The sequence below is a fragment of the Theobroma cacao genome, chromosome 9 (genome assembly GCF_053813885.1).
Source record: "Theobroma cacao isolate CCN51 chromosome 9, ASM5381388v1, whole genome shotgun sequence".
Lineage (NCBI taxonomy): Eukaryota > Viridiplantae > Streptophyta > Magnoliopsida > Malvales > Malvaceae > Theobroma > Theobroma cacao.
Genome location: NC_142647.1, coordinates 12,513,461 through 12,585,549, shown reverse-complemented (window position 1 = coordinate 12,585,549; position 72,089 = coordinate 12,513,461). Strand labels below are relative to the sequence as shown.

The 72,089-nt window shown below is 34.1% G+C and overlaps 1 protein-coding gene and 2 long non-coding RNA genes across 3 annotated transcripts; 2 read left to right on the top strand and 1 right to left on the bottom strand.

Moving 5' to 3' along the window:
- Window positions 1–37,307: 37,307 nt before the first annotated feature.
- LOC18589242 (CASP-like protein XL3) lies at window positions 37,308–47,536 on the bottom strand. The gene is made up of 3 exons (XM_007014125.3): window positions 47,293–47,536; window positions 47,028–47,166; window positions 37,308–37,827 (listed from the first exon to the last, which is right to left on the bottom strand). Exons 1-3 carry the CDS (start codon window positions 47,445–47,447, stop codon window positions 37,576–37,578), a joined length of 546 nt encoding a protein of 181 aa, XP_007014187.3. The 5' UTR covers window positions 47,448–47,536; the 3' UTR covers window positions 37,308–37,575.
- A 10,904-nt stretch (window positions 47,537–58,440) lies between these two features.
- On the top strand, window positions 58,441–60,170 carry LOC148760732 (uncharacterized). The gene is made up of 3 exons (XR_016028287.1): window positions 58,441–58,489; window positions 59,144–59,229; window positions 60,067–60,170. It is a non-coding gene; the product is annotated as an uncharacterized LOC148760732 (long non-coding RNA).
- A 6,388-nt stretch (window positions 60,171–66,558) lies between these two features.
- On the top strand, window positions 66,559–68,469 carry LOC148760731 (uncharacterized). Its single transcript, XR_016028198.1, has 3 exons — window positions 66,559–66,675; window positions 67,330–67,415; window positions 68,253–68,469. It is a non-coding gene; the product is annotated as an uncharacterized LOC148760731 (long non-coding RNA).
- The last annotated feature ends 3,620 nt before the right edge of the window (window positions 68,470–72,089 follow it).

Sequence of the window (72,089 nt, the reverse complement as noted above, 5' to 3'; positions counted from 1 at the left end):
AGTTAAGAGAAGAAAATGCTTTAATGAAGATAGATTAGTCTTAACCGATTAACACAGATCCTTAATCAATGAAAGTAATTCTGGGCATTACACTGAGGATAGGTAGAAAGGTCTTAACTGATTAACACAAAGCTTAATCAATTAAGAAGGTACTAGATGCAAAACAAAAGATTATTAATCGGTCAACCAAAGTTGTTAATCGGTTAAGGGTCAAACTTGAAGTACCTAAAAAGTGCCAAAATTCAAATTTAAAATGAAGTTGATCATTGGAAAGCACTAAATGAAGGAATTGAAATTTAAAGATAATTAAATCAGATAACGTTTATTTCACTCGATTAAAGTTAAAGAAAGAGAAACCTTAATCAGTTAAAGGGAGAACTAACCAATTAAAGGAAAACTGCTGGTTGGAGAAGTCTGAAAATAGAATGTTCTTAATCAGTTAAAGCCAGCTTTAACTGGTTAACACAATGAAGCAAACTGCCAGGTAGAAAAGATTTAACCAGTTAATGCTCACCTTTAATCAGTTAAAAAGTCACTACCAACAATTTGGAAAGAGTTGCTAGAAGACAAAATAATGGCTATGTCTGACCCAAAACTATCTTTAACAGTTAGAAATTGTCCTCCAAGTATAAATAAAGGTTCAAACAATCAAAGATAAGTGAGAAAAGCTACCAAGAGTGATTTTGAGCTAAGAAGACCAAAAACCTTCTCTTTACACTTGCATTTCACTCTTATTTTTGTAAAAGTATTTAAGCTAAAATTTATACATCTTAGATTAGCTAGGTGATCAATTTTACTTCATCTTTTCTCCATTTCTTGTTTACTTAGACTGTATGTCATGACCCGGTACTCCCTTCGAGCTTGTGACAACCGCCGCGATGTCTCGATAGACATTCATTACTCAGAATGTCAACCAAAACCTCGCAAGGCTCTTGCATCAATTTTACGTCTCCCTTGTGAGCAATAGTTACTAAATATCATGTTTTAAGGGAATATAAATTATTTTTAAATAAAAAACAAACAAAAATAATTTCTGCCACATAGGGGTATTTTGGTCTTTTTTACCCAAAAAGTTTGAAACTTGGTGAAAATATAGCATACGATCAAAAACTATACATTTCTTATCTAAAAATAATTTTAGTAATCTAAATCATCCATTTAAAATAAAATTTTGGCTAATCAAACTAAATAAAAAAATTAAATAAAATATTTCATTTTCTTATAAAATAATATTTATAGAATCTTGCATAAACAATTTTTGTAGCGTAAGAGCAAAATAAATTCATATATATAATAACACACTAAACCAGGTATACGAAAATATTCTACAATGACATGTGGGCCCTAAAATAACCGCAAATATACAAGATTGTAGACCTTTGATTTCTAAGGATGCAAATCCAAAAGTAACCCTCGACAAAATCGGCTGTCTATAAACTGCCCTGAGCTTGAAATAGATAAAAAGAAAGGGTGAGTTTTTACAAACCCAGTGAGTAAGCAAAATTCATCTATAACATCTAAAGCCGAGTAAATAGAGACAGTAAAATCATCCCATCATAATATAGTTCATAACATTCAAAACTCATTTCAATTCCTATAAAACAATTACATTTCATCAAAATAATCAACAAGGGTTATGATTCTCTTAAAAACTTGGCTTGTGTCAAAACTCATACTCGGTGACACCTTGGCCCAAGCATCCAACCGAGTTCGCCAAGGATGTTAAAACGATATATACCCATAAAGCATGTTTTTACTTTTAAAATATATTCATTCCTTGGTGTTGGCTGAGTTTCATCCTCACGTGATGGTTCGACATGAAGTGAACCCTAAACTTACCTTAGAAGATACCCTCCGTGACTCTCATGCTAAGGTAAAATATAACGGGATTTACCGTGCCCCTCTAATAGGCTGGTCCACGGAAACCCGCCCACTGCAGTAAGCTAAATACATAACCCACCAAATCAATAAAATTTCAGCAACATAACATGGCTAATAAAGTACTATCCAACCTGTCAATGTAAGACAAAACAATTTATATAATTCACGAAACCACAATTTCAGCCATTCATACTACCACAATTTCATAAGCCATCAATTCAAATCATGTATATATATATATATATATATATATATATATATAATACGAATATATAACCTCCACTTACTCTATTTCGAAAATCAAAATTTAGTTTCAGAATAATTTATAAATCTCATTCATTTAACCAACATTTAAAATGTAAAACATAATAATTTACAAATTAAGTGCCTTATTTTTTAAAATCTTAAAACTAGTATAAACCACTTTAGATAATTAAGATGAACATCTGATTACTCACAATAGCAGGAGTTTGGAGTACTCATATTCTTAGTCCTCGAGCACAATATCTTTACCCTTATCCGAGGGCTCAGCACCTATACATAATACACGACATGTAATTCAATATATTTGTGCCAAACTGTTATAAAACTATTTCAGGCTCTATATGAATGCATGACATTGAATGAGAATTGTCTGAATAATCACTTAAAGACGGTGTTCTACGTGGGTTCAATTATGATCGGACTGAATTGGCATTCGACCTAACTCGCACTATGCCTTGTTTAATTAGCCAAAACATCCAATTCAACTCAAAATATCTTCATTACACTTCGAATACTCCAAATACACCAAAGTACCTCTATGAGCTTAATTGTGACTTAATTCACCGTAACCGAAATTCATTCCTATTTCGATATCCGATACCATAAATCATCAATTACAAGCTAATTAACATGAAATACAACAAAATCCATCATCAACATGTCACCTAATAAATTCGGCCAAAGATAGTTATTGAAGAACATGTGATTTTCTTGCTTGTTTTTCCTTCCAAACATCACAAAATGACTAAAAACACTAGGATATTATGAAATCTAGTAAAATTTATCACCGAAACTTCTCTCTCTAGATTTGGCCAGCAAAGGTTCTCTCTTGAAAACTTGAATTTCAGCCATGGAGAATGAAAAAGAATGCATGGGAAAGGTAGATTACAAGCTAAAATTAAAAAATCTTACCTTTACTTGCTTGATTCCTTAAAATCCAACAACTTCTCTTGAATTTTTCCTTCCGAGGGTTTGTTCTTCTCTTTTTCTCTTTGTTCCCTTGCTAGGCCGGCCATAAGAGTGTGAATGTGAAGGTTTTAAGTGAGTTTATATAGGCAATTAAAATAATATTAAAGCTTGACACTTGTCACCTTTTAATTGGTCCATGTTTAAAAACTTAATAATTAAGCATTTCATTCCCACCATATATAATCTCTCACTTATCGAAAGTATAAACTAATAATACGTGAAATTCATGGGCTTGACAAGTGTTATGGTGGTGTAAAATTCTAAATATTCCAATTACGTCTTCATGGACACGTAAAATGATTGTTTTGCCCTTATGTTTGAAAAATGTCAGAATTAAAAATTTTCATTTCTCAAATTCAAATCACGCTCCAATTAGTCAAACTTGGTCAAAAATTTCATCCAACATTCCCATTTTTGCCCTCGGGTGGCAAAATGACCGTTTTGCCCCTATGTTATGAAAATTCCTAATTTGACTCCAAATTAATCCTCGAACTCTGAATCACCATATTAAGACATTCTATGGTCAATAACTCTCAAATATATACTAAAATCTCTATTCAAACTAGTTCGAGGTTTTAATCGACTTACTTGTACCACTAGGTACGATACCGACTTTTAACAATTCTCCGAGGCATCCCACTATGTAGATATGTTATCAAGTACTTGAATGACATGGCAAGTATATACTAGAGTAGGGCTTGACACTGTACGAGGCACTCTAAAGGGTAGACTAAGCTTAGAAGGCTTAGGAATTCCTATAAAAGTTTGAAGCTCGGGTTAAAAGCTCAATTTGTAAAAGGTTGGTGGAAGATATTAATTCCACTAGTTTAATGAAGTTGGATTGAAAATCCTTGATTGAGAGATTAAGGTAGTGGATATAGGTCAAAGGGACTAAACCACTATAAATGTTTATGTTTTGTCAACTTCTCTCTACCTTCTCCTTACTTGGTGCCTTTTAACTTCAACAAGTTTTAAACCTTCCATTTCAAAATTATACAAAAAGTTTTTCAAGCTTAAGAGCTTCTTCAAAATATTTTTAAATGCTATTCACCGTCCTCTGGTACTCTATTTGGACCAACAAACCTTTCTTTACCTTTTCAAGGATCAAACAGAACCTTTACAACACTACTTTTTAAAGGTTCAAGTATAGCATTTTTCTCTCTTACAATCTCAAGAAATTATACTTCTAAATGTTTGATTTTGCTATGTAAGTACATGAAGGAAGAGTTTGGTAAAGCTAAGAAATTATTACAAAATATATGAGTGAAAGCACTAAGAATTTGAAGCATGAAGATAGCTCACAAGCTTTTTAGAAGAATAGGAATGGCTTGCTCTATCTTGGTTTTTCTTTCTTTTTCCTTTTCTTCTTCACTTCATTTGATTCTTGATCAAATGATCTTTTTCTCTTCTCTTCCTTCACTTCAAATGTGTTGGAGAAGTCCTTTTTATACTTAGAAAAAGTTTATAGCAGTTCGAGATGATTTGATGGGAGAGCTAGCCATTTTTCTTATCTTTTTTATGTATAACGACTACTTGTAGAGCTTAGAAATTGACCTTTTCTTCTCGAGAAATTGATTCTTTTTAGGTCTAAAGCTTTCTGTCTTAAAGAATCGATCAATGCATTCTTGAGAAGTTGATTCTTTATGTCTCTAAAGCCTTTTATTTCGAAGGAATTGATCAGTGCATTCTTGAGAAATCAATTCTTTGTCTTTGGAGCTTTCTATTTTCTAGGATTCAATCTTTACATTCTTGAGCCATTGATTCTTCTTCATCTTAGATTTTGAAAATTGATCTTTCGCTTCTCTAGAAATTGATTTTTCTTGCTCTTTGGGCACCAAATTCAAAATTTAAATTTCTTCTTACCTACTCCACCTTGATTAATTCTCCAAGCTTTTCTTTTTCTTCAAGTTTCCAATTTTTTTCTTCCAAATTCAAAGGAATCAATCACTTGATGCTTGAGAAGTTGATTCTTGTTTTTCTAGTAGCTTTTTTATCTTCAAGAATTGATGTTTCATTTTCCAACAGTTGATTCTTCTTGCTTGAACTTGAGATTCAATGTATATACAAGATTTTTCCTTTCATAAAACAACTTTAATCACAAGTTCAAATATCAATCAAGTAAGGAAACATTAAGCACATCAAAAGCATTCAAGGATCACTCAAACCATTTAAGGATTACTTAAACAAGAAATTTTGATCATTTTTGTCATGTCAAAATGTCACAACCCAAATTTCGGGCCATGACCGGCGCATGGGCCCAATGAACGTAGTTCACTAAGCCCAAGCAAGCTTATTAATATAACCTTTTCACCATTCCATTAAAAGTTGCTAAATCACATTTTATAACTTTGAAATCAAAATAATACTAAACATTGCCATCTCATAGTGGCATACCAATCAAAGAGTACATATATTATCTAAACATAATTTAATAATTTACATCGGTTTGTCTATACACAACAAAAGAGTACTCGACTTCCAACGGAGAGACTTAGACGAATGTACAGTTACTAAATGTCGAGACACATACCAAGGGTCGAATATACGAAGACACTTCGACCTAGTTACCAACTGCCTCGTGATCTGAAAACATGAAGTTGAAAACAGTGAGTATAAACCCAGTGAGTGAACAAGAAGGGAACAAGCATACCATAAGGAATGTTTAACGAAATCATGATGCATTCATTTTTCAAAACAATGCAATTTATTTTAGTTCTTATTTAACCCCTCATGTAAACCCCACATGAGTAAATCACTTTATGAAAAGGGTCCATGCTCAACAAAGGATTTGGAGAGTGAAAACTTTAATAGCATTCATGCGAATCAAGTCAAATAAATGACAGGTCCTCGTTGCAGCAGAAAGGCATTCTACGCTGCAGCGAGAATGAATTTTTGCTGCAGCAACACTTGACTTAAATTATCAACTAGCCGAGGGTTTCTCACCAAACCTCCTCATTTTAAACTTAATTTATTTATTCCTTAATGTTGGAAGTCCATGCTCAATTATGGGATCAAAGAAATGGAAAATAGGCTAGCAACCGAACCAAATGAGGAGTAAAATAGAAAGTTTTTCACTGCAGCAAGATTGAATCTCGTTGCAGCGAAATTTTTGGTCATAAACAAAAAGTTTCTCACTGCAGCAAGAAGCTACAGTAACATTCTTGCTGCAGCGAAATTTTCAGTCAGCCTTACCCCTCTAACCCGAGAGTTTCTCGCTGCAGCGAGAAACAAGGCACCAGCAAAAATTCCCCATTCCCTCAAGCAAAAGCCACCCTGTTCACATGACCAACACAACATGAAACTCATATAATTTCCCAAAGTTTAACATGTCAAATTTCACATGCATTTCAACCATTTACATATTCATGAACTTTCTATAACACACATATCTATACATGTGTATATATATATATATATATATATTCATCATCAAGCATACTCTCCCATCGTCATCAACTCATGTGCACTCCCCACTAGCACATGGCTGGGTCATCATCGGCTTATGTGCACTCCCACTTGCACTTAGCTAGGTCATCATCGGCTTATGTACACTCCTACTCGCACATAGCCGAGTCCACATCAACATACAAAGAAGCACCCAATGCATATCATGCATTGTGAGACCCTGTCAACCTCTATTAAAAGACGGTATTGTACCGAGTGGTACAACTAAGTTAAATCGAGCCTTGAACTAGTTCAAATAGAAATTCTAAGAGGAATTTGAAAATTTTGAAACCTACAAAATGGCTAAGAATAGTGATTCGGAGTTCAAAGTCCAGTTTAGAGTCCATCAGCAAAATTGACTGATTAGGGATAAAACGGCCATTTTACCATTTGATGATTAAATGGAGATTTCTAGCCAAGATTTGATCACATTTGACCAAGAATAATTATATGAGATATAATTACGATTATTGGAGTATAAAATGATGTTTAGCAGTGAAAAATTGTGATTCTCGGTATTTTTGGAGCACAAGGGCAAAATGGTAATTTTAGAACTAGAGGACTAAACGGGAATTTTTATAAAATGATTTTTGCCCCATTTGATTAATATTGATCAATATTAGTGTTATTTGAGGTTGAAAAGTAGAAATAATGTGATTCCGGTACATTTCGGAGTATAGCGGCAAAATCGTAATTTTTTCATCCCGGGGGCAAATCGGTAAATTTTTCACCCCAGCACTTGTCAAGACCAAGGGATTTTAATTGTGGTAGGATTGGATAAATACCAGAATATTTGTGGTGGAAAATTAAGAAGAAAAAGTCAAAAAGTTAAAAATTGGGCCAATAAGCATGTGACACATGGCATGCTTGATTATTGTATTATTTTCTATAGAAATCAGCCCATTAAATCCCCAATTCCCTCACCATATTCGGCCTAGGCATCCAGCAACAATAAAAAAGGAAGAGCAAAAGGAAAAATAAGAAAACCTAGGTGGAAATTCAAAGAAAAAGTGAAGAAATCAAGGAAACAAGCTAGGTAAGTTAAAATTTCTTTAATTATCCTTGATACCTAGCTTACCCATGCTTTTGTTCTTGATTTCCATGCTTGAATATTGAGTTATCATGATGAATTCAATTTTGAAAAATGGGTATGGAAGAGGAATTGTTGTTGGAATGATTAATTTTAGACTATGTTAGTGTTTAGGGATAGTTAAGCATGGTTATGAACAAAAAAACAAAAGATATATTCAATTTCTCTAGGGTTCCTTGTTGGTCGAACCATGAGGGCTGAATATCAATGGGGGATTGTTTTTATTTCAAGGAAAATGGCTTGGAAATATGATCAATTAAGGTGAAACGATTATGCAGAAAAATTTCGATGCTAGTGCACCAAATGACCGAATTTTTCTATAAGGAACTGTGAGGGTTCTAATGCTGAGTTTGGCTTTATTTAAATGGTATGTGGTAAACTAAGGTATTAGAGGAGAAATGGATTTATTTGGTGGCGATTCGGACATAATCGCCAATTAATCGGGTGATCGGTCGAATTTAATCGATACAGCGATTAAATGGTAATCGGACGTATTTTCGCATTTACGTATCAAGCATTAGTAATTTAAATTAGTTTATATCAATTTAGGGACAATATAGTAAATTCCTCGACTTTGTTATTTGTTAAGGTAGTGAGACATCCGGAAAAGACAAAGAAATTATGCCTGAGAGCTATTAGTCCGAGTGCACCCGGAATCTGGATTTTCGATACCGGTGAGTGGACTTGCATTTCAAACTTGTTTTGGGGAATATGAAAGATTCTATCCAACTTGTCTTAGAAAATGTACCTTGGGAACAAGCTTTTAGTAAAATGATTTTAAATTGTGAAAATGTGCTATACAATGGTTTATGTGTTATCACAATATGATAAAATGCATGATATGCATTGGATGCTTCTTTACATGTTGATTTGAACCCGGCTAAGTGCGAGTAGGAGTGCACATAAGCTGTTGCTGACCGGGCTATGTGCGAGTAAGAGTGCACATAAGCCATTGCTGACCCGGCTATGTGCGAGTAGGAGTGCACATAAGCCGTTGCTGACCCGACTATGTGCGAGTAGGAGTGCACATAAGCCGTTGCTGACTCGGCTATGTGTGAGTGGTAGTGCACATAAGCCGTTGTTGCCTCCATAGCTTATAAGGCTGGATGCTTCGTGATCTTCCACCCTATGAGTGCTTTGATAGGTACGATCTGTGGTGAAGTATGACTCTCCGCCCAAGAGCTTGGAAGAGGAGGGAAGGGACTGCTCCGTTGGTTCGTGATCCGAAGTGAAGTGCACCTCTTGTCAAGTGAAGGGGGGAATGCTTCGTGATCTCCCACCCCCTAGTGACAATAGCATAAGTCGTTGCATTTGAGATAATGATGATGGGATGATGTGCATGATGATGATGATGGGATGGTGTGCATGTTGATGATGGGTATATGGTTGTAAATGCAAATATGTAAGCATTTGTTTGGTTGAAATTTAGAAGTTTACATGTGTTACATGTTGCTATTGTTATTTTAGTAGGATGACTTGTTTTAAAGGAAAAATGAGACTTTTTCCTTGATGTTCTGGTTCTCGCTGCAGCGAGAATGAAGTTCGCTACAGCGAGAAACTTTCTGTCCATTTTGCTAACTTGTGGGTTTTTGCCATATTTCCCATTTCTTTGGTACCATAGTTGAGCATGGATTTTTGTAAAGTGATTTACTCATGTGGGGTTTACATGAGGGGTTTAAAGGAGTTAAAACAATTGCATGGTTTTGAGAAAATGAATGCATCATGATTTCGATAAACATTCCTTATGGTATGCTTGTTCCCATCTTGTTCACTCACTGAGTATTATACTCACGTTTTATAGAAATTCATGTTTCCAGATCCGGTGATTGTTGGACCCTAGATCGAGGAGTCCCTATAGTGCATCTCCTGGGTATGTGTCTAGCATTCGATAGTAATCCCTTTTAATGTAAATGTCTCCGCTGGAAGTCATGGGTCCTTTTGTATTGCGAATACAATCTAACAATGTGAATATGTGTATGCAATGTAAATTGCTAAATACATGACTAGTATAGTGCGTGTATATTATTATCGATAATGCCATTATGTTTTGGCTATGTTCACACCCGGAAAAAGGTGTGTGTGCATGCATGATATGATAAATTTTTTAAGCAAAGGTAAATGGATAGGCTTGCTTGGGCTTAGTGAGCTATGCTCATTGAGCTCATGCGTCGGTCATGGCCCGAGAAATTGGGTTGTGATAATAGTGGTATCAGAGCTCTAGGTTTGTCTAGGTCCTAGGGCTTTCATTTGTTGGTCCAGCGGAGTGTCGAGTTTTTATGTGGGAACTTCGGTTGTGAAGTGTGAACCGCGACACATTTTACGACCAAGGGACCGCATAGATTCCCAATCTTAGAAACCACCTTATCTCTTTAACTGTGGTTAATGACATGTGTTTGCTCTTGTCTAGGTAAGAATGTTGCCTAAGACACGGGCCACCTTAAGACAAGTGGGGGAGCAAGATGCCCCTACTAGGATGACTAATCAGCCACGGGCACCCACCCGTAAGGGGCGAGGTAGAAGTGGCAGGGTCGCTAGGCCGGTGAAAGCAAGTACGCTTGTGAATAGGAGAGATGAGGGACAGCCCTTAGGTGAGACTGTTAGGCTACCGGTGAGAGGCATTACTGTTAAGGACTTGGCGACGGGTCTGCAGGGAGTCAATCGGGTTGTAGAAATGATGGCAGCCGGTATGGAGGATATACAGAAGATAGTAGAGGCGAGACATGTGGAGCAAGAGTCCCCTAGTTCCCAAGGCCAGACAGACCGCCAACCTCCCGAAGGTGACAGAGGTCAAATAGAGGTTTCACTCACTGACTTTCTGAAGCTTAAGCCTCCCTCATTTACGGGGTCAGATGTATTGGAGAAACCCCAGGTTTTCTTAGACAAGATGGAAAAGATTTGTAATGCTATGGGGTGTTCTAGCGTTAGGTCAGTGGAACTAGTAGCTTTTCAATTGGAGGATGTAGCACAGGAATGGTATGACTCCTTGCGAAGGGGTAGGCCGACAGATGCTACACCACTGACTTGGAGTGAATTTAGTACAGCCTTCCTAGATCGATTTTTATCGCACAATGTGCGAAATGCCCGAGCTAGAGAGTTTGAGGCATTGGTGCAGACTCCGGGCATGACGGTGTCGGAGTATGATATAAAATTTACGCAGCTGTCTCGATATGCACCTTATTTGGTTTCCATAAAGGAGATGAAAATCCAAAGGTTTGTGGATGGATTAGTGGAACCATTGTTTCAGGTTGTGGCCTCCTGAGATTTCAACACTTACTTTGGGGTCGTGGATTGTGCTCAACGAATTGAAATGAGGACCAGTGAGAGTAGGGTTGCGAGGGATAGAGCAAAAAGGGCCAAAACAGAGGGTTATCAAGGCCACAGAGATTTCAGTAGTGGTGGTTCGTTTTTTGCCGTCAGGGTCCACAAAGGGACTCATGATTACCCCAGCAGGGGAGTGACTTGCCTAGTGCTAGTATTGCGGCGAGACAAAGAACCTTCAATGTTGGAAGACAACAAGATACGAGGCAAGGAAGTCAACTTACCCTTCCTCGCCATACTTGTGGGGGACGACATAGAGGAAGATGCCTTCGTGCTACGGGAGTTTGTTTCAAGTGTGGTCAACCTGGGCATATTAAGAGGGATTGTACGATGGCTCATCAATCACAAGATTCTGCTTGTGGTTCCACCCAGCCAGCTTCGTTTGCTCCTTCAGTCGCCACCTCGTCTGATAGGAAAGCTAGTGGATCCAGAGGTCGAGGTGCTGGTACTTCCTCTCAAGGCAGGCCATCTGGGTCCGGACGTCAGAGTTTTGTTGGTGGAGGCCAAGCGAGGGTGTATGCTATAACTCCCCAAGAGGCCCGAACCTCAAATGCAGTGGTCTCAAGTATTTTTCCTATCTGTGATATGAATGCTTGGGTGTTGTTTGAGCCTGGTTTAACCCATCTGCTTATTTCTACATGTTTTGCACATCGATTGAGTAAGAATCGTGTTAGGAGAGAAGAATACTTGGTGATACCTACTCCTTTAAAAGAGGTATTTGTGACTGAATAAGAAAATATATCCTGCGTAACTCGAATCAAGGATAAAAATACCTTAGTGAATTTAGTGGTGTTAGACACCTTAAGGAGCTTAACGATCAGTTATAGGATCCTTATGGAAAGAAAGAAAAGATGTTTACCAAAGGCACAGATGAAATGTTGAGGTATGGAAATATACTTTATGTGCTAGATAATGATGAATTGAGGAGAGAGATATTGGAGGAGGCGCATATGACAGCCTATGTGTTACATTCAGGAGCTTGGCAATGAGGCTGAGTGATACTGCTTGTCAAGTGCTCTGATAGGTACCTTTTGTTGCTCGTCGCGGAAGGGAGAAAGGGTTGCCTTGAAGGGTGGAGCCACCCCTAGTGACAATGTTGGTATCAGGATTTAAAGGAGGTGACATGGGAAGCTGAGGATGAGATGCGGACAAAGCATCCACACCTCTTCGATATGTAAAGGTAAGCCACTTTACATTGAGTTTAAATTCGGGGACCAAATTTTTATTAGTGGGGGAGAATGTGAGACCCTGTCAAGCTCGATTAAAAGACGGTATTGTACCGAGTGGTACAACTAAGTTAAATCGAGCCTTGAACTAGTTCAAATAGAAATTCTAAGAGGAATTTGAAAATTTTGAAACCCACAAAATGGCTTAGAATAGTGATTCGGAGTTCAAGGTCCAGTTTGGAGTCCATCAGGAAAATTGACCGATTAGGGATAAAACGGTCATTTTACCATTTGATGATTACATGGAGATTTCTAGCCAAGATTTGATCACATTTGACCAAGAATAATTATATGAGATATAATTATGATTATTGGAGTATAAAATGATGTTTAGCAGCGAAAAATTATGATTCTCGGTATTTTTGGAGCACAAGGGTAAAATGGTAATTTTGCCACTAGAGGACTAAACGGAAATTTTTATGAAACAATTTTTGCCCGATTTGGTTAATATTGATCAATATTAATGTTATTTGAGGTTGAAAAGTAGAAATAATGTGATTTCGGTACATTTCGGAGTATAGGGGTAAAATCGTAATTTTTTTATCTCGAGGGTAAATCGGTAAATTTTTCACCCCAGCACTTGTCAAGGCCAAGGGATTTTAATTGTGGTAAGATTGGATAAATACCAGAATATTTGTGGTGGAAAATTATGAAGAAAAAGTCAAAAAGTTAAAAATTGGGCCAATAAGCATGTGACACATGGCATGCTTGATTATTTTATTATTTTCTATAGAAATCAGCCCATTAAATCCCCAATTCCCTCACCATATTCGGCCTAGGCATCCAGAAACAAGAAAAAAGGAAGAAAAAAAGGAAAAACAAGAAAACCTAGGTGGAAATTCAAAGAAAAAGTGAAGAAATCAAGGAAACAAGCTAGGTAAGTTAAAATTTCTTTAATTCTCCTTGATACCTAGCTTACCCATACTTTTGTTCTTGATTTTCATGCTTGAATATTGAGTTATCATGATGAATTCAATTCTGAAAAATGGGTATGGAACAGGAATTCTTGTTGGAATAATTTGATTTTAGACTATGTTAGTGTTTAGGGATAGTTAAGCATGGTTATGAGCAAAAACACAAAAGAAATATTCAATTTCTCTAGGGTTCCTTGTTGGTCGAACCATGAGGGCTGAATATTAATGGGGGATTGTTTTTATTTCAAGGAAAATGGCTTGGAAATATGATGAATTAAGGTGAAACGGTTATGCAGAAAAATTTCGGTGCTAGTGCACCAAATGATCGAATTTTTCTATAAGGAACTGTGAGGGTTCTAATGCTGAGTTTGGCTTTATTTAAATGGTATGTGGTAAACTAAGGTATTAGAGGAGAAATGGATTAATTTGGAGGTGATTTGGACATAATCGTCAATTAATCGGGTGATCGGTCGAATTTAATCGATACCACGATTAAGCGGTAATCGAACGTATTTTTGCATTTACGTATCAAGCATTAGTAATTTAAATTAGTTTATATGAATTTAGGGACAATATAGTAAATTCCTCGACTTTGTTATTTGTCAAAATAGTGAGACATCCGAAAAAGACAAAGAAATTACGCTTGAGGGCTATTAGTCCGAGTGCACCCGGAATCTGGATTTTCGATACCGGTGAGTGGACTTGCATTTCAAACTTGTTTTGGGGAATATGAAAGATTCTATCCAACTTGTCCTAGAAAATGTACCTTGGGAACAAGCTTTTAGTAAAATGATTTTATATTGTGAAAATGTGCTATAAAATGGTTTATGTGTTATCACAATATGATAAAATGCATGATATGCATTGGATGCTTCTTTACATGTTGATTTGAACCTGACTATGTGCAAGTAGGAGTGCACATAAGCCGTTGCTGACCCGGCTATGTGCGAGTAAGAGTGCACATAAGCCGTTGCTGACCCGGCTATGTGCAAGTAGGAGTGCACATAAGCCGTTGCTGACCCGGCTATGTGAGAGTAGGAGTGCACATAAGCCGTTGCTGACCCGGTTATGTACGAGTAGGAGTGCACATAAGCCGTTGCTGACCCGGCTATGTGTTAGTGGGAGTGCACATAAGCCGTTGTTGCCTCCGTAGCTTATAGGGTTGGATGCTTCGTGATCTTCCACCCTATGAGTGCTTTGATAGGTACGATCTGTGGCAAAGTATGACTCTCCGTCCAAGAGCTTGGAAGAGAAGGGAAGGAATTGCTCCGTTGTTTCGTGATCCGGAGTGAAGTGTACCTCTTGCCGAGTGAAGGGGGGAATGCTTCGTGATCTCCCACCCCCTAGTGACACTAGCATAAGCCGTTGCATATGAGATGATGATGATGGGATGATGTGCATGATGATGATGATGGGATGGTGTGCATGTTGATGATGGGTATATGGTTGTAAATGCAAATATGTAAGCATTTGTTTTGTTGAAATTTGGAAGTTTACATGTGTTACATGTTGCTATTGTTATTTTAGCAGGATGACTTGTTTTAAGGGAAAAAGGAGACTTTTTCCTTGATGTTCTGGTTCTCGCTGCAGCGAGAATGAAGTTCGCTACAGCGAGAAACTTTCTGTCCATTTTGCTAACTTGTGGTTTTTGCCATATTTCCCATTTCTTTAGTACCATAGTTGAGCATGGATTTTTGTAAAGTGATCTACTCATGTGGGGTTTACATGAGGGGTTTAAAGGAGCTAAAACAATTGCATGGTTTTGAGAAAATGAATGCATCATGATTTCGATAAACATTCCTTATGGTATGCTTGTTCCCATCTTGTTCACTCACTGAGTATTGTACTCACATTTGATAAAAATTCATGTTTTCAGATCCGGTGACTGTTGGATCGTAGATCGAGGAGTCCCCATAGTGCATCTCCTGGGTATGTGTCTGGCATTCGATAGCAATCCCTTTTATTGTAAATGTCTCCGCTGAAAGTGATGGGTCCTTTTGTATTGCGAATACAATCTAACAATGTGAATATGTGTATGCAATGTAAATTGCTAAATACTTGACTGGTATAGTGCATGTATATTATTATCGATAATGCCATTATGTTTTGGCTATGTTCACACCCGAAAAAAGGTGTGTGTGTATGCATGATATGATAAATTTGTTAAGCAAAGGTAAATGGATAGGCTTGCTTGGGCTTAGTGAGCTATGCTCATTGAGCTCATGAGCCGGTCATGGCCCGAAAAATTGGGTCGTGCCATGCATATTATCAAATTGTGATAACACATAAACCATTGTATAGCACATTTTCACAATATAAAATCACTTCACCAAAGGCTTGTTCCCAAGGTACATTTTCAAAGAAAAACTGGATAAAATCTTTCAAATGTTTGTACAAATTTTGAAATGCAAGTCCACTCACCGGTATTTGTTGAGCCTTTAACCGACTCTAACCTCCCTAATGGTCCAATTGGGGTTGTGGGACTTCGTTAGAACCTATCATAACATTAGCATCACCAATATGTCAATTCACATACTTATAAAGTCCAAAAGCTTTCTCTTAGCTAACTTCCAATGGCCATTTAAATGGCTATCTATACTCTCTACCCTTATCGTTTTCAAATGAATGAACATCCCAACTACCAATTCACCCACAAATCTAAACACTAATCATTCTCAACACCAAAACTCAATTCTAGTGTACTACTCACCTTGATAGCTTATATTTGAAATTCTTTCCAAAACTTTCAAGCTATTTTTGAAGCTTCCTCTTTTTCTCTCTAAAACACCTAACTAGTGAGAGAGAGTATGGAAATAAGATTTTTCAAAGGTTTTAAGGAGAAAGAGTGGAAGAGCACTAGGGTTTATGGAAAGGGTGCACCAAAAGCATGAAATTTGGAGCTATTTGAGGAAGGTTGTGGAGCTTTCTTATCAAGCTTTCATGGAGGTTGGGAAGCGACGTGAAAGAGAAGAAGAAGAAGAAGAAAAGCTGCTGGAGAATGTAGAAGCTGCTAGAAGAAAGAGATATTTATAGCCCAAGCTTATCCACTCCATTTAAATTACCAAAATGCCTCTCTATAAATTAGCTTATTCTCCTCTAATCTTTTATGCAATCTTTTTACTCTTTTGACACTGGGACAAGGTCCATAATGGTCTAGAAATGCTCGGGTTCATGAAATCTTAAAAATTCTAACCCGAGGTGAAAAATGACCATTTTGCCCCTATCATGAAAATATCAAAAATTTTGTTTCCTTGTCATTTTACCCATATTTTCATCATTCATTTATGCCTTAAGACTACTTAGGCCATAATATTGTTTAAAATATTACTTTATGGGCTCACTAAAAAAATGACGAAATTACCCCTAATCAAGGATATCGCGTATATTACTAACTATGAGTCTATAAAGGTCAAGGTCTCACACAAAACTCTAATCATTTTCAAGGTATTAAAGCTAATAATCTCCCTGTTTTTGATATGACAAAACTTTGAGAAAAATTTGCTTGTAAAGTAGTCCCCCAAAGTAGTTGCAAGGTTCAAAACTTGAAGATCAAATATTCCTTTTTAAAAATGCAAATTTTCTCAATATCTCATCCCTTTTTTGTTATATCAAAAAAGGAAGATAGACACATAATAAGCACAATTTGCAAAGCATGATAAGAATGGTAAAGAATATACCAATTGTTAGAAAAAGATATTCAATAAGCACATCAATCATTCTCCCACCAATATTCAAAACTAATACCAGTTGATAGATATAAAACTCCCCCTTTGTAAAAGCAAATAAGCACAAAATCAATTATGAGGGAAAGAATTATTTTAAAGCACATTTTATCAATTGGTGAAGCACTAGTAATAACTCGCCCCATCATTAAGCATTCAAAGCATATCAATTTCAAAGCTAAAACACATTTAGGAAATATATGCTCAGCTTTCAACCTCAAGTGTGAATTGATAATATAAAGCTTGATGCAAATTTAAAGCTAGATGCCAATAGAAAATACCTAAAGAATGATACTAATGGTGGGAATAAACTAGATATCAATTGTGCATTTAAACACTCAAGCATAAATGAGAAGCAATAAAGCACATTTGGTGTTAGAAAGATATTATCAATAATGAAGAACACCAATTTGTTAAATTCTCACCACAACTTGTTGTTGATGATACCAAGTGCTAATAATACCAACCTTGAAAGGGACATGCATATGTCAATGATAAACTCTAATTAATAAATCATAAGATCAATGTAAATTGTTAGGAGAGAATTGCAAAGTAGTTCCTAAGCATGTCCAAGGCATCATTAGGCATCAAGTACCATTCCTAATCATTTTCAAGCTTCATTAAACATTTTCAATTTTCATCAAGCATAATTGTGAGACCCTGTCAAGCTCGATTAAAAAACGGTATTGTACCGAGTGGTACAACTAAGTTAAATCGAGCCTTGCACTAGTTCAAATAGAAATTCTAAGAGGAATTTGAAAATTTTAAAACCCACAGAATGACTTAGAATAGTGATTCGGAGTTCAAGGTCCAGTTTGGAGTCCATCAAGAAAATTGACCAATTACAGACAAAACGGTCACCTTACCATTTGATGATAAAATGGAGATTTTTAGCCAAGATTTGATCACATTTGACCAAGAATAATTATATGATATATAATTATGATTATTGGAGTATAAAATGATGGTTAGCAGTGAAAAATTATGATTCTCGGTATTTTTGGAGCACAAGGGTAAAATGGTAATTTTACCACTAGAGGACTAAACGGGAATTTTTATAAAACAAATTTTGCCCCATTTGGTTAATATTGATCAATATTAGTGTTATTTGAGGTTGAAATGTATAAATAATGTGATTCCGGTACATTTTAGAGTATAGGGGTAAAATCATAATTTTTTTACCTCGGGGGCAAATCAATAAATTTTTCGCCCCAACACTTGTCAAGACCAAGGGATTTTAATTGTGGTCGGATTGGATAAATACCAGAATATTTGTGGTGGAAAATTAAGAAGAAAAAGTCAAAAAGTTAAAAAATTTAGGCCAATAAGCATGTGACACGTGGCATGCTTGATTATTTATTATTTTCTATAGAAATCAGCCCATTAAATCCCCAATTCTCTCACCATATTCAGCCTAGGCAACCAGCAACAAGAACGAAGGAAGAACAAAGGGAAAAACAAGAAAACCTAGGTGTAAATTGAAAGAAAAAGTGAAGAAATCAAGGAAATAAGCTAGGTAAGTTAGAATTTCTTTAATTCTCCTTGATACCTAGCTTACCCATGCTTTTGTTCTTGATTTCCATGGTTGAATATTGAGTTATCATGATGAACTCAATTCTAAAAAATGGGTATGGAAGAGGAATTGTTGTTGGAATAATTTGATTTTAGACTATGTTAATGTTTAAGGATAGTTAAGCATGGTTATGAACAAAAAAAGAAAAAAAATATTCAATTTCTCTAGGGCTCCTTGTTGGTTGAACCATGAGGGCTGAATATCAATGGGGGATTGTTTTTATTTCAAGGAAAATGGCTTGGAAAATGAAGAATTAAGGTGAAACGGTTATGTAGAAATAATTTCGGTGCTACTGCACTAAATGACCTAATTTTTCTATAAGGAACCGTGAGGGTTCTAATGCTGAATTTGGCTTTATTTAAATTGTATGTGGTAAATTAAGGTATTAGAGGAGAAATGGATTAATTTGGAGGTGATTTGGACGCAATCACCAATTAATCGGTGATCGGTCGAATTTAATCGATACCACGATTAAGCGGTAATCGAACGTATTTTTGCATTTACATATCAAGCATTGGTAATTTAAATTAGTTTATATCAATTTAGGGACAATATAGTAAATTCCTCGACTTTGTTATTTGTCAAGGTAGTGAGACGTCCGGAAAAGGCAAAGGAATTGCGCTTGAGGACTATTAGTCCAAGTGCACCCGAAATCTGGATTTTCGATATCGGTGAGTGGACTTGCATTTCAAACTTGTTTGGGGAATATGAAAGATTCTATCCAACTTGTCTTAAAAAATGTACCTTGGGAACAAGCTTTTGTTAAATGGTTTGATGTTGTGCTATGTGATTGCTATGGATTCATGCATTATTGCAATATGATGATATATATATATGTGTGTTGTGCATGATGAATGATATTGTGTATAACGATTGTAACCGTGTGTGTGCAAGATGTGGGAAGAATTAAGTTGGCATAAGAGCAAAGGGTTTTACCCGATCCTTGGGAACTCTAATGCGTGAACAGGGGCTAAGCATGGCTCTCCGTCCAAGGCTTATAGAGGAAAGGGCTACCCAAAGAGGTGGAGCAGCCCTATGAGTGCTCTGATAGGTACCGTTTGTCACCTTCGTAGTGAAGGGGTTGAGTGGTATGTCCCTCCCTAGTGACAAACTTTGTATCAGAGCCTCATTTTATTGTGGCGTGAGAGGTGGATGATGATAGTGCCCGTGTGCATGATGTGGGGGGATGTACACGATGGCACTGATTGTGCACGATGTGGGGGGATGCACACGATGGTGCCTGCTATGTGCATGATGTGGGGGGATGTACATGAGCCGGGTGTGATTATGATGATATTGATGTTTGTCCATCTAATTATGCATATCTAGACTTATGAAATGAAAGCTCATGAATGTGATATATGGTTGACATATATGTGAAATTTGATACATTGCATTTTGGGAATTTTCATGAGTTTTATGTTGATTTTGTTGGTTTAGTAAGATGGCCTTTTTGTTGAGTTAAAGGAAACTTTTCTCTTGTTGCTCTGTTTCGCTGCAGCGAGAATGAATTTCGCTACAGCGAGAAACTCTCGGGTTTGAGGGCCTTCACCAGAACTGGTTCTCGCTACAGCGAGAAACTTTCTGTCCATTTTTCTAACTTGTGGATTTTTGCCATATTTCCCATTTCTTTGGTACCATAGTTGAGCATGGATTTTTGTAAAGTGATTTACTCATGTGGAGTTTACATGAGGGGTTTAAAGGAGCTAAAACAATTGCATGGTTTTGAGAAAATGAATGCATCATGATTTCGATAAACATTCCTTATGGTATGCTTGTTCCCTTCTTGTTCACTCACTGAGTATTGTACTCACGTTTTATAAAAATTCATGTTTTCAGATCAGGTGACTGTTGGACCCTAGATCAAGGAGTCCTAGTAGTTCATCTCCTGGGTATGTGTTTGGCATTCGATAGTAATCCTTTTTATTGCAAATGTCTCCGCTGGAAGTCATGGGTCCTTTTGTATTGTTAATACAATCTAACAATGTAAATATGTGAATGCAATGTAAATTGCTAAATACATGACTGGTATAGTGCATGTATATTATTATCGATAACGCCATTGTGTTTTGGCTATGTTCACACCCGGGAAAAGGTGTGTGTGTATGCATGATATGATAAATTTGTTAAGCAAAGGTAAATGGATAGGTTTGCTTGGGCTTAGTGAGCTATGCTCATTGAGCTCATGCGCCGGTCATGGCTCGGGAAATTGGGTCATGACAATAATCATTAAGCATCATCATGCATTATCAACCAAGCAATATTAATCATTTCAAAAGAATTCCCCAATTTATATAAGAATGACAATTCAAGGAGAACTTTCACAATAAGAGCATATTATCAAATATTAAAAGAGTATCATCATTAAGCACTCTTAACAAGGATTCTTCCAAATCATTTTCAAGCAAGCATTTCAAGATAAATTCTCCTAATTATATATGAACCTATCAATTCAAAGAGAATCAAAGATATATCATCATTAATGAAGCATTACAAAAGCATTTAGCACTTGTTGCAATTGTGTAAAAGAATATTATGATCAAGTAAGCATAAGCATGATTGTAAGAATGATTTTGGCTATCTTCACTAATCATGATTCCAATATGTTCCATGAAATGCAAGCATGATTTTACTCTTCCTCAAATATATAGATGTTGTCGATTTTGCACACACAAGTATACATATTGAACAAATAATATAGATAGTAACTCTAAAATCGTATGCCATTGAGATTTGTTCCTAAATCTTCATTAAGTACTAAAATTATGATAAACTAATCTTATTCAAGTAACTAAATTTTTTCTAGAAAATTAATTAAAACTAAATTAAAGTAAACATGAAATTAATGAACAGAAATTAAAAATTCATTTGAGAAAGGTAGTAGATTAAAACCTAAGATTATGAGTTCATGCAACACTTCATTTGATACCAACTTCTTGTATTATTTACATTTATGGGTAGTTTTGCTAATCTAGAATTCAAAGCTATGTATAAGTCTCCGTCGAGATGCTTGCACAAATGCTTAACTTAATTGGGTCACTATATGTCTATAGTAATCAATTAAATAAGGTTCATTAAGCTAGTATTCTAATTTGGCTATGTATGGCAATTGGCATATGTCTACCCGAATTGGCGAATTAGATCACCTAAGTGACTTGAACATACACTATTTAAATCTTAGTCCAATCTAAAATCCCTCTGTTAAGTCTCAATTAGATTCACAAATCAATTAATTTTTGGCCTGACAATCAAAAGCACTAAGAGCATATTTGAATATGCAAAACTATACACATTCATAGTAAATAAAAGACAAACAAATATTCAAATTATATGTTGAAATCCACCACAATCCTAGAAAAATAGTTTAGGTCATAATATCTAATAGAAACTTCATCCAAAGAAAATTAGCCATTAATCCAAGTCAAAGAAAATAAGACAGACACAAAAGTACAGAGAGAAAACAAATAGTTAAAGCTTTGTGATCTTGATTCTCCCTCAAATTCTCTTGCTTTCTTGCTTTGTTTTTGGCTCTTTTTCTCCAAAGAAATTACCTACTACCTCCTTTTTAAAACCTTTAAAAAAAATCCCTTAAATAGCCTCCAAAAGTCCTAACTTTCAAAATCTCATAAGATGTTTATTTTTGGAAAATTCTTCGAGCGCCACGACTCTCAAGATTTCTATCTTAAACTCCACTCTCTTGGTGCGGTACTTCTAATTTGATAAAGATTTCATCCATCTTTTGATTAGAACTAGGTGAATTGGTAAACATCAAATTTGTAGCCCTACCTCTTAACTTTCTAATGGTTTAAGAATCATGTCCTTTAGACCTATGTAGCAAGAGTTATGTCCAAAAACCAAAACATGTGCAGACAGAGCACAGTCCATTATGCACCTTTTTTCACCAAATGAAGTTTTTTTTTATCCTACTCCTACAAAAACATAAAAATAGATGTAAATAACATAAAACTAACATTATTAACTTAAAATAAACATTTAAACATAAATTAAACTAAACTAATAAAATAAGTAAAAACACCTAAATTCGATCCTAAATCTTGTCTAACGTAGCCTAATTATGTATTTAATCTCCCATTAAATATATGTATTTGATGCACACATCAAAAACCCCCAAACTTGAATCTTGCCTATCCCCAAGCAAAGAAAGAACTAGAAACAAAACAACTAGCTAGAGATGCAATTCACCAAAGCGTGAATTCCCCATTTTTAATTCAGAAATTATTCCACAATTTTAACTCAAGGTGAAACATAGATAATCATTAAATTCTTGCTCAATTAAACTGCAAGTTCATTCTCAAATGCATTTCACAATATTTATGTGTGTGTAAATGATATTTTTATAAAGAATATCATACAATCTAGAAGAGATTATGCTAATGGAAAATTTTTCTAAGTTCTAGAATTCCATAGGTTTGCTTTTCATTTCTTTCTCCACTTATGTAGACTAACACTTATTCAAAGATCAATAGGTCTTTGTTAACCTTGTAGTGTAAAGCTAGGGTCTAGGTATGATAAAGGATATAATGTGGCTCAATATCACCCTAAGCACATAATTATTCTAAGACCTACAGAGTTTTATTTTCCTTCACCAAGTTCACCATTTTCATCAATTTTTTTCTTTTTGTTCAACACTTATTCTTTTTCTTTTCTTTTTTTTTTCATCACAATTTCACACCCCCAAACTTATTTCTTTTTACTATAGGTAGTGGGGTGAATTCTAATAATTTTTGAAATTTTTTTTTTAGCAACTCCACCTTTCTACCTTTTTCAACATTTAACTCAATCTGTATTTCTTGAAACAACATACATGCTTAGGAGTGAGGGTTGTAGAATTGGAATTTTATTTTAAGACTAGGCTTATTATTATGTAGTTAAACAAAGAAAAGGGAATTTAGGCTCCAAGGGATATACTAGGGATAAAAGTTTAGCAAGGCTAGTTTGAAAGATTTAAACGGTTCAATGATGGCCTAAATGATGTCCCATCCTAAGTGTTATCTAGCATTTCGCCACAGGAGAGAATCAAACAAATTTTAGAATTCTTGACTTCACCAAAAATTAACAGTAACATAATCTCTCTCTAAATCAAATAACAATTCTAAGCAAAAAGATTCTTAATGCACAATTTATAGAAATCGCATTCTACAATTAAATTAACAAAAGAATATCCCAATCACTCAATTCATCCCAATCACTCAATTTAATTTAACAAAACAATTAAATCAAGAATAAAAATGGGAAGATAATCAAAATATCATCCTAGGATTGGTACTATCATGGCATAGGCAATTATCATTTCAAGCATTCCTAAAATAAATCCCCAAAACAAAATTTAACGAAAATAAAATAACCTAAAAACATCACAAAAAAACTAATAACAATAAAACCCTCCCCCAACTTAACTTGTACATTGTCCTCAATGTGAAAACCTAAAAAGAATAAGGAAAATAAACTCCCCTATCAACAGTTGCAGTGCATTGAAAGCTCTAATTTTTTTTCTCCTCATCTTTTAGCTTTCCAAACCTACATACTCAACAAAACAAGCTAGGGAGAGGTTATAACTGCTTATTTAAATAGAAAAACAAAAACTAACTAAAATAATAACTAAATCTAAAAGGATATAGATTGGGTTGCCTCCCAAGAAGTGCTTTTTTATAACTAATAGCTTGACTTTGGTTAAGGTCTTCATTCACCTTTTAAGGAGGTTTGAGTTTACGTGGAAAAAACTTGAGGTGTGAAAGCAGCCTCCTCCTAAGATGAGGTTGTAGTGGCTTTAACTCAAGATTTAGTGCTTGCTCAACCCAAGGTGGCTGAATAGGCTAACTTTTACCTAACCTCTCAAACTGAGTTCTTCTTGAATAATGCACTTTTGGTGTAGCCTTCAAAACATGTGTAACATTTGTGAGTTCTTCATTCTTGTCCTTTGTTGTTACATCTTAAACCATAGAAGCTTCAAAGAGTTTCTTTGGATTTTCCATATCAAAAGCTTCCTTAGGTAACTCATCAATTGTATCCATAAAGGGCATGGGAGGTACTTATGGCTTGACTTGTGGTGGTGTAGATAGTTCCTCCTCTTACTTAACTTTTTCATCTTGAACTTGCTTGTTGGGAGTATTCTCTTGATCTACTTTGTCTCCATCATCTACCACATTTTTGTCATTTACCTCATCAAGATGCTTACTATATTCTTCTCTTCTACGATTAGGCTTAGTGTCATTTGGTAAGCTACTTTGAGGTCTATTATTGATAGTATTGGAAAGTTGGCCCACTTGTGTCTCAAGATTTCTAATTGATGTCGCTTGACATTGAATAATGGCATCGTTCTTTGCCAGTATGCATTATTCTGTGTCGTAAATTGCATGAACATCTCTTTCATTGTTTACATCTTTTCAAGGATAAGGGCTTTAACTTGTGACTAAAAATCATGAAGGAAAATAGGCTGTGATGAATATGTAGGACCCTAGTCATTACTCCATGAAAAATTTCGGTGATTCCACCTAGAATTGTAACTATTGGAGTATGAATTGTTTTGCTACCCATTGACGTTTCCATCAAATTACATTGATTCATAATAGGTTGGACAAAAATCATTTGAATGCCCATCTCAACAAAGCTTGCATATCACAATAGGACTCTGAAAAACGTTAACATCCTAAGTGTCAATTTTTTGAGACAAAGCCTCTACTTGGGTAGTCAAAGCACTAATTGCATCCAATTCATAATCACTAGCAACCTTCCTAGGATCAAATTGTTCAGATGGCCATTGATAATTATAATAATTTATCACCTTAACCAAAAGTATTTGAAAATAAATGAAAGAAAAACTTGAATTAAGATTAATCTGTGAACATTAATATTAGCAAAATAAACAGGAAAATAAATCCCCGGTAACGACACCAAAAACTTGTTATCAATTTGCACATGCAAGTATATGTATCGAACAAGTAATATAGACAGTAAGTCTAGAATCGTATACCACAGAAATTTGTCCTTAAATCTTCACTAAATACTAAAATTATGACAAACTAATCTTATTCAAGAACTAAATTTTTTCTAGAAAATTAATTATAACTAAATTCAAGTAAACAAAAAATTAATGAATAGAAATTAAAAATTCACTTGAGAAAGGCAGTAGATTAAAACCTAGGATTATAGGTTCATTCAACACTTAATCTGATACCAACTTCTCTTATTATTTGCATTCATGGGTGATTTTGCTAACCGAGAAGCAAAAGCTATGTAAAAGTCTCCATTAAGATGCTTGCATAAATACCTAACTTAATTGAGTTACTATATGTCTATAGTAATCAATTCAATCAAGTTCATTAAGCTAGTGCTCTAATTTCGCTATGCATGGCAATTAGCGTATATTGACTCGAATAACGAATCAGATCACCTAAGTGATGCGAATATATACTATTCAAATATTAGTCTAATATAAAATCTCTCTATCGAGTCTTAATTAGATTCACAAATCAGTTAATTGTTGGCCAGACAATTAAAAGCATTAAGAGCATATTTGAATAACAAAAACTATGACCATGCATAGTAAATAAAAGAGAAACAAATATTCAAATTACATGTTGAAATCCACCACAATCCTAGAAAAATAGCTTGGCTCATAATATCTAATAAAAACTTTATCCAAAGAAAATTAGCCATTAATCCAAGTCAAAGAAAATAAGAAAAACATAAAAGTACAGAAAGAAAACCAATAGTTGAAGCTTTTTAATCTTGATTCTCTCTCAAATTCGCTTGCTTTCTTGCTTTGTTTTTGGCTTTTTTTCTCTAGAGAATTTGCTTGTTGCCTTCTTGTGAGACCTTGTCAAGCTCGATTAAAAGACGGTATTGTACCGACTGGTACAACTAAGTTAAATCGAGTCTTGAACTAGTTCAAATAGAAATTCTAAGAGGAAATTGAAAATTTTGAAACCCACAGAATGGCTTAGAATAGTGATTCGGAGTTCAAAGTCCAGTTTGGAGTCCATTAAGAAAATTGATCGATTAGGGACAAAACGGTCATTTTACCATTTGATGATAAAATGAAGATTTCTATCCAAGATTTGATCACATTTGACCAAGAATAATTATATGAAATATAATTATGATTATTGGAGTATAAAATGATGTTTAGTAGTGAAAAATTGTGATTCTTGATATTTTTGGAGCACAAGGGTAAAATGGTAATTTTGCCACTAGAGGACTAAATGAAAATTTTTATAAAACGATTTTTGCCCCATTTGGTTAATATTGATCAATATTAGTGTTATTTGAGGTTGAAAAGTAGAAATAATGTGATTCCGGTACATTTCGGAGTATAGGGGCAAAATCATAATTTTTTTGCCCCGAGGGCAAATCATAAATTTTTTGCCCCAGCACTTGTCAAGACCAAGGGATTTTAATTGTGGTAGGATTGGATAAATACCAGAATATTTGTGGTGGAAAATTAAGAAGAAAAAGTCAAAAAGTTAAAAATTTGGGCCAATAAGCATGTGACACGTGGCATGCTTGATTATTTTATTATTTTCTATAGAAATCAGCCCATTAAATCCCCAATTCTCTCACCATATTCGGCCTAGGCAACCAGCAACAAGAACGAAGGAAGAACAAAGGGAAAAACAAGAAAACCTAGGTGGAAATTCAAAGAAAAAGTGAAGAAATCAAGGAAACAAGCTAGGTAAGTTAGAATTTCTTTAATTCTCCTTGATACCTAGCTTACCCATGCTTTTGTTCTTGATTTCCATGGTTGAATATTGAGTTATCATGATGAATTCAATTCTAAAAAATGGGTATGGAAGAGGAATTGTTGTTGGAATAATTTGATTTTAGACTATGTTAATGTTTAGGGATAGTTAAGCATGGTTATGAACAAAAACACAAAAGAAATATTCAATTTCTCTAGGGTTCCTTGTTGGTCGAACCATGAGGGCTGAATATCAATGGGGGATTATTTTTATTTCAAGGAAAATGGCTTGGAAAATGATGAATTAAGGTGAAACGGTTATGTAAAAAAAAAATTCAGTGCTAGTGCACCAAATGATCGAATTTTTCTATAAGGAACTGTGAGGGTTCTATGCTGAATTTGGCTTTATTTAAATGGTATGTGGTAAATTAAGGTATTAGAGGGGAAATGGATTAATTTGGAGGTGATTTGGACACAATCGCCAATTAATCTGGTGATCGGTCGAATTTAATCGATACCCTGATTAAGCGGTAATCGGACGTATTTTTGCATTTACATATCAAGAATTAGTAATTTAAATTAGTTTATATCAATTTAGGGACAATATAGTAAATTCCTCGACGTTGTTATTTGTCAAGGTAGTGAGACATCCAGAAAAGGTAAAGGAATTACGCTTGAGGACTATTAGTCCGAGTGCACCCAGAATCTAGATTTTCGACACCTGTGAGTGAATTTGCATTTCAAAAATTATTTGGGAATTCTAATTAAGTTGAAATGAAATGCGTGAATGATTATATCTAATTCCCATTTAAAAATGAATCTCGGGAACAAGCCTTTAGTGAAAATATTTCTGTGATGTTAAATATGATTGCGATGCATCTGTGTATATCTGTATGATGCCTACATGTATTATTGAGAAATTATGTGAAATTAAGTGTACTGAATCTGTGTACCCTTGTATTATGCTGATATGCATTATTAATAAATTATGGTGAAATTGATGCAACCGTGCATGTGAGGAGTGGGAAGTGCAATGCCAGTTGAATGACAAACGATGTGATAATTACGACCGTGCATGTGCGGAGTGGGAAGTGCAAATGCCGGTTTAATGATAAAGGTTGTGATAATTACAACCGTGCATGTGTGGAGTGGGAAGTACAAATGCCGGTTTAATGATAAAGGTTGTGATAATTACTACCGTGCATGTGCAAAGTGGGGACGGCGATACGTAGTGCCCACAATTTCCTAGAAATTCAAAGGTGTGCAAAGATGGATACTGAATGATACCCCTTACCGAGTACTCCGATAGTTATTTCTTTGCACCACCAAGAACAGTGAAGACTTGGCGGTGTATATAATTGCTCATATCTTTGTGTATATATGTGTGATTGTGTGGTATGTGAAACCCTTGTTTGTGACGGTTTGTGATAAACCATTAATTTTGCTATCTTGCTTGATAGAACAATTGATGAATGAAATTGTACGTGATATATATGCATATATGAATCGTACAGGTTGTGAAACCCTTATTATGTGACGATTTGTAAATAACCGTCAGTTTTACTACTTTGCTAGAATGATCAGTGTAAATTCAAGGATGTTTAATCCTTCAATGCATAATAAATTTCTAGGTAAGGGAAAAAGGATTTGGAATAGTAGTTAGATGAAAATGGCTTTATTTTCAACCGGTGCATCATGATTGTCAAATTTCCTGGTTGAGATTGCTTGTTCCCTTCTAATATTCACTCACTGAGTATTGTACTCACATTTTATAAAAAATTCATGTTTTCAGATCAGGTGACTGTTGGACCCTAGATCGAGGAGTCTTCGTAGTGCATCTCCTGGGTATGTGTCTGGCATTCGATAGTAATCCCTTTTATTGTAAATGTCTTCGCTGGAAGTCATGGGTCCTTTTGTATTGTGAATACAATCTAACAATGTGAATATGTGTATGCAATGTAAATTGCTAAATACATGACTAGTATAGTGCATGTATATTATTATCGATAATGCCATTGTGTTTTGGCTATGTTCACACCCGAAAAAAAGTGTGTGTGTATACATGATATGATAAATTTGTTAAGCAAAGGTAAATGGATAGGCTTGCTTGGGATTAGTGAGCTATGCTCATTGAGCTCATGCGCCGGTCATGGCCCGGGAAATTGGGTCGTGACACTTCTCTTCATAACCTCTAAAAAAATCCCCTTAAATAGCCTCCAAAAGCCTTAACTTTCAAAATCCCATAAGATGTTTATTTTTCGAGAATTCGTTGAGCACCGTAGGTCTCAAAGGTTCTATATTGAAATCCGATCTCTTAGTGCAGTGCTTCCACTTTGACAAAGATTTCAACCATCTTTTGATCAAAATTGGGTGAAGTGGTAAACATCAAAGTTGTAGCCCTACTTCTTAGGGTTTAAGAATCACATCATTTGGACTTATGTAATGAGAGTTAGGCCCAAAAAATCAAAACATGTGCAGACAGAGCACCAGTACATTTGTAATACCCCGTACTTTGATATGGTGACTAATAAAGCTTATCGGATGCCAATTGAGGTTAATTATAATGTTTAAAAGTGATGAAAGATGAAAGAAATAGTTTGGGATAAACTATTCCACAAGCGAGGAAATAATAATAAAATAATAATATTTTTATCGAGGAAGAATTTACGAGATAAAAATGTGATTTAGAAGTGAATTGATGCATAATAAGGTATTTTGGGTACCAAGGAGACAAGAGGAGACAAAAGAAAATTTTTGAAATAAAATAATATTAAAATATTAATACTTTATTCAATGTCAAAATTTTCCATTAAGGAGGAGTATATGGTCAATCTAAGTGGGGGAGAAGAAGAATGAGAAAATTTTTAGAGAAAAATGACATCAATGGGGTCGCGTGTCTTTATTAAGTAAAGATAGCGCAGGTAAATAAATATTTTAAATTTTATGGGGACACCGCATTGGAGTACAAATTTTATACTTTATTTGTACATGTGTAGAAGAAGATAATATAAGGAAATTGGAGTTAAATGAGTGTTGGGAGGGCTAAATTAAAAAGGGAAGAAACTTGGAGGGCAAAACGATAATTTTACACAAAGTTTGGTCAAAACTTCCAAATGAAGCTTTGACTCTCATCTTTATCAGCCCAAAACCGTCCTTATCTCCTCCAGCAAGATATTTTCTTCTCCTTCTTGAAGCTTCCAATGCCATTTTCATGTCAAGTTCATGAAAATCAATTTTTTTCATGTGATTTTCCTTGTTTCTTCTCATTTCCTTTCTTTTCTTAATTCTTTCTTTTCCAAACTTCTTGGGCACTAAACCTAAAGCTTTTAACCCCCAATTTCTAGCACATCTAAACCCGAGGAGAAGAAGAAAGAAAAAGAGAGAAAGGAAGAAAAAGCTTGGTTTTGTAATTCAAGCAAGCTAAGGTAAGGATTTTGTGTTTTAAGTTCATGGTTGGTTAAATCCTTGAAAAAATAATGAGTGAATCATTTTGTGGCAGCTATGGTGGCCATGGGTGTGAGGGAATTATGAATTTTTTTGCGTGAAATCCAAGCTAAAACCAAGTGGTAAGCTTCATACTATAATTTGAAGCCTATGATTGGTTTACTATGGTGAGAATGATTGTGTGCAATATATAGTGTTATTGTGGTGTCATGGGTATAATTGGAAGGTAATTAAATTAATTGTAAATTTGGAAAAGAAATGAATTGTGTGGATATATATGTTGTTAGGAAAAGCTTAAAAGGGTTATGGATGTTGGTGCGTATGAATGGATATTGATGTTATGCTTGGGGGCAACATGTAAATGAGAATAGTGTTACATGTAAACCTAGAAAGTGTTTGATGGAAATAAATTTGTAGTTGCTACCATATGTTAGCTAATTGTTGTGGAAATGATGGTTAAACTTGATAAATATCCTTAGACAAGGTTAATATATGTGTTAGAGTTATAAACAAGTTACCGGTATCTATAATCTAAAGAATTACGTAAGTAAAGGATAAAGGCAACTTTGGTAAAAATGTGTCAAGATATAAGTTTGTTGAATAAGGATTCATGATGGAAGGAAAAAGAGAAATAGGAATGATGCACACTAAAGGTATTGCATTTGTATGGTTGCTAGGAAGTGTAAAGGTAAAGTTAAAGTACTGTGGTGGTGTGCCGAGAGAAATAACGAACGATCGGCAAGTAGGAATAGCTAGCTAGATACACCTCCGAACAAATAGCGATGTAATGTCCCGCTATCGTAAGGTGAGTGAACTTGCATTAAAATGTTTTAGGATATACACATTTATATTTGATTGAATCCCCTAAAACGTTTTGTTAGTTTTTCTTCAAAAACTCGCATGGGAACAAGCCCTTATGAAATGTTTTTATGTTATGAAATGGATAGTGTGATCAATCCATGTGTTTCTGTATAATATTGATATATATATATATATATATACTATGTCATAAATGGTACATTGTGTGACAAAATGCAACTGTGCATGTGCGGGGTGAGTATGCACCTGCCGGTGATGATGGTGGTGAGGGAGATGGATGGTGATATTGCCCGTGTGCACGATGTGGGGGGATGGACACGATGGCATTAGCTGTGCACGATGATGATATCACTTGTGCATGATGTGGGGGGATGCATAAAGCGATGATATTGCTTGTGCACGATGTGGGGGGATGCATATGAGCTGGGTGAGACAAGGTGTCCGGCTATGTGCATGATGTGGGGGGATGCACATGAGCTGGGAGAGAAGGTGGTGTATGTGCTTATACATATACATATTTACTATATAGAGATGTTTGGATTTAATATGTGATTGCATTGATTGTTGAAAACTTGAGTATTGTCAATGTGTTCAATTTAATGTGCAATGTGGCATGAGTGGATTTTTTCAGTGGCAGTGAAAGCCCATTGGATTTTATCTGGCCAGAATTTCGTTGCAGCGAGAATACCTTTTGTTGCGGTGAGAGTCAATCTATTATGCTTGACTTGCTTGAATTCTACTAAAGTTTTCACTTCTAAACTTCTTTGTTGTTCATGGGTCTTTCGTTATCAAGTGACTAAACGACAAGGATTTGAATGAGGGGTTTTTTGATAAGAAATAAGCTAAATTGCATTGTTTTTGGAACTTAAGTGCATCATGATTTCCAAACCTTCCTTAACGTTTGCTTGTTCCTTTCCTATGTTCACTCACTGAGTTTGTACTCACGTTTTTAAAATTCATGTTTTAGGTTTCCTGAGTTAAGGTGATTGGATCCTAGGACGAGGTGCTCCTCCCTATCCATTGCTCGGTAGGTTTAACATGACACTACACATTAGCAACCGTGCCCAAAGTCACTCTGCTGACGGTCAAGGTCTAATTATGTGTATATGAATACTTGATGTGAAATATTAAGATTCATTTGTTAATCTATGTATGTATATAATGGTTGATGATGCCATTATGAATGCATGATTGGGTTTTATGATTTGTTTTCAAAGAAACTATATTTGAACACTACGAATTTTGGATTTTAAAGAAATGTGCATTAATGTATAAGATTATACAAATAGGCTTGCTTGGGCTTAGTGGGCTGAGCTCATTAGGCCCTTGTGCCGGTCATGGCCTGAGAATTGGGCTGTGACACCATTATGCACTTTTCTTCACCAGTTGAAGTTACTTTCGATTCTCGTCCTAAAAAACATTAAAAAACATAAAACTAGCATTATTAACTTAAAATAAAATTTTAAACATAAATTAAAGTAAACTAATATTATAACTAAAAACACATAAATCCGATCCTAAGTCCAGTCTAACTTAGCCTAATTACGTATTGACTCTCCCATTAAATATATGTATTTGATGCACACATCAATAGACATATACCAAAAAATGCAATCACTTAAGTTTAAGGTATATGTTTTTTATCATAATTCATGAGTGATATCAATTGATATTGGAACATAAAGCACTCAACTCATGAATACATTTACAGTAAGCATCCAAGCATCAATGAATACCAATTTTCAAGATTTAAGAAATAGACATTCAAATGGTAACCTCTAAGCTCAAGTTGGATGCTCACACAAAGTCTCTAGATCATTTAAACAATTAAGCTCGTGGAAGACATAGTAAACGTTCAAAAGCATAATCAAAAATATTTTTCAATTATGTCAACACTGAAAATACTTCATGTCAAACTTGACTTGATTAATGAAGTTAAGCATTAGAAGTGATCTATTACTTAAGTCAAGTTTTAGACTGTAATCATTAAGGTCAAGTAAGATTAGAGATCATGTAAGCATCAAATTTGACTAAGATAATATATGAACTAAGAATATTTCTCATGAATTCCAAAGAGTTTATCCTAATCAAATTTACATGCACAATCATGAATTCAATGTTGAAACAATCATTTAAGTACAAACAAGAAACATATTCAAGAATTGATGCTAGATTAAGCATTTGCAAATTTTAATGTTCATAAAAAGATTTTTCACTGTAGGCACATGAACATTCAATTTTCGAGAAATAATTTAATCAATATGAGCACATGAGTGATAATAAGATGAAAGAATTCAAGCATTGCAAGCAATTATACACATCCAATAAGAACAAGTCAATAATTATTTTCATCATGAAACAAACTTGTTCAAATCATTATAAGCTTACAAATGGTAGTCATTTTTCTCATGTATACTCATTTTACTTTAAAAGCACCAATTCAAGTAGTCAAAACTTATCAAGCTCATCATTAACCATTTTGAACTATTCAAGTAACCTTTTATTGCGAATCAAGATTGCTTAAATGGTTAAATTATCTTTGTCACAAACTCACTCACTTAAGTACCTAATTCATTTCCATTAAGATAAACACTTTAAATCATTCAAATAACTCAAATATAAGATTAAATCTCAATCCAAAACCTCAAACTTTAAGATTCATCAATCATTTTTCTAACAATTTGCCTAAATAGTATAAGGCATGTTTCATATACTTAGCATATTCAACATATCATCAAAAGTCCTCAAACACACAACATATTTCAATGTCACTATTAATACTCATGGGCATATTCTCAAGCCTTCAAACACATACATAAAAATTTAGATTAATTTCTCAAATAGCTTAACTTATACCACATAGTCCATATCAAAGTCAGGGGTGTTACATTGATTCTCATGTTGTCGACATTGCTCACTGTCTTAGTCGCATGGCAAGTTGTTTCAAAGGTTATTATGTCAATGGATACAAGTTTCACACATTGGATTATGGTCAGAATCATAAAATGATGACCAGTGATGTATGCATCAAGGAAAGTTGTTGTAATTATTACAATTATGACCTTTGCGGATAGTTGGTCTATATCGTTCAGTTAGAATACTTTGGAGTCAACAACCAATTTGTATTGTTCAAATGCCATTGGTTTGATATCGACAAAAGTATTCGAGTAAATCTTGTTTATAGATTGGTCGAAATTAAACACAACTCGATTCTTGCTAGCAATGGGCCTTCTGTTTTAGCTGAACAAGTAACTTAAGTGTTATACACTCCGTATCCATCAAACAAAAGAGATCATCATGATTGGTCAACAGTGTTCAAAATGAAGGCTTGAAGTTGATTTCCCATTATGAATAATTCACAAAAAAACAAAAGGGTGTATCAAGAAAATGAAGTTTCCTTGAATTCACGATTTGATCATACTTCGATCGACCTTGACAATAATACAATTCATGTTAGTGGTAAATATGAAGAGGTTAATACATTTGTGGATGTTGAACATAATGAAAATGAGGAAGATGAAAAAGCTAATGGAGAATATGATGACAGAGGAAGAATCAGACAAATGGGATGAAAACGATAATGATGATGATGAAGATAAGAATAAAGAAAATGAGTTCGTTTGTTCTAATGATGATTGATGGATTTTTTTGTTGCTTGCACAAATGTACAAATTTATTTTTTACACTTTGACATTAAACCTTTATGAAATTCATTCACAGTTAAATTAATATTTATATGCATATTATTTTTTCAATGGTTATACTAACAATTGTACATGTTTCTTTTTATTGGAAAAACATGGTTTTGTTGAAGAAGAAATTAAAGGATGGCTTTAAATGATAGGCTAATAAGTTGGCCCTTCGACTGCGCAACTTCATTTGCCACTACCTCCGCCATAGCCTCAGATGCAGCCTCTGCCTCATCCTCCCACCAGACGATGGACTCCCACTCTAGTGGCAGATACTGAAGTACAACCAAAGAAGGAACCAATGTTGAGTCCGACCACTCTAGTTAGAACCCTCATTACTCCGAATGATGCTATTGTGTCCAACAGTAGACAACAAGCTAGGAGCCAAGGGTCAAGTCTCGGCTTGCCAACTTTGACTCATCCGGACTGATGAATACTTCTGCATCCTCTCAAGGGGGGGTAATTTCCTTTACTCAAATTTATATAATTAATTATATGCAATCAATTTAGTTAATTAAGTAGTGCGCGTTACTAACCAATAAGTAAAAGATTGCTATACCTTTAATGATTTGTCTTTTATTTTTATTCTCTTTTTATGATCACAGAAAGAGGAAAAATAGCACCAGGTGATGTTCTTTGAGATCTTCAAACACTTTCACAAATGGCAGAAGGATACCAAAGAATTAGTGGTCAACAAGTTGAAGACTGTATGTGTAAGTAATACGTGTGTTTATATATATTTGATATATATGTTACTTACCAATTAAATAACTTAATCATTTTAATTTTTTTTTCTATTTGTAGGAATCACATGCTTCGACACTATCACACAAGTACGGTGCAGGGCCGTCGAGCTAGTCGGAGTTTGATTCAGAGGCATAAACTGAGGCCATTAGAGCACCCACCAGTATTCAGACCCATGTATATGGATTTGGCACCAAAGTCCCCGCTTCGAGACTTCTAATTGTAACCACAACTCTGAGTCTACTTGTGGCCTTAACGATGCACCACTTTCTCTGTCGCCTCCTATGCTTGAGCCCAAGGGATATCGACAATTACTTACTGATGTCAAGAACTCAATGGTGGGTTTCAACACACTTAATCACTTGTTGTTAGAGGTAATTGGATCGAGGAGATTATAGCCTGAGCCACATGCCTTCGAGGCTTCGTCATCACTGAGTTAGATTTGCAGCCTCCACCATAGTAGCAACACCTATCCCCACCCCCACCCTCTCAATGAAATTTATATTTATATTAGATGTTTACATTTGGATTATTATCATATGTTTTACATTGGAAGTTTTAAATTTATAACAATTTGCATTCAATTTTCATATTTTTTATTTTCATGTATACGTTTGCTATATGTTGACTTTATCAATAACAACATCATATGATAATTTAATTACAAATAGGATGAAATTTCATACAAATTGTAAAACAAACAAAACAAAAAAAACCTACACTACAAGTATTATCGAGGGAATTGTCCATGAATTTCATCCATTAATGACAAATTCATCAGTAACTGACAGAATCGTCGACGGAGTTCATATGAAATACTGACGGAATATCAACGAAATTCTTGCCATTGTCGACGGATACTACTTGTAAACTTCAAAGTTTGCTCCGCCAGCATATCCATTGATAAATGCTGATGAAATTGCCGACAAAAAGATTTTGTCAACAATCACTAGTAGGATGGTATTCGTCGGTACTTTTACCAATGGAATTAACCAACAGATTTTAACCAATATTGACGACTATATCGCTGACGGATTTGAGCCTTTGTTGACTGAATGACCAATGGAAATTTCAATTGGTAAATTACTAATGGAATAATCCATCATCGATGGATTTGCCATAACTAACAATAGTATTTTCAACCAACTACCAACGGAAAGATCCATTGGTATTTCTGTCGACAATGTACCATACCAACGGCATCGTATCTATTACCGACAGAATTTTCTATCAATAATACCCTTTTTTTGTAGTGTCGTTTTCTCATAACTTTCCAATGGGTGAGATTCTTAATATTTTGTATAGACAGGAGAGGAGACCTTGTCATACCTCTATATAGTGAATAGTTAGTCCCATCAATCATTAGGGTTTAGGGTTTCCTACAAAATCCTAAACTCTTAAGCTTACATTTAATACTAGAGTCTAACCCATTTTACTAAATCATATTATAAATTATAATATTGTCACTGTATGAAAACAAAATGTGCTTGGTTCATTTTACAAAAAGAAAAATTAAATTAAGTAATGAAAGTCCACACTTTATTATTTGAAAAAAATCTAACAAAAACTTGCAACTAATAGTTTTCTGTTATGCACATCATCGGTAATATTCATTAAGTACATGATAAAGATAAAAGATCAATAAGAAACGAAAAACCTAGTGTTTGTTTCTTCTTCTTCTTGCTTTTGTATTTGTTCGATTTTTTATTTAAGTGTGAACAACAATATACAATTCAAAGTGGCTTTCAAGATCAGGAAATGTCAAAGCGAAAATAACTCGTCATGTGGCCTTCAAGAGCAGGAACTTTTTCGGGGAGTAAAGCCTGAACAAGTTGAATGCGGAGATGGAAGCGATGAAAACCATTACGAGACTTGCTACACAGCCGCAGAGCAGCGACCCACCGATTTGGAAGCAGAATCTGGTATATTTATTGCACCACTTCATCCATTGAAAGTTCTGTTCTCCAGTTACAACCAAAAGTGCATGCTCAAAAGCTGCAAAGTTTCCAGCAAACACTACGTACACTGCTGCCTAATAAAGCAATTAAAAATAGAAATCAGAATGAACAGCTTCTATGGGAAAATACAATTCTTTAATCACAAGAATATATGAAATTAATCATAGGTATACATGATTGTTGTTGAATGGTGATATACATATAAGTTTTTTTTTTTAATGAAAAAGGGGATTCGAGCTCTACCTTTTAGACAGGGAATCATGCACCAATTAATGAGTCAAATTCTCGAGTGCTTGATATCTACAAAAGTTGAGTTTTGGATTTTCTGTTATTTTCATGTTGGTCCTTTACAACTATTGCTAATTGATTTTGTATCAGAGCCCTTGTTATATTCTTATTAGTTGTTGCCTACATTATATACAGAAAAAATAAGATAAAAACCAAAACAAATTTCTTATCAATTTTGTCTTATCTTACCTTTTACATATGCACAAAGACAATCTAAAATGAAACAGGGTAATTCATTCTACTAGCCAATGATATTTTATCCCAATGGTAAGGAAGCGGTCCTCAAACCTTTGGATGTCAAGTTTAAATCTCACCGTATGTGGATTTTTCCAACATTATGTTGATTTGTTTAGTTAATTGATTTTTTATTGATTTCTTTCATTAATTGATGTAATATGTGAAATATATTAAATTTATTTTATTGTATTGAAATTTTTACATATAATCATTATCTCATTAGAAAAAAACCCATTTACTAGATTAGTTTAATCAAGGGAAAGGTAAAACTTAAGTAAGATATCTTGTATTCTTTTCTTTCCAAATCAATATATCAATTATGCAATTTTAAATACTGATCAACCTATTTTAATTGAAAAGCCTAAGGAAAAAGATAGAGAAAAGGATAATCTATGTGCATTCAAAAGTTATATAAACAGATTTTCCCAATCGAATTCCCGTGCTATATATTGGAAAAAAAGATATATTACAAAAATGATATATGATATTGAATTCAATGAATGATTTAATAATTTTTAGAAATAGAGAAATAGTTAGTTTCCAAAGGGGAAAAAACTTAATTTAATGATCAACATTTTAGAATTTTAACTTTGAAATTTAAAACTCAAAAGTCAATAGAGTATAGTTTAGTTTACGCAATCGTTGAGGAGTTACCTAGGTTAAATTACACAATTAGTCCTTATACTCTACAAAAGAAACTGAATTTAATCATTGTACAATAATTTGGATAAACTGAGTCCCTCTATTTTGTAAATTTATTAATTACAGTCTTTAACTCTTAACACCGTTAAATTTAACAATAAAATAAACTGACATGGTGTTGACTACGTGCTGATGTGGTATAGTTATGTTGACGTGGCACAAATGTTGACATGGCACAATGTTGACGTGTCACATGAATTTAAAAAAACAATAACAAAAGCACTCTAACACTAAATTAAATGAGATTTACAAAGAAAGAAAGAAAGAAAATGAACAACTCATGAAAAACATATTAAATACAGCACCCTCACATGAATCTATCTTCTCCCATTGAAACCATCCTATTTTTTTTCTCAAGTGAAGAAAAAATAAAATTAAAAAAGAAAAAAATTTGAAAATAATGAAGAGAACAAAAATTTATTATTGAAAAAACTATTTTATATTCAACTTGGAATTAAAAGTTTTGCTGCAACAATCCAAAAAGCTAGTTTCAGTTTGCAAAACAAAGCAAAATCCAGCAATGAAAAATACCCAGAAGAAAACTAAAGTGAAATATGCTTGCAATTTGTAAAAGCTGACAAGAATGAGGAAGATTTACAAGAGAACTAATTATGCACAATCAGCTTTGAACGTTCAGAACCCAAAAACATATCAACAAAATCTTTCAAAATCTCCGTTTCTTGTTTGTTATTTTGTCCACCAAAATCTCTCAACTTGTCCAAAACTCTTTGAAAATTATGTTCACTGAAAATTAAGATTCAAACAAGACCAAGAATCATGATCATACCTTTCTTAAATTTCAGCTATTCAATTTCAGAACCAATTGTTTCTCCATATCTTGGTTCTCCCTCTTGGGTTGTTAATTTTCTTTCTTTTTTTATTTGTAAATCTCATTTAATTTAGGGTTAGCGTGCTTTTTTTTAATTCATGTGGACACATCATCATTATGCCATGTCAACATTTATCCCAAATCAACATGACCATGCCACATCAACACGTAGTCAACACCACATCAGTATACTTAACAGTTAAATTTAACAGTATTAGAGTTAGGATTGTAATTAACAAATTCACAAAATATAAAGACTCAATTTACACAAATTATTATATAAGGGCTAAATCTATTCTTTTTGTAGAGTACAGGAATTAATTGTATAATTTAACCAATTACCTAAAATTGCGTAAAACGAAATACTACTAAGATACTATATATATTTACAAAATGAAGTATTAAATTGGGTTAATACTCGTTGCATCATTTAGGAAGAAACTAACCTTGTTTTGTTTAGTACATGAGGAGTACTATTGGTCTAAGTTTTGTTTAGTACTCCAACATTTTCCTAAATTCTTATACAAGAGTGATTTAGATATGATTAGTGCATTTAACAGGGTGCCTTTCTTGGATCCTTAAATACATTGTTACTATATGCCCTTTAGGTTTAATTTGAGTCACTTCTTAATTGCTTACGGATGAGTATGACTTATAGAGGAAGGATTTCTTTGTTTCGGGAGGAGTACAGCTTATGAAGGAAGGAGTTCCCACATTCATTGCAAAGAATATGATTTATAGAGGAAGATATTTGCATATTGAGGGTCTGTTTGGTAATTGGAAAATAATATTTTTAGGAAAATTTTTTTTATGTAAAATATTTTCTAAAAAAATTTAATGATTTCTATTATTTGGATAAATTGTCAAAAACATTTTCTATTTGGAAAATATTTTTCATCATCTGTAATGGAGTTATCTAAGATAATAAATAGGAGTTTATTACAAGACAATGGTGTCATTTAGTTTTCACTAATTTGGGATCAAAATTAGGAACAAAAATGAAAATAGACAAAATCAATAATGATATTTTTCCAAAGTATTTAACCACATATTTGTAATGAAAGTAAACTCTAATTTTAAAAAAATTTCCATCTCATCACTTTTTTACCATAACACTATAAAAATATCAATAATCATCAATTGTGTAAGACATTTAGAACCTATTCTAATATATGTGTATTCATTAAATGATGATCATTGAAATATTTTTTGTTATAATTATTAGTAAGATTATGTATGCTATTTATAATTAAATTTAAATTTTTTTATTGTATTTTATAATACAGTACGATACTAGATACTCAATACTTAAAAATAAGATTTCGATAAACAATATGTATCTCAATTTAACAATTATGCTCACATCAATTTCGAACTCCTATAAAGTATTTGTGAAATCTCTTCTTTGTGAAAAATGTGCCATAACATTAAAGTAAGTACAAGCAGCGTTCATGCCCAATGAAGCTCGAAAGGTTAGCAAGAAAGGGGTAGAGATTTAGTTGACTTGGCATTGGCAACTGAGATTCAGAAAAGCAAGTCAAACCGACAGGGGATATATGGGTGGCAAGTCTTAATCCCACAATTTTCAGAGCTTTCGGTGTAAAAGTATAGCCATATAAAGAGGGATTGTCATGCAAAAAAGGACCAGAGTAACAAGAATAAAAGTAAATGTGTTTCCATTATCAACGATGGTAATTGTGCTATCCTTGCAATCTAAGAAAATATGGATTCAAATTCTAGTAATAGTTGGCATAGTTAATAATGTCATTCAATACACGATACATATAGTAAGATACGTTATGATACTAACAAAAAATTATACAAATTGATTTCTTGCATCGTATTTGATCAAGTATCGAAAATATATCATACGATATGCAATATGTATGCATATTGTATGATACGGTATGATATACCTTTTATAAGCTTTATCCTACCCAATTACTAAAAATCCATTTTTTATTGATTTTCTATTGGGCTAAAACATGAAAAATTATTTTTTATGGGTTTTAATTTTCAACATTTTGAATTTAGACAAAAAAATACTAAAAAAATTGGGTTTCTTTTTCCTTCAACATGTGTTTTTATTCTTAATTAATACATTAACATGAAAAATGTATATCCTATATATATATATATATATTTAAGATACATGTTGAGAATTCAAATTAAAAAACAATCATCTTTCAATTTATGTCATATAATACTCAATTCTATTAATAAATATAATATTTTTAAAGTTTTTATTTATTTTACACTTATACATGTTATTTATAATTATATTAAAATTTTTCTTATCATATTACAATATGATACTCATACTCAATACTCAAAAATAAATTCAAATACTTGATATGTATCTCAATTTAACAATTATAATAGTCAATATTTACATTCTACTTGTCTCACTCATGTAGGCTCCCAAAAGGATTATTTTGATTTATTGCAAGAAGGGATGGTTGAGATTTTGATTTTGGGTAAGTGTCATGGGTCTTGAAGTTTTGAAAATCAAAATGTTTGATGGGTTGTGCGTTCTTTGGGTAGTGTGGCTAATATTACAAAGATGTCTGAGAATCTAATATCATTAAGTGTATTAGACTCCAAAGAGTAAGGATTTTCTTCTTGTGGTAAAAGTCACATAAGGCAACATGGTCTTGATGAGGAAGAATTTGCATAATGATTTGTATAGTCTTAAAGGTGAGGCCTCGAAGAGATGGGAATAGTGCACAGGGGATGATAGTTACCAAAGTGAGATTTGATTTATTTAAAAGGTGATGAAAGGTTCTCATGATGTAGACGATCATAAAAAGATGAAAAATTTTGTCAATGTTGGTGAATTAAAAGGATTGTTGAGGTTCCTCTCCGAAGTTAATTATTGCTATTGGCTTGATGGCTATACATGTGCATTGGCCGTTTGTGGAATCGATTGTTGGATCATGTTTGATTCGTTACGTATAGTCGAGGAAATTTTGAAGGCCAAAGATTTAAAGCATCTTGTTCTTGGAGAGTTGTTGATGGTGTTGAAAAGTAGATGGAGTTTGAGAGTTGCAATTGGGTGCAACTGATGGAAGAAGTTTAAGGAGTTTTAATTCAAGTCAAAAGTGGATATTTGTTGAGATATTTGCTGAGTTTTAGATTAACTAGAAATCTAAATCTTATTTGACTAGAATTCTTGTTTGTGTACAACATTGTGTAGTTATATACTTTTAAACTTTTTCTCCCACATTGAGTCCTAATCTTATTCCACTTTGGATTTTTATATTGCGAAAATGAATCACTAGGTTTTAAAAGCTAAGTAGTGCTTTCGAGAAGTTTAGGGAACACCTTGTATCCATGTCTTCTCCTCTATATGGAGCTAGAGTAAGTGTGGGTGAATGATCTTGTGAGGCTAGGGTGAGTGTTCTTGTATGACTATTGAGAGAGGATTTACAATAGGTCTCTGGGTTGGTTTGAAAATTATATAAATAGATTTTCTTGTACTTTAATTTCTCAATGTATATTAAAAGAACAATTTTACTACGTGGATGTGAGAAAGAAACCTAATTATATAAATTCTTAAATTTTTCTATTTACTTGATTTTTCAAAATTTTATGTTTACTATTTCTTAAGCAATTTCCATATCAGTGTAGAATTGAAAAGTTGTCAAAAAATTTTTGAGCAATTTAAAATAGTTTTACCTAAAATGTTAAAAAAGCAAGTTTACCTAAAATGATGTTACTTATTTTGTTTGTATCTAAAAGCTACTATTGAACCAAATAATATAAATAAAAAAATTGAAGTCGGCACATTATATTTGTTAAATAACTTCGAATATTCAATTCTCAAAAGCCAAATAAGAATCTAAATCATTTTTTCCACTGAAGATGGTAAAATCACTAATATTCATTATTTATCTTTTAACTTTATCAATATTTTAATTTTAAACTTGAAATAATATAATTAATTTTTTCCATTAATGAGTTACCGCGGCAATGCGAGGGTGTCCAGGCTTGTTTGATCTAACAAAATAACCCTACGGTATTTGAAACGTGGAGGCTGTCAATTCATTTTTATCGGCAAGGACGATGGAGGTTAAATGACTGGCTAGCTGGTAGCAACAACTAGCACTAGTCCAAAACCATTCAACCACCAACATTAACTATACTTCTATTGACAGTGGATGGTTCATACCTGAACAAATAAATGCTCCAAGTCTAATAATGATGGACTTCGAATCTCAAATGGATCTTAAAAAGCACTTATATCAAATATGAAACATGCTATCATAATCTCACTCATTCAAATTCTTAATATCTTTGCATTCTATCATTTAATTTAGTAATTGGCCATGATCTCCTTACTAAAAGGATAAGATTAGAATCCTCCTCCTTCTCAAATAAAAAAAAAAAACTATCATTATTAAAATCACATATTACTATCACAATAAAAAAATCATTTCATAACATCAAGATCACACCAACACAATATAAAATATCACATCGAGATGATACATGCTATGACAACAGTTTTATCGCTTGCTCACATGACTTTCGTGTTGGGTGCAAGTCTCCACAAACAAAGATATAATAAATCTTGACTGATTTGTTAAATTGGAGATACTCAAGACATGTAAATATAAGGAAGATTTCTTTATCAACTACTAATTGTTTTCAAATTGGATATTTATTTAAATTTTAATATATTAAACGCATGCTACACAATAAGCTTATTATTCCTACACAAAAAATTATCTCACGTGACCTATAAATGGATTTTAACGAGATCCCTTATAACATTCATTAGCAGAACCTTTAAAAAGAGAGATCAATTTTATGCATGTAATAATGTACAAAGGTGAGGGACAGTACAGGTGAACACTTGTCCGACTGTAAAATTGGTCCATGCTGATGTATTACACATACTCTTCAAGGTATTTATATACGATACCCGACTGTATATCCATCACTTGGAATCAGGGAGTGAGCATACGTCCGACATAAGGAGACCAAAAATTTAATTGGTGGGACATCGAAAGCGCTCATTTCAGAGTACTCCTAAAGCAAAGCGCAGCACTTATAGCTTTTTCTTTAATTTGATTAATTGCTAGATTCGCTGAGATGGAATTTTCGGACATGAACTTTTTATCCTATGGTTAGTTTTGTTAGGATGATATTTTTAAAGAACATGTCTCTAGCTAAAGCATGTTTTAGTTAAGGGGCCAAATTCTAAACAAACAATAACCAAGTAAATAATAATAAGTTTTTTTCTTTCTTTTGGCCATAAGTTAGCAGCCCAGGGTTACAGTTGAGGCTATGTAAAAGAAGGGATGGGATTGAAAAGTGTTTGTGTATATTTTTGGTTGCTTTTCATGGCTGTGGGGAGGAGAAATTTTGGTTTCGGTATTTTTTACAGATATCACTTCAAGTGTGCAGGGGGGATCGGACTGGTCTTGACACAGTTTACATTGTGTTTGGCACCGGGAGGTTTTCCCTAGAAGAAAAATCAATTGTTCACAGGGTCTCTTTTGTTTTATTCATTCCCACTGGAAATGAATGAAACTTTGACGTTCAAAACTCAAAGCGACTAAAAAGCAAAATAATAGTGGAATTAAGTGTTTTTCCTTTAACAAAAATAGGTGGGAGTTTTCGACCAAAGAAAAAGGACAATAATTTTAGTAGTTTTTATGCTAATTAAACTGCTTTGTAGGTGTACCTGTTGGTCACCGCTGTATACTTTGTGTCGAAAGAAACACAATTGGCTGCATTTTATAGTATCATTAAAGGAATTTAACAGAATGGTAATACTTATGGTTGATCAAGAACTTTTAATATATGATTAATAATTTATATCAAAAGAAAAGAAAAAAATCTTCACCTGCGCATTTGGTAAGCTGGTGCATATATGGGTAAAAGATAGGCAGAAACTTAAAGAGGAAATTATAAGGAAGAGTCTTTCTTGATAAAGACATTTTAAAAATAACCATCAAAATAAGTTTAATTGTTTTTAGCCAAATTTAGCCATGACTTAACAAAAATATCCTTAAAACTATTTCAAATAAATTAAACCATTTATCACAATTTCTCCCTATTTGTGTTTCTGATTTCTCTCTCTCACTATCCTAATCTCTTAAATTTTATCTATTTCTCTCTTCGGCATTCGTTAGCTACGCTTCCGATTTCTCTCTCCCGCATTTTCAGATTTCTGTTTCTTGCGCTTTCAAGACACCCAGTAATGGTTTTGATGTGCTTGGGTAAGTAGTTATTTGGCAAATTTGATTTTTAGGTATTTTAGGTAAAACTAAAACGATAGAAATGATCACAGATGTTTAAAATAGCTTTTAATTGAATCAATTCGGAACCTAGACACTAATAAATTCAAAAAATTAAAATTTATAAACCTAGATTTTCAAAGGAAATTTTTTTTTTATTTTTAGTTGAAATAGGTGTTTTAAATAAGAAAATTTATGTTTTGATTTATGAAAATATGTTAGAAACACTTTAATCAGTGCCAAATTGTCAAAAAAAAATTGAAAAAAATTGAGAAGATTTGAAGTTTTGGTTCGTAAGTAACAACAACATTTTAGACATTAAAATGTAACAAAATGTTTTTGAATATGGCGTATAACAATAATATTTTTTTAACATGACATATAACAACAGTATTTTTTTTTCAATATGGCATGTAACAACTTTTTTGAACCATGACGTGTAATATATTTTTATCCATGGCGTGTAACAACAGTATTTTTTTAATATGGCGTGTAATATCCTAACCATGACGTGTCACATGTTTTTGTACATGGCGTGTCACATGTTTCTATATATGGCGTGTCACATGTTTCTGTACATAGTGTGTCACATGTTTCTGTACATAACGTGTCACATGTTTCTGTACATAACGTGTCACATGTTTCTATACATGGTGTGTAACAACCTAATCATGGCGTGTCACATGTTTTTACACATAACGTGTAATATATTTTTGTACATGACGTGTAAGATCATAACGTGTAATTTCATTAAGGGTAATTTTATCTAACTTAGTTAAAAATAGTTAAAATTATAGAAAATGTTATTTTTGAAAATATCTTATTTTTAAGGGTTATTGTTAAAAATGCCCCAAACTTAAAATCATTATTTTGAAATATCCTAAAATATTGAGATGAGCAACAAATTTGAAACAGGGAGTAAAAGATAAGCAGAGACTTAAAATCATAGTATATATGGGTAATTAAATACCTGATCCAGAACGTAACGAAGCCAAGCTAGATATTTGTAAGATTGGGGTGAGCTTCCTTTGCGCCGAGCTGAGAAAGAGTAACAGCTTAGTTGGACTAGGTTATAAGCAGCAGCCAAAGAAGTGATATACACCAACCCTCTGTCAAAAGAATCAAAAGTTGATCAACTGCATATATTTGATCCAAATGAATAATTTTCTTTTTCGCAGGTATTGGCATGTACACCCAACTAATTCATAGATAAATAGATGGATAATTAATCTTACATGAGAGCGCGCAAATCCTTGAAGGAAGCTTTCTTTTCAACATAGAAGATGACCTTCGTTTGAGAGTCAAAGCCAACTAGACAAGCTGTCAAAACCAAGAGCAATATAGCACAAAGCCTAAGGAAGGCTTCGGTTTTCTGGATGCTGAATTCCATGGCCGTCAGAATGAATCAAACAGTCTAATTTCTGCCTCTTTATAATAGTGCAACAGGGACTTATGGGAGAAAGGAAAAGTTTCTGGTGTAGAAATGCCCACGGTGACATAAATAAGTGCTAGAAAGAAAGAGAGAATCCTATTCAAGGATTCTTGCTTTCCTTTCATGAGATTTGATGTCCATTTAAATTGTATAATTGACGTACCAACCACAGGATAATGAATATGACTACATTCATAACAATTTGTATTATTTGTTTTTTACCAAGGAAAACTTAATTCCCGATGAACGTGCTGCCTAACGATTAGGTCACCAATTGTTCAATTTATAGCTTGTTGTCTCTACATGTGGCTGACTTAACTGGACGCTATGCGTTATTATTTCAGGAAACCAAATGATGAAAACCCCACTCAGCATGAAATGTAATTAAAGATCAACAGAATGACTAGCTCCGAATTTTCGGTCAATAAGTCAGCTTGTAGTTTGACAAAAATAGTTTTAAATATTATAACTCTTGCAAATAAAATTAAAATTATATAAAAAATAATAAATATTTTGAAAATAATATATGAATGATCCCAGTTTAGGTGCTTCATTAAATCGTCGCTGAGGTTAGTTGGAGGATACAACTACATCAATAAATATAGTCCGGAATTCAGAGCACGTATCTTTCTTATCTGCATAGTATTCAACAAGTAGTGCCAAGTCCAGCGATGTCGCCCTAATTTCAAGCTTTCCTGTGGGGACGCAGCTTCTATAAACTCAAACTCAATTCCTGATGCCAAATGACAAAAGCAGCTATCACTGGGTTAAGGTAATTAGGTGATAGGCGCGCATTCATACACATTGTTTGTCCCAACTGACTTTGACTTTATAGCCATGTGGTTCTGTATACAATAGAGAATACATGTAAAATTGCCACACGCAAAAATTTTGTTGGGAGTGGATGTAAATAACGATAATATCTTATATTTACATACCTTATTAGCCTATAAAATTGTTATTAATTTGTTATCTCTCTTTTAAGAGAGAGTTGAGGTCTAAGTTTTGAATCCCTTCCTCTCCCTTTAAACCTTCTCGTATGTACCGTAAATGTGAAAGTGGTAATTAGATCAAGAATCCCAGTCAATGTAAAGATCTTTGTATGTGGATACCTCATGTTGTGATTATTTTGAAGTAATTGGACAAAACGAAGCTATTATTCTAGGTTTTTAAAGAAAATAGAACAAAAAACCTTATCTAGATGACTTATAACAAGCCAAGTAAGATCCCACATCCCACTTGAAAGCTGAGATACATTGGATGAATACCGGCATTATGTGAGTAAGCAATACTATTTCTAAACTTATAGTCACTACAATAAATTTGAATTTTAATTACACTTATTTGGTGTAACATATATCTTTATGCAGTAAAACTTAACAAGTGCTACTAGTTATTTAACCTTTTAGTTATAACTTTTTTTCATCTTTAAAAGTTGTTTACAACAAAGAAGAGAACTCTTATATTATAAAGTACATGTGTTTACAAAGAAATCTAAATTGTGTAATCCAAATTGTATATATTATAATAAAATATATATAAGGTTAATCCTATTCATAATCTAATTCTATTTAATAATATTATAATATAGCTCCAACCAGATATTGTAGTCTAACTAGGTAATAATATTGTATTGTAACTCTAACTAAATAATTTGTATTATTATCTTAACACACTCCCCTCAAACTCAACTAGATATCAACTTGTAGGGGTGAGCAATTAAGCAGTTCGGTCGGTTTGGTTTGTCATATTACTAGTTCGATTAGCTCAAAGGTAAAACCTTTGTCACAACCTGGTGCTCCCTTCAAACTCGTGACAACCGCCGCAATGTCTCGATAGACATTCATTACTCGAATGTCAATCGAAACCTCGCAAGGCTCTTGCATCAATTTTATGTTTCTCCTGTGAGCAACAGTTACTAAATATCATGTTTTAAGGGAATATAAACTATTTTTAAATCAAAAACAAACAAAAAGTAATTTCTGCCATACAGAGGTATTTTGGTCATTTTTACTCGAAAATTTTGAAACTTGGTGAATATACAGCATACGATCGAAATATATACATTTCTTATCTAAAAATAGTTTTAGTAATTTAAATCATCCATTTAAAATGAAATTATGGCTAATCAAACTAAATAATAATATTAAATAAAATATTTCATTTTCTTAGAAAACAATATTTATAGAATCCTGCATAAACAATTTTTGTAGAGTAAGAGTAAAATAAATTCATATATATAATAGCACACTAAACCAGGTATACAAAAATATTCTACAATGACATGTGGGCTCCAAAATAACAAAAATAAACAATACCGTAGACCTAGGATTTCTAAGTGTGCAAATCTAAAAGCAAACCCTCGACAAAATCGACTGTCTACAGACTGCTCTGAACCTGAAATGGGTGAAAAGAAGGAGGTGAGTTTTTATAAACCCAGTGAGTAAGCAAAGTTCATCTACAACATCTAAAGCCGAGTAAATTGAGACAGTTAAATCATCCCATCATAATATGATTCATAACATTTAAAACTCATTTCAATTCATATAAAACAATTACATTTCATCAAAATAATCAACAAGGCTTCTGATACTCTTAAAAACTTGGCTTGTGCCAAAACTCGTACTCGGTGACACCTTGGCCCGAGCATCCAACCGAGTCCGCCAAGGATGTTAAAACGACATATACCCATAAAACATGGTTTTTTTTTTTTTACTTTTAAAACATAGCCATTCTTTGGACTTGGCTGAGTTTCATCCTCATGTGGTGGTTCGTCGTGCAGTGAACTCTAAACTTACCTTAGGAGATACCCTCCGCGCCTCTCGTACTAAGGTAAAATATAACGGGATTTATCGTGCCCCTCTAATAGGCTGATCCACGGAAACCCGCCCACTGCAGTAAGCTAATCAAATAACCCACCAAATCAATAAAAATTTCGACAGCATGACATGGCTAATATGATATTACGCAGCCTATCAAGGTAAAACAAACAGTTCATATAATCCACAAACCACAAATCCAGCCATTCATGCCATCACATTGTCATAAGCCATCAATTCAAACCATATATATAGATAGATAACATAAGCATATAGTCTCTACTTACTCAATTTCAAAAATCATCATTGAATTGCAAAACAATTTATAAATCTCATTCATTTAACCATCACTTAACTTATAAAACATAAAAATCTACGGTTTAAGTTCATTATTCTTTAAAATCATAAAAATGAATATAAACTACTTTAGATAGTTAAGGTGAACATTTGATTACTCACAATAGCGGGAGTTTGGAGTACTCCTATTCTTGGTCCTCGGGTACGATATCTTTACCCTTATCAAAGGGCTCACCACCTATACATAATACACGACACGTAATTCAATATATTTGTACCAAACTATTATAAAACTATTTCAGGCTCTATATGAATGCATGAAATTGAATGAGAATTGTTCGAATAATCACTTAAAGATGGTGTTCTTTGTGGGTTCAATTATGATCGACTGAATTTGTATTCGACCTAACTCGAACTATACACTGTTGAATTAACCAAAACATCCGATTCAACCTCAAATATATTCATTACACTTCCAATATTCCAAATACACCAAAGTACCTCAATGAGCTTGATTGTGACTTAATTCATCATAACCGAAATTCATTCTGATTCCGAACTAATGTGCTAATCAGTGTTAACACAATCCAATAAATCCATCTACATCATCAGGAATCAAATCCAAAGTCCATTTACTATGATTTTCTCATAATTGTTCAAGTCGTTTACTAAAAGAACTATACTTTTCGATAGTCGTTTTCGATATCCGATACCATAAATCATCAATTACGAGCTAAATAACATGAAATACAACAAAATCCATCATCAACATGTCATCTACAAAATTCAGCCAAAGAGGGTTGTTGAAGGGCATGTGATTTTCTTGCTTGTTTTTAATGTCAAACATCATCAAACAACTAAAAACACTAAGATATCATGAAATCTAGCAAAATTCATCATAAAAACCTCTCTCCCTATGTTCGGCCAGCAAGTATTCCCTCATGGAAACTTGTGTTTCATCTATAGAAAATGAAAAAGAAAGCATGGGAAAGGTAGATCTTAAGCTAAAATTGAAAAATCTTACCTTTGATTGTTTTGTTCTTTGAAATTCAACAAATTTCTCTTGAATTTTCCTCTCTAGGGTTTGTTTCTATTCTTTTCTCTTTGTTCTTTGCTTTGGTTGGCCATGAAGAGTGAAATGGGAGAGTTTATGTTGAGTTTATAAAGGAAATTATAAAAATATTAAAAACTTGACATGTGTCACCATGTGATTGGTCCATGGTTAAAACTTAATTATCCAAAGTATAAAATGATAATAGATGAAATTCATGGGCTTGACAAGTGTCATGGTGGTGTAAAATTTCAAAAATTTCAATTACGTCCTCGTGGACACGTGAAATGACCATTTTGCCTTTATGCTCGAAATAGAAATTTTTCACTTCTCAAATTCAAATTATGTTCTAACTAGTCGAACTTGGTCAAAAATCTCTTCCAACATTCCAATTTTTGCCCTTGGGTGGTAAAATGACCATTTTGCCCCTACGTTATAAAAATTCCTGATTGAATTCCAAATTAATCCTCGAACTTTGAATCACCATTTTAAGACAGTCTAAGGTTCAATAACTCTCAAATACTTCCCAAAATCTCTATTCAAACTAGTTCGAAGTTTTAATCGACTTAATTATACCACTAGGTACGATACCGACTTTTAACGATTCTCCGAGGCATCCTAGTATGTAGATATGTTATCAAGTACATGAATGACATTACAAGTATATAATAGAGTAGGACTTGACAACCTTAATAGGGGTGGGTGAATTGAGTATTTTGAAAATTCTTTGAAACCCCTTTAGGAAGATAAAACTCATTTGCATTATAAGGATGAAAAAACCTTTAAGACCAAGCAATAAAGATTTGTAAAAGTTATTTTGAGAATGATTTAAAAAATGGTTTGCAAGTGAAAGCACAAAGATAGGAATTTTAATAAACACAAAGGAGACACAATATTTATAGAGATTCAGTCTCGATGCCTGCGTCTTTGTCTTAACGTGCAAGTTTAGGAACCCGACCGCTAAATGTGGAGAAAACTTAGGTGTCGCTACCAATCATTCTTATCTAGGTGCGATTGACAACCTATTAAATTTGTTCTATCTAACAAAATCCTAAATTAATTTTAGGATCGCCTATAGAACAAGACTCGGTCTACGAATTTTCCGAGTTGAGTTCGGGAGCACAGTTACACACAGGGAAGGATTAGCACCCCCATGACACCCGTTCCATGAATGGTACCACTTAATCATATGTTATCTAAACCATTGATTTTATTCTTATGTTTCCTAATTGTTGTTTGTTTTATATTTTATTTTATTAACGAACCAAAATATTTTATTTGGTTTTATGGGTGTAGTGTACACATAATGCAATCATGAAATGCATGGCAAAGAAAAATCAAATAATAACAAACGAAAACCTTTTATTGAGGATATTTTCCAAATTCGCCCATCTTATTGGTGGGATCCGAGGATATTCTCTCACCTAAAGAATTATTAGGGAAACTCGCCTTCGCAAGTTTAATGAGTAAAAGCAATCATTGGGGTAGTCATTTACGTTTGAAAATAATATATTTCATGAATGCAAAACCTAATATGAGAATAAGCCTTTTATTAAGGATATTCTTCGAGCCCTTATTGGTCCCAATTAAATATGCTAAAGGGGGGGTGAATAGCACTTTTTGGCTCTTGGTAAGATGAGGAACTAATTTAAAAAGCAATGAAAGTAAAAACAGAGTAGACAATGCGTAGGAATTTAGAGTGGCTCGGTCCAAGACCTACATCCACTACCTTGATTATCCAACCAAGGATTTTCCAACCAATCCATTAAGAACTGGTGAAATTCATAAGCTTTCACCAAGCTTAACAATGGCTTTTACCAAGCTTAGCCAAAACCTTTCACAATAGTTTTTTCCGAGCTCAACTATAACTCAACACCTAACTTTTCTAAGGCTAAGTTAGAACCTACCACAACAACCAAGCTAACCCAAGCTTGATCAACCCCTTAGAGTGCCTTGCACACTCTAAGTAATTAAGAAATAAAGAAAAGATGAAGTACAATTGATCACCTAGCTGATCTAAGATGTACAAAGCTAAGCTCAAACACTTTTTCAAAGGATAGGAGTGAAATACAAGTGAAAAGAGAAGGTTTTTGGTCTTCTAAGCTCAAAATCACTTTTGATAACTTATTTCTCTTCTTTTTTATTGTTGGAGAGGCTTTAAATACTTGAAAAATCAATTTTGGCCGTTGGAGACAAAAACTAGTAGTTTCTAGCTATTATTTTGTCTTCTAGTATTCAATTCAAATTTTTCGACAGAATGATCTTAGTCGACTAACAGCGCACTTAGTCGACTAAGTTGTCTCTGTCTTCTGAACCTAGTTTTTGGCAGTGAGCTCTTAGTCAACTAACTTCTTTCTTTGTCGATTAAGTTGTTTCTGTCTTAAAGTCTAGATTTCTAGCAGTAGGCTTTTAGTCGACTAACTTACTTCTTGGTTGACTAAGTCTTCTCTGTCTCTCAATCCTCTTGAGCCCACCAACTTCTAATTTGAATTATAGCTAGCTAATACCCTTCATTATCCAACTAAGAGGCTTCTGTTTTGTTGATCAATTGTGGCTCTTTATTCATATGATTTTTGATATGTGTCTTTGAATGATTGAGTTATTCTTGGCATACAATTTTTATCCTGCACACTTAAACAATATAATTAGACATCTATGAAAGGGAATATTTTCCTTTCATAAAAAACAATAGAGTCAACATTCTCTATCTTTTATTTTTGATGATGACAAAACACTTTTAGATTAAGAGTGCAATGTCTTTGTTCAATATGAATGCTTCAAATCTATGTGTGAAATGAGTTGCTCCCCCTTAGTCAATGCATCTGGTTTTCTTTACATAATATTCAACAAAACCAAAACTGAGCATCACACACATAACTTAAACATGAAGACGTATTTAACTCTATTTAACTTAGTCTTCCTTCTCTCATTTTTCTTTTTCATCATTAAACAAGATATTCAAAACTCTCCTTTAATGAGTGCATCAAGATTTTCCTTTAATCTTTAAATCAAACTTTAATGAATGAGAATCATAAGCACTCATATACCTAAGTCATACAAGCTTATAGATATAGTTCAATAACTTCAAGAGTCAAGCTTGTGTCTACATAAGAACAAATGTATGGGAGTTAAATCATTTCAAAAAATTGTCAAAGATTACTTAAATAATGTTCAAGCAAATTTGATCCTTTTGTCATAATCAAAACTATAATAATTTTAAAGCTAACAGCCCTCCCATCGTACTGGTGGGACTCGAAGGTATCTTTTCACCTAGGAATTTTTTCAAAAGAACTCACCTTCTCAAGCTCTCTTGGAAAGTCCCATCATCAGGGTTTCTATTCATGTACAGAATATGTAATATGTCTACATGCCGTGACATTTAACGATACGATGATAATGTGTAATGTGACTAAATAATTTCAATATTCATTCTTAACTTTCCCGTAACACTTTTGTTATTTCTTTAAAAATGATTTATCATTATATATATATCATGAATAACTATTTTATTTTTATCTAATTTTATTTTATTGCATATATTTATATATTTAAGTATTTATCTATTTTGTTATGGATATTTTCCTTATACTTAAAGGCTATTACTTTAATCAAATATTTTATTTTAGAATTATTATTATTTATGCTTATATTTCTTATAATTCAATTTTTTTTATTGTTTTAAATTACCTAAGCTATTTTGTTTTTGACAAACTATTTTTTTATCTTTTCTCATAAATCTATTTTTTATGATTATATACATCTTCTTTTTATATTTTAGTTATATTCATTATTATTATGAGTTTAGTATCTTTGAAAATTTTATTTTTATTATTTATTTATCATTATGAATATCATCATTTTTTCATAGTCCCATATATATTTTAAGACTATACATTTCATTTATTTCCTCTTGTATTTATTATTATTATTATTTTCATTATTTTCATTATTTCATTGTTTCTTTTTGTTTCTATGTTTTTGTTTGATTAGGTTAACAAGATTTTCATTTGCTTAGAATTAATAAACATTGGGATAAGAAATTAAAACCCGCTCATCGTACTGGTGGGGTCTTAATCGAGATCCCTAGCCTAGAAAAAGTTCATTCAGAATTGCGACTTCTCGCATTCCCAATGAACATTCCATCATCGGTATTGACCTTAAAACAATCATTATATTTTTATATTTATAATTTTATACTATGTTATATTCGTTTATTTTCTATATATATACCTACATATATATAAATTTGTATAACTAAGTATTTTATTTCTACTACATGCCTAACTTACCTTATTTATGATTAAATATATGCTGTTTATTTCTCTTTTATTTCCTTTCATTTATAAAAGTCTATTCTATTTTTTATGACTAGATCTATTCCATATCTTCTATTTAAGTTTTTTTTATTTTTTATTAAACATTTTATTATTTTTTATATTTTTACCTTCACTAAATCTATCACCATAATTATATTTTACCTAGACATTTACTTCTTATTCATATATATATATATATATATATATATTTCACTTACCTAAATCTATATTTTTTTTATAAATGAATATTCATCTAAGTTTAAGTTTTTTTTATAGCTAAACATATTTAAAACATATTTATTATTTTTATATTCTTTTGTTTGTTTTAATTTCCTAACCCTAAAATATCATCTATAACTTTTATAACATTATGCTAAAATAATTTAAATTGATTCTTCATCATCAAACAATACATTTATAACCAAATGAAATGGGCTAGACCTAAACAACCCAAACCACAACAAATCCATAAAGAAAAAGGGAAAAGGCTATTACCTTAGTGGGTTAGGAGTGTCACGACCCGGAACCTCCCTCGGGCCCATGACAACAGTCGTGACGTCCCGATTGACACTCATTATCCTGAATGTCAATCGAAACCCCGCAAGGCTAACGAATTAGTTTCTTGCCTTTCCTATGAGCAATGGTTGTTAAATATTGAGTTTTAAGAAAATATAAACTATTTTAGATCAAAAACAATAAAAATAAAATTTTCGCCACATAGGGGTATTTTGGTCATTTTTACTAAAAAATTTCGAAACCTGATAAAGATACAACGTATGGTAGAAAAATATCCACTGTCGATTAAAAATAAATTTTTGTAATCTAAATCATTCATTTAGAGTGAAAAGTTGGCTAATTAAACTAAATAAAAATATTTGATAATATATTTCATTTTCTTATAAAACAATTTTTATAGAACTATACATAAATAATTTTTGTAGTGTGAGAATAAAATAAATTCATACATACAATAATTTACAAAGTTATAATGTAAAATAATAATTACAATGACAAGTGGCCCATAAATACACCCAGTATTGGTGATAGTAACCTACTGTCTGTGGGATAGAGGGGTCAACTGGAATTCTCGACAAAATCGGATATCTACAAGCTACCACAGGCCTGAAATGTTTGGAAAGGAGGTGGGTGAGATTTTGCAATCTCAATGAGTAAACAGACATTATCATAAATATCTAAAGGCGAGTAAAATAGAGGTAAGTTTAAACAACAAATCACAAACCATTTCATAAGGTTTTCAATTTCTTTCTTAAACCATAAAACATTTGTAATTTACCAAAACAGTTGTCAAGGCTTATAACCTTTATTAAAAACATGGCTCAAGACAAAATCTAGTCCTCGGGGATACCTTGGTCAAGGCATCTAACCGAGTCCGCCAAGGTTGTTAAGATATTTACATGTTAAACACATTCTAGTTTTGAAAACAAGTTGTTCCTTGGCGTTGGTCGAGTTACACATTCACGTGGGGGTTCGACGTGAAGTGAACTCTAACACTACCCCGAGAGTTACCCTCCTCGCCTCTACAACCGGAGTAACTATGAAACCGGGTTTACCGTGCCTCTCTAATAGGCAGTCCACGGAAACTCGTCACTGCAGTTGTAAAACCCAACCCTATAAATACATGTCATGACATACATGCACTGAGTAGCATGTTATTATGCTAGGAAAGCACATAAGAAAAGACGAAACCCGATATCGTACCTAACGGTACACTTGAGTTGATTTAACCTCGAACTAGTTCAAATAGGAATTGTAGGATGAAATTTAATATTTTATAGTTCAGGAATGACTAAAAATGATTGTTCGGAGTTCGAGGGTTCATTTGGGGTAAAATTAGAAATTTTGATATTCAAGGGCAAAATCGTCATTTTGCCACCTAAGATAATAATTTGATCATGGAGTGAAATTTTTGACCAAGATTAACTATTTGGAGTATAATTTAATGATAGGAAGTGAAAAAGTTTAATTCTGGTGATTTTTGGAGTGTAGGGGCAAAATCGTAATTTTGCCACCCATGGACAAAATTTGAGATTTTGAGAGAATTTTGATCAAATTTGACAAATTGGAGAATGGTATGAGTATAAGGGATGAAAATATGTCTATGGGCAATTTTTCAATTTTTGGGGCAAAAATGTAATTTTTGACTTTTACGGGGGCAAAAGTGTAAATTGCAAAAATTACTCCACCGAGACTTTGGATGAGTCTGAGAATTTTATCTAAGCTATGAATATATGAGACAAGTGCATGGTGAAAATTTGGAAACAAATGGATGAAATTTTAAAGATGGGCCAATGGGAAAGTGACACATGGCATTTTTTAATGAAATAATATTATTTTAATGAAAAGTCAGCCATTTAAACCCAAATTTTGAGTGCTGGCCGGCCATAAGGAAGAAAAACAGAGGAAATAGAGAGGAAAGGAAGAAGAAAAGAAATACTAAAGAGAAACAAGAAAATTCAAAGAGAAATTCGCGGTTTTCGACCGTTTACGCGTCTAACGGTAAGATTTTTCGATTTTAGCTTGATTCCTACCTTTCCTATGCCTTTATTTCCATTTAGCATGCTTGAGGAGAGAGATCAAAAAGTGATATCAAGGGCTGGACGAAATTCTAGGAGAGAGAAATTGAAATTTTTAGGTTTTGATTTTTAGTTAAATTGATAGTTTTAGTTAGTTAAATGTGTTTAGAAATTAAATTGGGCAAGAAATCATTAAATTTTCACAATACCCACTCTTGGCTGGATGCTCAATGCTGTACAATGATGATGAATTGATTTTATTCTAAGGGAAATGAAGAGAAAATGATGAAAAACGATTAAACGTGATAGAAAAACAAAGTAGAAAATTTACCGAGTTAATGTCCCATTTTTGGCCGAATTTTCCAAGGAAGGGAGTGAGCTGATTTTTGTTGTTTTTAGAAGGTTATTGGCTGATATTTGATGGTTAGAAATGTTGGAGAGAGAATGGGATGATTTAGAGCTAAAATGGAGCGCGTTAGCAATTTATCGGGCAAAGTGCCAAAAATAGGTTAATACCGCATTTAAGTCGTTTTAGGCTATTGCATTTCATACCATGCATTAGTATAGGATTTAAGTTAATTATATAGTGATTTAGCATCAATGTGATGAATTGTGTAAATTTTTGTAATGTGTCTAGGAGGAGAGCCTTTCGGAAAAGGCAAAGAAGTCGTACCCGACAAGTAGTGATCGGGGCGCTTAGAAAGCTTTTAGTTTGTACAAACGGTGAGTAAACTTATTATTATTGTAAATTATCTAGAGTTTATTTTAAATGCCCTTTATGTATTTTATGAAATGAGAACGAGATTAAAACGGGATTTTTGATGTTTTAGGAATAAATGTGACAAATAAAAATATATTGTATTGATTATGAAATTGAGTAATTGGAGGCTACAAATTGACTTGAAAAATATATATTTTCCTAGGAATGGCTTATGAGAAATGAGTATATGTGGCTATATTTTGTGAATGCATTGGGAAATTTATGTAAGTTGTTTTACTATGCAGGCTGGATAAATAAATAAAAGCCACGTTATACTGTCGAAATTTTATTAAAATTGGTGGGTTAGTCACTGCAGTGACGGGTTTCCGTGGACTGCCTATTAGAGGGGCACGGTAAACCCAGTTATATAGTTACTCCGGTTGTAGAGGCGAGGAGGGTAACTCCTGGGGTAGTATTAGAGTTCACTTCACGTCGAACCCCCACGTGAATGTGTAACTCGGCCAACGCCAAGGAACGGCTGGTTTTAAAAATAAAAATGTGTTTCACGTGTGAATATTTTAACACCCTTGGCGGACTCGGTTAGATGCCTCGGCCAAGGTATCCCCGAGGATTAGTTTTGGCTTGAGCCTTGTTTTAATAAAAGACATAAGCCTTAACAATTGTTTTGGTAAATTACAAATATTTTGTGGTTTAAGAAATAAATTGAAAACCTTATGAAATGGGTTGAAATTTGTTGTTTAAACTTGCCTCCATTTTACTCGCCTTTAGATATTTATGATAATGTCTGTTTACTCATTGGGATTGCAAAATCTCACCCAACTCCTTTCCACCCATTTCAGGTTCAGTATAGACTGTAGATACCTGATCTCATCGAGGACTACTATTGGATCTGCATTTTCCAAACCGTAGGTTCACAGTCCTCTTTACTTTTGTTTATTCGGGGGCCCTCTTGTTATTGTAAATTAAATTAAATATTTTGGCTTACTGTATTTCAATATGTATAAATTTATTTAGCTTTTACGCTATAAAAATTATTCACGTATAACTCTATAAAAATTGTTTTATAAGAAAATAGAATATTTCCCTTAATATTTCTTTTATTTTCTTATTATATTCAAATAACCGTAATTTCGTTTTAAATGAAGATTTTAGACTTTTAAACTCATTTTGAATATGAATTATGTATTTTGTACTTGTATAGTACGTTTTAGCTAGTTTTGAAATTTTTGAGAAAAAAATGACCAAAATACCCTTGTGTGGCAAAAATTTTATTTTGATTGTTTTTGATCTAAAATAGTATATATTCTCTAAAAACTCGATATTTAACAATGATTGCTCACAGGAAAGGAAAGAAACCGATATGTAAGCCTTGCGGGGTTCCGGTTGACATTCTGGATAATGAGTGTCAATCGGGACATCGCGGCGATTGTCATGGGCCTGAGGGAGGTTCCGGGTCGTGACAATTCTATTGGTATCAGAGCTTTTGGTTTTAAAGATCAAAGTTTTTAGTTTTAAAGTTGTTTTAAAAATTTACAATATCAGTGTGGCCCCGGATTAAGTTAAGTTAGGTTAGGATGAATAGAATGCATGCATCTGCATATAGAGCTTAAGGTTACCTAAACTTGCTCGTATTTTTTTTATAGATTACAATGCCTCCTCGACGTGGACGTCCACCTCTCACTAGATCGGTTGGGAGGGGAAAAGGTCGTTCCCAACGTCATCAGCCAAATATAGTAGAGGAGGAATCAGCTGCATCTACCATTCGGGCAGCACCTGCTGCTGAGCAGGCCGATAGTCCTCCACATCCTCCATCTCCTCAACCACCTACGGGTATTCCCGCCATGCCTACTGAGGCAGCACAAGCATTGGCAGCTTTCTTTGCAGCAATGGCTGGTCAAGCTCAGACTGGTCAAGTTCCACCTGTAGTGCCTCCAACTACTCCTTTAGTTCCACCACCAGTACAGGATGTATCCATTTCCAAGAAGCTGAAGGAGGCTAGGCAATTGGGTTGTGTATCTTTCACGGGTGAGTTGGATGCCACTGTGGCCAAGGACTGGATTAATCAGGTTTTAGAGACTCTCTCTGATATGAGATTAGACGACGACATGAAGCTGATGGTGGCTACGAGATTATTAGAGAAGAGGGCTCGTACTTGGTGGAATTCGGTGAAGTCCCGTTCCGCTACTCCTCAGACATGGTCTGATTTTCTCAGGGAATTCGATGGTCAGTATTTCACTTATTTCCATCAGAAAGAAAAGAAGAGAGAATTTCTGAGTTTGAAACAGGGAAATCTAACTGTAGAGGAGTACGAGACTCGTTTTAACGAGTTGATGTTATATGTGCCGGATCTGGTGAAATCTGAGCAGGATCAGGCCAGTTATTTCGAGGAAGGGCTCCGTAATGAGATTAGAGAGCGAATGACAGTGACTGGTAGGGAGCCACATAAGGAGGTGGTACAGATGGCTTTACGGGCTGAGAAGCTCGCGATTGAGAATAGGAGGATTCGGACTGAGTTTGCAAAAAGGAGGAATCTTGGTATGTCTTCTAGTCAGCCAGTAAAAAGAGGCAAGGACTCAGCGATTTCAGGGAGTACTACTTCTGTTTCCGTGACATCTCCTCGACCTCCATTTCCACCATCACAACAGAGACCTTCGAGGTTTAGCAGATCTGCTATGACTGGTTCTGGGAAGAGTTTCGGAGGTTCTGACAGATGCAGAAATTGTGGGAATTATCATAGTGGGCTATGTAGAGAGCCAACAAGATGTTTCCAATGTGGACAAACGGGTCATATTAGGAGTAATTGCCCACGGTTAGGACGAGCCACGGTAGTTGCATCATCTTCACCAGCTCGCACTTATATACAGAGGAGAGATTCTTCTGGGTTGCCACCGAGACAGGGAGTGGCCATACGGTCCGGTGTGGAGAGTAATACCCCGGCACATCCACCTTCGAGACCACAGACTCGTACCTCGACAAGAGTTTTTGCTGTGACGGAAGATGAGGCACAAGTCCGACCTGGAGCAGTGACAGGTATTATGTCTTTATTTGATAAAGATGCTTATGTTTTGATAGATTCTGGCTCAGATAGGTCTTATGTGAGCACCACATTTGCATCAATTGCTGATAGAAACTTGTCACCATTAGAGGAAGAAATTGTAATTCACACCCCTTTAGGAGAAAAGCTAGTTAGAAATAGTTGTTATAGAGACTGTGGGGTAAGGGTAGGCGAGGAAGAATTTAGGGGTGACTTAATTCCTCTAGAGATCCTAGATTTTGATCTAATATTGGGTATGGACTGGTTAACTGCACATCGAGCGAACGTGGATTGTTTCCGAAAGGAAGTTGTTCTTCGAAATTCGGAGGGAGCAGAGATTGTGTTTGTAGGGAAACGTCGTGTATTACCGTCCTGTGTAATCTCGGCCATCAAAGCTTCAAAATTAGTGCAGAAAGGGTATCCGACTTATTTGGCATACGTAATTGATACTTCAAAGGGGGAACCTAAGTTAGAGAATGTCCCGATAGTAAGTGAGTTTCCTGATGTATTTCCTGATGATTTATCGGGACTGCCTCCTGATCGAGAGCTTGAGTTCCCTATTGATTTACTTCCGGGTATCGCACCTATTTCTATCCCTCCATATAGAATGGCTCCGGCAGAGTTGAAGGAGTTGAAAGTACAATTGCAAGAGTTGGTGGACAAGGGTTTTATACGCCCTAGTATATCTCCGTGGGGAGCACCGGTTTTATTTGTGAAAAAGAAAGACGGTACACTTCGGTTATGTATCGATTACCGACAGCTTAACAGAATGACCATTAAGAACAAGTATCCGTTATCGAGGATTGATGATCTTTTCGATCAATTACAGGGAGCTACAGTGTTTTCCAAGGTTGATCTAAGGTCTGGGTATCATCAGTTGAGGATTAAAGAACAGGATGTACCCAAGACAGCATTCAGGACTCGGTACGGTCATTATGAGTTCTTGGTCATGCCTTTCGGGTTAACTAACGCACCGGCAGCTTTTATGGATCTCATGAATAGGGTGTTCCACCCTTACTTGGACAAGTTTGTTATTGTGTTCATTGATGACATACTGGTTTACTCGAGAGATAATGATGAGCACGCTGCCCACTTGCGTATAGTATTACAAACTTTGAGGGAAAGACAGTTGTATGCAAAGTTTTCGAAGTGTGAGTTTTGGTTACAGGAAGTGGTATTCTTGGGACACGTAGTATCGAGAACTGGAATATATGTTGATCCTAAGAAAGTAGAGGCAATTTTACAATGGGAGCAACCTAAGACAGTGACGGAGATTCGTAGTTTCCTCGGATTAGCCGGTTATTATCGGAGGTTTGTTCAGGGGTTTTCCTTAATAGCAGCTCCTTTGACCCGTCTAACTCGTAAGGGAGTTAAGTTTGTGTGGGATGATGTTTGTGAGAATCGATTTCAGGAGCTAAAGAACCGGTTAACCTCCGCTCCCGTTTTAACACTTCCTGTTAATGGTAAGGGATTTGTAGTATATAGTGATGCCTCAAAGTTGGGGTTAGGGTGCGTATTGATGCAGGATGAAAAAGTTGTGGCTTATGCTTCTAGACAGCTAAAGAGGCATGAAGCAAATTACCCTACCCATGATTTAGAGTTAGCAGCAGTGGTGTTTGCTTTAAAAATCTGGAGGCATTACTTGTATGGTGAGCATTGTCGGATATTTACGGATCATAAGAGTTTAAAATATTTGCTCACCCAAAAGGAGCTTAATTTGAGGCAAAGGCGATGGTTGGAGTTGATAAAAGATTATGACTTGGTGATAGACTATCATCCGGGAAAGGCGAACGTTGTAGCTGATGCCTTAAGTCGTAAGTCTTCATCGTCTTTAGCAGCACTTCAGAGTTGTTATTTTCCAGCATTAATAGAGATGAAATCTCTTGGGGTCCAGTTGAGAAATGGTGAGGATGGATCCTTATTGGCAAACTTCATTGTGCGACCTTCGTTACTTAATCAGATCAAGGACATTCAGAGGACTGATGATGAGTTAAGAAAAAAAATTCAAAAACTGACCGATGGAGGAGTTAGTGAGTTCAGATTTGGAGAGGATAACGTCTTAATGTTTAAAGATCGAGTTTGTGTTCCTGAGGGAAACCAGTTGAGACAGGCGATCATGGAAGAAGCTCATTCATCTGCTTATGCATTACATCCCGGAAGCACCAAGATGTATAAGACTATCAGGGAGAATTATTGGTGGCCGGGTATGAAGCGAGACGTAGCAGAATTCGTAGCAAAGTGTCTCGTATGTCAGCAAGTTAAGGCGGAGCATCAGAGGCCAGCAGGTACACTTCAGTCTTTACCTGTTCCCGAGTGGAAATGGGAGCATGTAACTATGGATTTTGTTTTGGGATTGCCGCGGACACAGAGGGGAAATGATGCGATTTGGGTGATCGTAGATCGGTTGACTAAGTCCGCTCACTTTTTAGCTGTCCATAGTACATACTCTATTGAGAAGCTGGCTCAGCTCTATATAGATGAGATTGTGAGGCTACATGGAGTTCCCATTTCTATAGTGTCAGATCGAGATCCTCGATTCACTTCTCGATTCTGGCCGAAATTTCAAGAAGCTCTCGGAACCAAATTGAAATTTAGCACTGCTTTTCACCCACAGACGGATGGTCAGTCAGAAAGGACTATCCAGACCTTGGAGGATATGTTATGGGCTTGTGTCATTGACTTTATTAGGAGTTGGGACAGACATTTACCATTGGTGGAATTTGCTTACAACAATAGCTTTCAGTCTAGCATTGGTATGGCACCATACGAAGCTTTATATGGAAGGAAATGTCGTACTCCACTTTGTTGGGATGAAGTGGGTGAAAGAAAGTTAGTGAGTGTGGAATTGATCGAGCTAACTAATGACAAGATCAAGGTTATACGAGAGAGGCTAAAGGTAGCCCAGGATAGGCAGAAGAGCTATGCAGATAAACGAAGAAAAGACTTGGAGTTTGAGATCGATGATAAAGTTTTTCTTAAGGTTTCTCCTTGGAAAGGTAATAATTTGAATACTTTGAAGTATTAAATCTTATTGATTATACTATCATGATAAATTATGGTGTTTTATTGGATAATGAAAGGTGTGATTCGATTTGCGAAGAGAGGAAAGCTCAACCCGAGATATATTGGACCATTCCGAATCATTGAAAGGATTGGACCAGTGGCTTATCGGTTAGAATTACCTCCGGAGTTAGATCGGATCCACAACGTTTTCCATGTCTCCATGCTTAAGAAATATGTACCAGATCCCTCTCACGTCCTCGAAGCACCTCCGATCGAGTTGCATGACGATTTGAAGTTCGAGGTACAACCTGTGAGTATCTTGGATCGAAAGGATCGAGTACTGAGAAACAAGAGTATTTCAATGGTCAAAGTATTGTGGAAAAATGCTCGAATGGAGGAAATGACATGGGAAGTAGAGCATCAGATGATGAACCAATACCCGCATCTATTTGTTGAATCTGGTAAGTGAAATTTTGAGGTCAAAATTTTATTTTAAGGGGGGTAGAATTGTAAAACCCAACCCTATAAATACATGTCATGACATACATGCACTGAGTAGCATGTTATTATGCTAGGAAAGCACATAAGAAAAGACGAAACCCGATATCGTACCTAACGGTACACTTGAGTTGATTTAACCTCGAACTAGTTCAAATAGGAATTGTAGGATGAAATTTAATATTTTATAGTTCAGGAATGACTAAAAATGATTGTTCGGAGTTCGAGGGTTCATTTGGGGTAAAATTAAAAATTTTGATATTCAAGGGCAAAATCGTCATTTTGCCACCTAAGATAATAATTTGATCATGGAGTGAAATTTTTGACCAAGATTAACTATTTGGAGTATAATTTAATGATAGGAAGTGAAAAAGTTTAATTCTGGTGATTTTTGGAGTGTAGGGGCAAAATCGTAATTTTGCCACCCATGGACAAAATTTGAGATTTTGAGAGAATTTTGATCAAATTTGACAAATTGGAGAATGGTATGAATATAAGGGATGAAAAATATGTCTATGGGCAATTTTTCAATTTTTGGGGCAAAAATGTAATTTTTGACTTTTACGGGGGTAAAAGTGTAAATTGAAAAAATTACTCCACCGAGACTTTGGATGAGTCTGAGAATTTTATCTAAGCTATGAATATATGAGACAAGTGCATGGTGAAAATTTGGAAACAAATGGATGAAATTTTAAAGATGGGCCAATGGGAAAGTGACACATGGCATTTTTTAATGAAATAATATTATTTTAATGAAAAGTCAGCCATTTAAACCCAAATTTTGAGTGCTGGCCGGCCATAAGGAAGAAAAACAGAGGAAATAGAGAGGAAAGGAAGAAGAAAAGAAAAACCAAAGAGAAACAAGAAAATTCAAAGAGAAATTCGCGGTTTTCGACCGTTTACGCGTCTAACGGTAAGATTTTTCGATTTTAGCTTGATTCCTACCTTTCCTATGCCTTTATTTCCATTTAGCATGCTTGAGGAGAGAGATCAAAAAGTGATATCAAGGGCTGGACGAAATTCTAGGAGAGAGAAATTGAAATTTTTAGGTTTTGATTTTTAGTTAAATTGATAGTTTTAGTTAGTTAAATGTGTTTAGAAATTAAATTGGGCAAGAAATCATTAAATTTTCACAATACCCACTCTTGGCTGGATGCTCAATGCTGTACAATGATGATGAATTGATTTTATTCTAAGGGAAATGAAGAGAAAATGATGAAAAACGATTAAACGTGATAGAAAAACAAAGTAGAAAATTTACCGAGTTAATGTCCCATTTTTGGCCGAATTTTCCAAGGAAGGGAGTGAGCTGATTTTTGTTGTTTTTAGAAGGTTATTGGCTGATATTTGATGGTTAGAAATGTTGGAGAGAGAATGGGATGATTTAGAGCTAAAATGGAGCGCGTTAGCAATTTATCGGGCAAAGTGCCAAAAATAGGTTAATACCGCATTTAAGTCGTTTTAGGCTATTGCATTTCATACCATGCATTAGTATAGGATTTAAGTTAATTATATAGTGATTTAGCATCAATGTGATGAATTGTGTAAATTTTTGTAATGTGTCTAGGAGGAGAGCCTTTCGGAAAAGGCAAAGAAGTCGTACCCGACAAGTAGTGATCGGGGCGCTTAGAAAGCTTTTAGTTTGTACAAACGGTGAGTAAACTTATTATTATTGTAAATTATCTAGAGTTTATTTTAAATGCCCTTTATGTATTTTATGAAATGAGAACGAGATTAAAACGGGATTTTTGATGTTTTAGGAATAAATGTGACAAATAAAAATATATTGTATTGATTATGAAATTGAGTAATTGGAGGCTACAAATTGACTTGAAAAATATATATTTTCCTAGGAATGGCTTATGAGAAATGAGTATATGTGGCTATATTTTGTGAATGCATTGGGAAATTTATGTAAGTTGTTTTACTATGCAGGCTGGATAAATAAATAAAAGCCACGTTATACTGTCGAAATTTTATTAAAATTGGTGGGTTAGTCACTGCAGTGACGGGTTTCCGTGGACTGCCTATTAGAGGGGCACGGTAAACCCAGTTATATAGTTACTCCGGTTGTAGAGGCGAGGAGGGTAACTCCTGGGGTAGTATTAGAGTTCACTTCACGTCGAACCCCCACGTGAATGTGTAACTCGGCCAACGCCAAGGAACGGCTGGTTTTAAAAATAAAAATGTGTTTCACGTGTGAATATTTTAACACCCTTGGCGGACTCGGTTAGATGCCTCGGCCAAGGTATCCCCGAGGATTAGTTTTGGCTTGAGCCTTGTTTTAATAAAAGACATAAGCCTTAACAATTGTTTTGGTAAATTACAAATATTTTGTGGTTTAAGAAATAAATTGAAAACCTTATGAAATGGGTTGAAATTTGTTGTTTAAACTTGCCTCCATTTTACTCGCCTTTAGATATTTATGATAATGTCTGTTTACTCATTGGGATTGCAAAATCTCACCCAACTCCTTTCCACCCATTTCAGGTTCAGTATAGACTGTAGATACCTGATCTCATCGAGGACTACTATTGGATCTGCATTTTCCAAACCGTAGGTTCACAGTCCTCTTTACTTTTGTTTATTCGGGGGCCCTCTTGTTATTGTAAATTAAATTAAATATTTTGGCTTACTGTATTTCAGTATGTATAAATTTATTTAGCTTTTACGCTATAAAAATTATTCACGTATAACTCTATAAAAATTGTTTTATAAGAAAATAGAATATTTCCCTTAATATTTCTTTTATTTTCTTATTATATTCAAATAACCGTAATTTCGTTTTAAATGAAGATTTTAGACTTTTAAACTCATTTTGAATATGAATTATGTATTTTGTACTTGTATAGTACGTTTTAGCTAGTTTTGAAATTTTTGAGAAAAAAATGACCAAAATACCCTTGTGTGGCGAAAATTTTATTTTGATTGTTTTTGATCTAAAATAGTATATATTCTCTAAAAACTCGATATTTAACAATGATTGCTCACAGGAAAGGAAAGAAACCGATATGTAAGCCTTGCGGGGTTCCGGTTGGCATTCTGGATAATGAGTGTCAATCGGGACATCGCGGCGATTGTCATGGGCCTGAGGGAGGTTCCGGGTCGTGACAGCAGTGACTAAACCCACCAATTTTAATAAAATTTTGACAGTATAACGTGGTTTTTATTTATTTATCCAGCCTGCATAGTAAAAGACAGCTTACTTTCTATTCCCAATGCAATTATAAAATATAGCCATATATACTCATATATCATAAGCCATTGATAAGAAAATATATTTTTCAAGACAATTGGTAGCCTCCAATTGCTCAATTTCATAATCAACACAATATATTTTTATTTGTCACATTTATTTCTAAAACATTGAAAATCCCGTTTTAATCTCATTTTCGTTTCATAAAATACATAAAGAGCATTTCAAAATAAACTCTAGATAATTTACAATAATAATAGGTTTACTCACTGTTTGTACAGATGAAATGCTTCCTAGGTGCCTCGATCACTGTTGGTCGGGTACGACTTCCTTGCCTTTACCGGAAGGCTCTCCTCCTAGACACATTGCACAATTTACCCAATTCACCACATTGATGCTAAATCACTATATAATTGACTTAAATCCTATACTAATGCATGGTATGAAATGCAATAGCCTAAAACGGCTTAAATGCGGTATTAACCTATTTTTGGCACTTTACCCGATAAATTGCTAACACGCTCCATTTTAGCTCTAAATCGTCCCATTCTCTCTCCAACATTTCTAACCATTAAATATCAGCCAATAACCTTCTAAAATCACCAAAATCAGTTCACTTTCCTCCTTGGAAAATTCGGCCAAAAATGGGACATTAACTCGGTAAATGTTCTACTTTGTTTTTCTATCACATTTAACCATTTTTCATCATTTTCTCTTCATTTCTCTTAGAATAAAAATCAGATCATCATCATTGTACCTCATTGCAGATTTGGCCAAGGGTGGGTATTGTGAAAATTTAATGCTTTCTTGCCCAATTTAATTTCTAAACACATTTAACTAATTAAAACTATCAATTTAACTAAAACTCAAAACCTAAAAATTTCAACTTCTCCCCCCTTGAAATTCGGCCAGCCCTTAATGTCACTTTTAGATCTCTCTCCTCAAGCATGCTAGTTGGAAACAAAGGCATAGAAAAGGTAGAAATCAAGCTAAAGTCGAAAAATCTTACCGTTAGACGTGTAAACGAGAGAAAAATGCGAATTCCCCTTTGAATTTTCTTGTTTCTCTTTGGTTTTTCTTTTTTTCTTCCTTTCCTCTCTATTTTCTCTCTCGTTCTCCCTTATGGCCGGCCATCACTTAAAATGGGGTTTAAATGGGCTGACTTTTCATTAAAATAATATTAAATCATTAAAAAGTGCCATGTGTCACTTTCCCATTGGCCCATTTTTAAAATTTCATCCATTTGTTTTCAAATTTTCACCATACACTTGTCCCACATATCCATGTTTGGATAAAATTCTCAGACTTATCCAAAGTCTTGGTGGAGTAATTTTTGAAATTTACACTTTTGCCCCCGTAAAAGTGAAAAATTACGTTTTTGCCCAAAAAACTGAAAAATTGCCCATAGACATTTTTTTCATCCCTTATACTCATACCATTCCCCAATTTGTCAAATTTGATCTAAATTCTCTCAAAATCTCAAATTTTGTCCGCGGATGGTAAAATTACTATTTTGTCCCTGAATATCAAAATTTCTAAATTTACCCCAAATGAACCCTCGAACTTCGAACAATCATTTTTAGTCATTCCTAGACTATAAAATATTAAATTTCATCCTACAATTCCTATTTGAACTAGTTCAAGGTTAAATCAACTTAAGTGTACCGTTAAGTACGATACCGGGTTTCGTCTATTCTTAGGTGCTTTTCTAGCATAATAACATGCTACTTAGTGCATGTATGTCATGACATGTGTTTATAGGGTCGGGATTTACAATGAGTAGCCCAAGTTATTGGCCTGTGAAAGGGACCCAAGCTGCTACAGCCCACAAAGTCTCCAAAACGCACAGTTTAATTACTTTTGCAGCAACTTCTCCCTTCTCAAAATCGCACTGTTTTGGGCTAAAACCTACTTCCCTTTTACTTCCCTAAAACGATGCCATTTAGCTCTTAACCTTATGTATAAAAACTTATTCTTTTCTTCCTTCGTTTTCCCTTTTCATTTTCTCTCTCTAGCGGCTATTCCTTTTTCCTTCTCTCTACCCGAAAATTTTTTCTTCTTCCTCAAATAAAACCCTAGCCCCAAAACCTTCAACTTCTTCTTTCTCTGTCACAACCAGTGGCACTAAAACCCCATTTTAGCCTACCTTCAAAAATATTTCGAAACACTTTTCCCCAAACCCCAAATCACTCAACCCATTTAGATTTTTTTTCATTGCAATTTATGGTTTCTTTTCTTTTTTTGGGTGATTGGGTATTTTGCTAGATGGTAGGAAAAAAAAAAACTCTAATCTTTGTGTTGGTTCTAAGTTTTTTGCCCTATAGGAATTTCTAGGGTTTTTAGGATTTTGAAATTTGGCTGCTAGGTTTTTGCAAAATCTTTTTTTGGTTGCTATGGTTTTTGACAACTGGTCTCCCCAGGGAATTTTTTAGGGTTTTTTTGCATTTTATATGGGAAAGGGATTTGTAGATCCCTCAATTTTGTGTTTTGCTAGCCATTGGATGCACTCTATGACTGGTGAAGTAACCAATTGGCCTCTGCTAGGGTGTCAAAGCACTCTTGGTAAAGGCCTAATACAAATATGTTCTTGGCTCTTTTCAATTTTAGGCTAGTTGGCTAATTTCCAAGTTGTTTTTGGTTGTTCTAGATTGTTCTTCAAATCATTTGATTTTAATCCTTTTTTATTAGTTTAATCTTGTTTGATTTGTGTTAGCTTAGTTTAACCACATTGAGCCTGTTTTTATCAATAAGCCCAAGCCTTAGATCTAGACAAAGATTAGGCCTCTTACAATCCATTAGTCATCTTAATTGAATTTCAACTAAAAATAAAATAATATAAGAAAATAAAATAAGATAAAATAATGTAAAAGGAAATTAAAAATAAAAACAAGTGTTTATAGTTGCCCCTCTTTGCACATTTCTGAGAATCAGGTACAGTGCAAAGATGTAGACACCTTGCTTCAATCAAATTGAAAATGCTCATTTTTTTAAAGTCTTCACAACTTTAAAGGTAATAAATGATTATCGGGGAGGTTTCAAAGAATGTACCCTGAAGGTTTTAAAGATGTACTCAGAGGTTTTATTGCATATACTTGGATGTTTTGGAGAGGTACTGAGGGGATTTATAAGGA

Excerpts from the sequence above, each read along its gene's own strand:
- LOC18589242 (XM_007014125.3), bottom strand. The coding sequence starts at position 47,447 with ATGGAATTCAGCATCCAGAAAACCGAAGCCTTCCTTAGGCTTTGTGCT. Across the intron at positions 47,167-47,292 it reads AAGGATTTGCGCGCTCTCAT|AGGGTTGGTGTATATCACTT; the intron begins GTAAGATTAATT and ends TTCTTTTGACAG. Across the intron at positions 37,828-47,027 it reads TTCGTTACGTTCTGGATCAG|GCAGCAGTGTACGTAGTGTT; the intron begins GTATTTAATTAC and ends TTGCTTTATTAG.